We start from the raw sequence: 72,089 nt of genomic DNA on the forward strand, positions 1-72,089 counted from the left end.
GTTTGCAATGCGTACGGAACCCACGGTAAGCTTATACGCGACCAGCTTCGAGTTCGTTGTTTCCGCAAATTATTCACGTAATTCCTTCGGAATATATAGGCGGTACACTCTTGTGTTACATTGTTCGGATTAGTAATGTCGTAGTCTGTGAAAATATCGATTTCATTACATGATTTTTGATCGTGGGAGAAACATCGGCCGCCTAATGTTTGTTTACATATTTACGAGCACACCGGAGATCGACAAAAAAAAAGGTCCGACGCACCAAAATTGATGACATAGACGCGGGTTGTCGTGACGTAGAACGACCAGAGAATAAATCCCGTATTTTTTGTTCGGAGACGACAAACTTGGCTTGTGCATGTGATAATACTATTTACATGCACATCGTTTATAATAATTAGTTGGTGGACTGCCAATGCTAGATTATGACCAAGAACGACATTTCCTGCTATCTAACTTGATTCTTTGTCAGCAAACTGTCGTTTCAGTTTTAGTATGACCGTATTGTCAAGGCATACTAGTCAATAAGAATTACTCCTCTGGCGTGAGGCTGCTTGCTGGGCCAATAGTCTATGTACTAAAACATTGACTTGTGAGCAAACCATAGCTCCGACCTCTATGACCTAAAATCTCCACGGCAAGCCAGTTTGTCAAGCTCCTGATGGCGTTTTGTATCCGCATGGCCGTGAACGAGACAATGTCACCATACCGTTGCGAAATACGATCTAGTCAAGTTCATCTTCCAACTTCTAATTTTTTACTCCGAGACTTACATAGTAGGGCGAAAGTTCTTCATTGGGTTAAAGAAATGCAGACCCTTTAACTATCATATATTGTAAAGGAAGATATTCCAAGCAACCAATAAATAAAAATAAATGAAAATTTTGTCTAGGGGCAGAAAGTTACTGTACGGACCGGACGTGATCAGTAGATTCCGAATGTGCTTTTATCAGGCGTATTACTTTTAATCGATTGAACTTGACGAGAAAACTGTATACAAAAAAACCCGCCAGACCAACTATTAATTAAAGTTCAGAAATGTCAGTAGTAACTTTAGTTGATAATTTATTACTCGGGAGTGCTTTCATAAACTGTTGTTGATATTCTCCTCGTGACTTTTCTCAAATGCAATAAAGATTTGATGCAGGCTTAGTGATGCAGGCTTAGTGATGAAATTACTATGGCGTGCTTTGCGCCCACTAACATTAAAATTTAAAACCGTGTTAAAGAGTCATCATTACATAATTAACCGCCGTCAAATTCTTGCAAATTCACTGTATTACTGTATTTCTCTATTCACTGCGATCCTCGCGACAGTTTCATCTTAGAGCATGGTGGTGTTTAATCTGAAGCCATGACCAGGTTTACATTTGGTGATCAGGCAAGCTACTCTGTCAGTGCTATTTCATAAGAAACAGAAAAAAAAACAGTTTGTTGATCTTTTTCAGATAATTTCCACATAAGCTTACGATCGGCCAGATTTAGTACAACAGAATTTTAAAAAATCCCAAAACGTTGAATGTCTGAACCTTATGATAATATTTAAAATTGTTTTAATGTTCATGGAATTGACTTAATATTTGCATTAAGTGATCCGGAGTAGAATTGAATAGTCTTTTATGGGATTTAACTTGTAAATAGGAGCTAAAATAGTTGTTTTCTGTAGTTAGACAAATGCCCAGCGTTGAAAGTTGACATAGATCGGCCTGATACATACAATCGTTGTATTGATTGGTTCATAAACATATCAGTATGGCTACCTACACGTCCATTGACGGTGATACCTAGTACCATCTTAATTAGAGATTGTCTTGCCGCCTAAGATAATCCTTGTCTCTAGCCTTAGATTAGTTTAAAACTACCGGCAGTGTTTCTCGCGAATTCTCTAATTCTCAAGCGATGGATTACCAGATTTGTTTGTACTGTCTCTTCATTCGACTCGTATACTATGGTGGAACATTGCTTTAAAGGTCAAAGCTGCAAGCTGTAGTAGAAGTAAACAAGCGGTATGACACAATACTTTCAATCGTGAAGAGTTGCGTCTGAGACAAAGAAACGCCCCACGACACAAATAAACACGGTTCATAAAGGGTTAGCCTGACCATTGTGTACAACGAATAAAACGGAGGGTGCCATATGCTGAAGCCCTTAAGGAAAATTGAATCATATAAAGTGCCATGGACACGTTTTATAATGCACTTGTGTGCGGAATGAGAACGTTGAGAAATTTATGTCAGAATGGTTTCGTCGTCGCGTGATGTTACAAAACTGTGTGTGTAGCATGGGTAATGGTATGTTTGCTAGTGAACAAGAGTTACTAGTATATGGGATCTTTGAAGTTTGGAGCAAATTGAAACTTTCAATTTTAGAAGCCATTTTCCAACTTTGTGTCGCTTTTACTTCACAAAATTTCAAATCCAAAATCAAGTCTTCGAAAATCCAAGATTTTTTACCTCATATTTCTGCATGGCTATACATGTCAGTTTTTATATGGAGTGTCACGTGAAAAAGGCGTGTCTAAATGGTACCTGTGGTGTGATCAACTTGCTGAACAAAGGTCAAACAAACTTTATCCGGAGCATATCATTTTCTGAGTGTAACTATATAATTAGAAATTCATCGACCCTGCCCGTCGCGACCAGAGCATCGACATCATGTCATTTCTCAGCTTATTTAGACAACATGTCATTTCACAGGTAATTGTACTGCCGACAACGTGGTCAGTTTGGCACAGATATGACCAATGTGTTGTAAGATAATCTTAAGACATTGATCCTACAATGAGTCCCTGGCAGTCGCTTAGATAAGCCCTTTTACTTTTAATTTCACTCGAAAGCAGTGCCCGAGAGATGGCTGCAACATTCAATTATTTTTCATAACATGGCCAGTATGTTTTATCATCATATTTAAAATTGTGTTAATATTTGGAACTATATCTCGGATGACACAAACACGTCGGTCTCGTTTTCATCGAAAAACATGATTTTTCTTTCGAAAAGTTTGGGTGGTGTAGCTAATAGCAACACACATGAAAATTCAAATGTTTGTTTAGTTATTCTATTCATTTATACAAGTTTGACTAACAAAATATCTATCATTAAACCCTCTTAATTCCTACTCAATATATTTATGCATTTTTTGTCAGTTTCGGCCTTCGGCAGACTGGTGATGTATTGTGCATTGTGAAATCTACAGTACTGTGTAATAAATTCCACCCAGATGAAGTAGGAAACTCATGTAGGTGCAAAAAAGCTGCACGCGTTAATTTTGTATTTTGAAACGAGTGTTAAGATGGCTGTGGAACAGCTTTGTTACCAAATTATATTTGGTGTAATTGTATGAGAACGTGTATTCAGGTTTTAATATGTAGACATATGTCTATCTTAAAATCGTTAATTAGAGAAAATTGTATCATATTAAAAATAAGCATCGTTTTCAAAGTTTTTGTAGAAGTTCCAGTCAGTCGCAAAGAGATGACACTGTCACGAGATTCAGTAACTTATCTGAAACATATGCAAAGCCCTACATGTATACATTTTGAATTATTCGTGTTTGCTGTGATATCACATAATTTCCTGATATATTGTCAACCAATGCAGTTATACCATGGTCTTCACTATGAACATGTTGATACCTAAACGGTATTGCATTAAAATGTGACCGACACACTAATGTGATACCCACCATGAACTGTTGTCAGCACAGTTATAATTACTGATCTTTTGAAATTAAATCTCCGATATTTGCATAAAGAGACAGACATCGATATGTTAGAGTAGGAACAGGATGTCTACTACCTATGTGCAGCTTAGACAACTCCTCGGGAAATTGACCAGAATCAATAATACAATTCAAAAGTTTACAGAGATACGGTAAAATAATATCTACAGTACTTTATAAATTTCTGGAACAAGCCCATCTGGACCTGTACCTTTTAATTATTACAGAACTTCATTGCTATCATGAATTTCTTCTTCAGATATAATTTTGTTCACAGAAAATGGAGAATTTTTCATTACATGATCGACAGTACTTAATGCATCTAAATCCCTTTTCATACTTTCATTAGAAAAACATCTATGGGAAGGTTTCTTTTCCCGTTTACCAAAGTATGAAAATAACTATATCAATCCGATGGTGAAATGCTAACTTGGAACTAGTTGAAGTACATATGCCACGTAACGTTTTTCGAACATGAATATCTGTCCCGAGGTGTATTCTAACGAAGAGTTATTCTGAAGTTTGAGTCACCATACTTTAATCTGTTGCATGTGTGTAGATGGATTCATTACAAAACCTTCTAGTGGTGATTTCAAAAAAGGAATGGAGTCGATCAGGGTTCAAGCCCATAGATGGATGGCTATCGTCCCAACAATGTACAGTGTATTGTGATGAAAAAAGACACTGAAAACCTCATGTGCAGATTATTGTGTCTATGACTCCCATTATTTTCGATGTTTGTAAATAACGTGGAGCTGTTCTACTCCGACAACCATATCGAAATGCTTGTTGTCAACTTGTCAACACACTCTGTACGTGTGCACTCTGAAATGTAGTTGTTCACAAGTGTATTTCATTACTGACTAAATTCACTTTTGAAAATAACATATCCTTTGTTATGATTCATCACGTGCGCAGTATTATAACTTGGTGTAGGGAAGAGGACGAAACTTCCGTCTTTTGTTAACAAGAGAATGAAAATAGTATGTCATAATTATCATTACATTTTTGTAGAAACAGCAATTGACGTCATTGTGTAATTTTGAATCATGTCATGTACTGGTCAGTTAGAAGCAAATTTATTCTCTTAATCTGAAAAAGAAAATCGCGGAAATTCGTAGTCGTGTACTTTTAATGAATTGATTTGAGGTACAGGAGGAAGGAGTATGAGCTGAACTTCACCAAGTTCACTTTTGAGGCGAGTATTTGTATCAATAAAAGCAGTTTCTGTAATGTCTTTACAACGTAATGAATGCAATTTCTACGCCAAGTTATCATTTTGACAGATATGTTATCATAACAAGCGGATTGACAGGCGCGAAATTCTATAGTTCTCATTAATAACAAATGCCGTTATTATGTTATTATGCCGTTGTTATGTGAATAGAATAAGTAGGTACTTTATATTCTCAGGAGTGCCATGCGCGAGGGACTTGTTGCCTGACATCGGAGGACAGCTTATGAGCTCGGTAATTGCTGATACGTTTTATGTGTACGATTTATTCTGATTCATGATTGTCAAGCACTAGTTTGGTATGTTGTAAAGTTTATGCTTGCTGTAATTTCATGGTTGTGGTTGAAATTTAGCAGTAGTTTACACAATGGCATGAGACAAGGCATCAGAATTATGAATCGGAGCCATGCTACATCACTCCAACAAGGCTCGATTTTACTGGGTTTACAGCCCTTTACAGAGCTAAAATGTTGGGTGTTGCTGTGTGTTCAGTGTTTCATTGTTGGAATTTTGTGTGTTTCTCAGCAGTGCATGTGTCCATACATCGTTGGATTTGGCTTGGTCAGCAGCTATTTTGCTGTGCTCACAGCGCTTTACCAGTCCATTATGTTGGGTATTTCTGTGTGTACGGCGTTTGCACCTTCCATTTTGTTGGAATTTGTTGTGCTTTATAGCTGTATTCCCAGATTGTTGAATTCAGCTTGACCAGCAGCAACGACAGTATTCCACTACGGGGAGGGTGTACCGCAACAGCAGTGTCCGCTTGTTTTTGATTTTGCTTCCACTCAACCACAGCTTTTTTATTTTTTTTTATTCATATTTGCAAGTGTTTTGCATAGTGATCAGTTGTATTATCCCACTAATGTTTACGTCTTTGCAACCACTTTACCGAGTCTCAATCAAATTCTTTTTGTTCTGCCCAGTTTCCCCTTTGCTTCCATTAATAGGTGTGACTTGTGGATGAAAGGGTACACAACAGAAGATGACAGCTAGCAACACTAGAGGTAGAGCGCGTTTGACTACTACAGCAGCTATTTGAGCTACACGGCAGCAGTCAACAACATCAACTTTATAAAGGGTTCGTAGGATTTTGATTTTATATCTTTCCTTTCCATGGTGTTTTTCGTCTAGATCAATATGAAGCTGGTTCTTTGTGCATAGACTTACAAATTCATAGCAATGGCTGTTCTATTCTCATATGTTTTGACCACTACTCAAAAGTCATGTTCTTATCTTATTTTATTTTCCTATATCATCTAGTAGGCCTAAATGCAAGTATCTTTAGCCCAAGTCAAATATTGAGCCCGCTTTTATATGAGCGAACTTCCTCCAATTAAAAGTATTGTAATTTTATCAGAAGCTCAGCTTTCCTTTTCGTTTGGCGTTTTTACAATTTTTAATCCCTTTTATCAACACCAGTAAGTTACTACTACTTCAACAGCAGGCTATCCAACAACCAATCAGACGTTTGGGATGCTTAAAGTCTACTTGCCTAAAGGTACACATCCGTATGTCAGGCCTTTGGGTACATTCGGCATTATTGAATTTCCAAAACAAAGTATAGGTCACCAGCTGAATACCCAATTTTAGAGCAGCAACTGTTAGCAGGGGATGCAGGGATGCAGTAAGTTATGCTTTTGCAGGTTGGTTTCTGGTGTCCTTAAAACATACACCTGTGCAATCTGCAATGCGGTACAGTTTACTTATCGAATTTTCTCTACAAAGTATATGTCATTGCACAACGACCAGCTGATTAAGACAAGCGACTGATTGCAGGGGCTGCAGTGCCTTGTTCCATTCCCAGTCAAGTACTAGACTTTGTTCTTGTTGGTCCGACACAATTTGTGCCTTGTGATGTGTTTACGTCCCGCAAGATTATGGTAAGATTAAATGACGAGTTACCTGTGAAGGGAAGCCAAATGACGCTACATCACGGTGCATATCCAGAAATTTGCTCTAGTATTTATCTCCTCGAAAGTTTGGCCTTGGAGACAAACTTCGAGGAATATTGCCAAAGAAGTGTGCATATAAGCTACAAATCTAATCAAGTGACTTGAACTTTGGGTTTTAAATTCCAATCTGTCATAAAGTACCGAAGGAACAAGTCACAGGGCTGCAACGTAAAGGTGAATTCGAGCATTGATGACAAAACGTAAGATCCATCTTTCTTGTGTTGCATGATGTGACCGGCGGGAAACCGAAGTCTCCTGCACAGTTCCTGTCGATGGAGGAAGTTTGTATCGCAGCCTATGAATATTTCGATATCCACATTGGCTAGTTTGCATACGAATTGTTGGAGGTTTATATTGTATTATGTTCAAGGTAGAGAAAGCGAATAAAGCTGCTCACATGTGGAATGGTTCTTAGGGGTTCGTCGATACAGTTAAGAGACAACCCGGACAGACAGAAGTGTATGTAAAAGTAACCGTGAAAGTTTGCCTTTTCCGCTGAAAGCGTCATAATTTCGACTACACTTGAATGTTATTGCCGTGAAATAAACAAAATAGACAATAGGAGCTTGCGAGTGAAAGGAAAACTGACTAATATGTTTATATGAAGTTTATGTATGTTAGCCAAATAACCTCCAATCCCTACGTATGGCGTTCATGTGGGTCAATTTCGTAAAATTCGTATTTTCTATAAAGAACAACCAAGCGACACATATAGTGTCGGCTTTCCAGTAAATTACATTGAAAAGACTCGTTTCTGAAGTACAATAAACAAATTTCACAAAATAAAAGATGGCGGGTAGACAGGCACTTCAGCGTACAGAGACACCTATTCATGACTAGAGCTGTGACACAGGCACATACACGGTAACAGACAAATAAGAATCTAGACCAATGTATCTCGATTTGTACATAGACAAGAAATCAAATGAATTTGCATCGGAGACGTAAGAAAACATAGACGAAAGCTGGTCGGTTAAGGCCGGCGTAAGAAAAAGGAAAATAGATCAAACAAGAAAGCCAATGAAAGTAAAGACAAAAGTAAAAGAGTTCCGGTATGTCTGCCAGGAATGCCGATGACAAGAACAATGGTGGTGTTGAAACCATGAACGTGCCATTCAGTCCACGTGCTCCCGCTGTACGGGCTCCCTGGGGAACATATCAAAAGCTACAAATGATACTTTCCTGAGATTGAATAAACCACAGAGGGTAGCTTAAATGTCCGTGTATAATGATTTTTTACTACGAAATTTGGATGGGTGTCTTGGTGTCATATGAGGTCTGGTTTTGTAAAGATTTCTTTTTCTCTTTCACTGTGTCCTATATTTGTCCTGTGATAATATTACGCCAAGTTTTAACACTATGTTACTTCTATCATGCAGTTAGAAAAACTCTATTGTTCTATTATCTAATGAGTTAGATTGCCTAATGAGTCAAAGCATGCAAGGGTAAGTTACTAATCTGTTGACGCTGTGTGCAAATTATCATATCACAGGATTATTAACATTGGCAGAATCAACAACGAACGCACAACAGAAGCCATTGCTGGTGCGTACGTTGTTTTTGCGCGACAGGCAATCAAACTATCGAATTGGAAGACAGAAGTTTGTACATATTTTGCCAGTGCAGTTAACACACTATATTTCACAAGAAAATTAGCATGGAAATATATGCTATGTTGAAAAGACGTTTTAGGGTACATATCTAGTGATGGGGACAATTTATGCCTGTTTGGGTCAGAAAATTCCAAATATGACATCCTCGAAGTCCCTTGTCCAATAACAAAACTTTGAGCATAGCTGAAAGTGCATTCTCAGCTGAAAATGGGTATATGTTCAAATGAAGTTCACATTTCCAAAAATATGCTAATGAGCAGTGAAAGTGTAAACTTGGTGAAAATCTCAAGAACCATTGTTCCGACTGTCTTGGCAAGGCAGCTTACCATACTGTACAAAAAGTGTTGCATTGAAGTAGCCATATGGTTAGTCTAAAAGAAGTACTTGTGGTGTACGGATCTTATTGTACAAGTATGCTATATGACTTAAGTATATATACAAGCAAAAATGTCATCTGTATAGACAGCAAACTTTGCCGCTCAATCCAGCAAGATCAGCCTATGAATCACAAATCTTACATGTGTGGATGTAACAATAACAATGTTGTTACAGTAACAAAAAAAATTCTGTGATTACTTTGAAAGTTGGTTTGCAGGGATTTTGTTTCTTTCCATTGTCATATTGAATATTTATGTAATATTATGAAACAACCTCATGGCCTGTGGGTGCAAGCGCCGTACAGGAGGTATTTGCACGAGTGCTGCGGTGTATTCGGCGGCAGTCCTTTCACGAGCTTTCGGCGGCCGAATACACCTCAGCACTCGTGCAAATAACGATAGTACGGCGCCCTTGCATTCACAGGTCATGGGGTTCTGTTATCATTACATAAATTTTGTCTTTCATTTGCATCATTCAGCGATAGAATCGACGATTAGTCGTGCGTACTACTTGTCTGTCAAATCCTAAACGCGACTTCATGAGCTTCAGCTCGACCCTGCGGAGTTATATAACATTGACATCACTGAAATGAGGCATCGAATCAGCTTTAACTTTTCATTGGCCAATGCCGCCACGCCCTCTATTTTGATTGGCTAAATCATTTTTTACTTATTAAGGACGGCCCCATTCTGCTCGCGATCACACATACATCGAAACTTTACACAAGCCATAGATAGCCAAACAAGGACAACTTTGAAAACCGAAGACTTTTAATTTTTCACATTTTGAGCTTTAAATTTTTCTAAAAATGTTAACTGTTTATTTGTCGTCCGAGTCGTACATAACCATTGGGCGACGTCTTTTCGTAGCAGGCATCCCTGTGGCGTGTACGTCACTGACACTTGTTTGGTTGCGGTTGCCTTTGACAGTGAAGTTGAAATAAAATGTCTTATCGGTAATCGTTGCATTTGCAAACATAACCACAACAGCACTTGCTTGTTGTTAGGCTTAAAAGTTCGATGGGAAGAGAGGTGTTACCAGTCGATAATGGGCCCCAGGCTTGGATTGACCGCCGGTGAGAAAATCGCTCATTTGTTTTTGTTGTTCGCTCGGAGCCTATCTGTTAAGGCTGCTGATGTTTTTATATGGCCGCTAAGTTGAGCCACAGTATTCGATGGTATACCTGCGTGTTCGTTAACTTCAGCTTCGGTGAAATAACTTCCACTTACAGCTTCACCTAACTTGGAAGTGAGTTGTTCTTGGGCCCGGTGGTAGTGGCTACGCTGAGCCGACGTCGCCCGTTGTCAATAATTTTGCTTCGCTGACGACAAACTGCTCTTCCGGATAACAAAAGTCATCTTCACACTGCGATAAGTACATGCAATTTTCTTTGTCGAAGTTTTTATTGGCAATGTCACCCATTTTACGATAAGGAGCGCCGAACCAAGGTAAAGTGAAATCTTGCAATCGACAATTGCGTTTACTAAAAAAAATAGTTCCAGGTCAAAATTGGTAAATACTCATTAACATAAAGAAATGGCATAATATACTCCGCATCTTGTATTTATCAATATTCACTGAATTTTCAACCCTGTGTTGATAGCTGGTGAAGAGCATTGTCCTGAGGCTGTCTTTCGCCAAGTTAAGCGATATTTGTATTCATCGCTTTCATGAAGTCATTGTGCGATCTGTGATAGCGAGTATGCATGTGCGAGTTCTCCATGAACTCTACAGCGTTTGTGTATACATGGAGGGGGGGGAGTCGTAGTTAGAAAAATTGTAATAATTTAGTTCGGTTATTGAACCATTCTTTTATAAAGGTGGTGACTTAGTACCATACGTTAAGAGTTCGAATCTGATCTAGAATTTACTGAATTTCAATGTCTACCATAAAAAGCTGCAGAGAAAGGAACTCAAGGTGAGAAGTAATTCACAGCCCGATTTCATAAATCAGCGAAATTCACGAACTCTGAGCGTTTTCGGTGATAAAAACTGTCAACGGTCAGATGGTTGCATAAACAATCGATCGACTGGCCTCTTTTGCCTAAAATCATACCTACCCTATGCTACTGGCGAGAAATCGTCCTGAAATCGGCTGGGCACACCAACCCAGCGCCGGCCATTTTGAATAAGCTGCATGCAATGTATGCGTCTGTGCATACAACCCTTGCCAGATGACGTCATTGCTCTTCTCTCAATGGACGCGTACATTGAATGCAGCCTATTCAAAATGGCCGGCGCTGGGTTGGTGTGCCCAGCCGATTTCAGGACGATTTCTCGCCAGTAGCATAGGGTAAGGTATGATTTTAGGCAAAAGAGGCCAGTCGATCGATTGTTTATGCAACCATCTGACCGTTGACCAGTTTTTATCACCGAAAACGCTCAGAGTTCGTGAATTTCGCTGATTTATGAAATCGGGCTGTGAATTACTTTCTCACCTTGAGTTCCTTTCTGTGCAGCAGTGGACAACGGGCCAAAGCCGGGCCCAAGCCCTGCAGAGCTCTACAGCCGCTTGGTTAAGCTAGCCGACATGTACAGTAATATCACGTACCGTTATTCTTTAATAAATAATCAAGTCATGTAGACATTCTACACGTTGATGATTATGCAGTGCGTTCGCCGGGCCCGAGCCAGGCAGCCATAGGTACAATGCCAGTCAACATGTAGGCCTATAGGCCTACACTAATATCACGTACGGTGATTTTTTTATTGAATAATCAAGTCGTATATAGACATTCTACATATTAAATACTATTATTATCCCAGCAATGTGCCAAGCGCCTGTGTGACCGGCAACATACATCGATTACAACAGTTTATCATACATGCTATGTCTGTATTGCCATTCTTCTATTGTTCAGACGGTGCTGATATGAACCCGTATTTTAACTTGTGAAAGTACGAATTATATTTCACAGTAACCGAACTACTTACAGCGACGCGTACGCGTGACCTTCGTTGGTATGCATGACCTTCGTTGGTATATGTACATAAAAAACAGCTGAGCGAATAAGACAAATGACAATCCGAAACGTCATTATGATTATGGTCAAAATTCTGTTGTTTGCAGTCACTTCATGGGCGTTGCACCTAGCACAATTACACTTGTACCAAAAACATACAAACAAACGTATTGAAATTTGTATCATTTGCCGACACCTGTCATCGTTCACGGCCGGTCCCGTGGCGGTTCAATGTTTTCATGTCGTCTACGCTGCTGAAGATTACATGAAGATATAGGTTGACACAGTGCATCGTGATAGAACCGCTTTACGACAAGTTTCCTGTTGATGAGCTTAAGTATCTGGGCGGTGAATTACATCGTTTACAGCCGTAAATGAGCCACAAAAATCCAACCGCACTGAAAATACTCGCGACAGACAAGGTTGAAGGTGCACATAATATTTCCGATTTGTACCTGTCAGTGAGATTCACAGGTCATGATCGTGTCTGGTGGCACCGGTGCGGTGCGGGTTTCAGATACAATGTAAGATCTAGGGAAAGTCAAACTTTCGCTTAGGTTGTAAAAGGAAGTTTAGTTCTATTTAGGCTAGCTGTGGGTCCATAGCTGTGGTGTTTTCAGACGGGATTCATGCCTTTTACGGGCTGGTTTTGACTTTTACGATTTTAACCCCGCCACCACAGCTATGGGATATTCCATACATAGACTAGCGTCCATGTTCCGCCGCAAGCACCCTTTGCGCAAGTTTGTTCGACGATATTTCGAAAAATTTTCCATCCAAATTACAAATTGCCAACACTCATCGACAGCTTGGTTATTAGGGACTCACCAGACAAGAAATCCGCTCAAAATTCACTGAAATATCGCCTTTTTTCTAAGTTTGCGCGACATGACTACACGGAGACCGCCATTTGCTAGCGTAAAACTGTTGGTCGAGGATCCTGCAGTACGTCACTACAGTGACGTAGCGGTGACCTCTCAACTTCTAAACACAAACTGAGAGATTCATCGTGTGATATCGATGGCCATCGTTCGTCTTATGGACATTCCCAGTCTCACAAATCTGAACCAAACTTTTACTTGGGGAAAAAAGTTCAGTCCTAGGATCTATGATTATTCGTGGCGCGCCGCGCGGATGCTGGCCGTAAGGGACGATTCAGGATTTACTTCCAGGGGGAGGGTGGAGGATTTTCTATTTTCTCGGTGATTTTTTTCCATGCCCCCCCCTAGAAAATTATAGAAAAAATCTATGGCCCCCCCTCATCTTTCCTGTTTTTTTCCATGCCCCCCCCCCCCAATATATACATGCATGCTTATACATTATAGACATATCCAGTCTAACAAGTTGCAGGAACTGTAGTGGACATTTAATCGATGATATAACAAATCATTTCAGGGTTATGTGACTATAAAAAGAATGATTTGCAGGGACTGCAAGTGGCACACTTTTGGAAAGGGTAGCAATAAACATATCTGGTTGTAAATTTCTGAAGAAAAGTTAATTACTAAATATGAATACTTTTTTCATTATGTCTCACTGATAAATATGATGCACACAAAGACAGGCAAAGATGTCAGTTAGAAATGGTGAACAGAAAATCAGAGGAGCAGATAATTAGCAAAGTGATATATATCTTGAAGTTTAATGGTACATCATTTGCAGATATCCAGATATTTCTGGAAAGTGAGATGTACATGTACATGCACAAGTTCAGCATACATTTTCATTTGATGATGCTGAATATTTGCAGATTCACGGTGAAAGTTTTAAACATTAGGAATTAAAATTGGTGAAAGCCAACTTGTTTTTAATTTTCTCTTTTTTTCTAATTTGGTTGTCATAAAACCAAGTAGCTGCCACTGAAAGCAACAATGCTGAGGAATATTTTAGAACATTTCTTGAACAAAACACCTTATCCAAAACATGAATTCACATGTTATTCTGCTCATTCCATTCACAATCCAATGTTCATATTAAAATGCAGACAACCCTGTGTAAGTCAAAGTTCACATTTTGTCAGCAGTATTTTTCAAAATTGACAGAGCATTCATATTTCAAATTTTTTTAACAAACTTTAATTTTAAAATAGTCATGATGCGCATGTTTTCAGATGACACGAAACGATACATGTTAAGTTTTTTTGCCTTTTCTGCCAGCCGCCTCTGTGAAATCTTTGATTATACATATCAGAATGAATGGGACACAAAGTATTAGCATCAATACACAATGTGTAAGCCTATCCACATTTCTCCTAGCCTCATACACACTGACATCACTTCTTGGACTACAGCAAATTTCTTGTGTAAACAATATTTCAACAATCCGACACCATAGCATTGGTGCAGTGCCACATGATCTTCTGGATGCACATACAGGATTATTGGAAAATCAACCCTTTTGTAAATTTTTCACCATATATTTTTGACAGTAATACATAATATTTTTATTTTCAACATTAAAAAACTATTCGCTGAAAAGCACCTTGAAGATGAGACGGCCATAAATTTATTTTCAAAAAAGTTTATAGTAGATGTAAGCACTGTAAAAAGTTATGTAGAACATTTAAAAAATTTAGAAAGGGTAAAATTGATGAGAATGAAACAGAGAAAAAAGGAGAAGAAAAGAAGAGTAGCAGTAGCAGTAGTTTACTCAAAGGATGAAGTGGGTGGGATGAACCTCAATTTTTGTATTAATGATAAAAATTAATTTAAGTCGAAAACTAGACAGTATTTTCTGAAATGTAATATTTCACTTGAAAGGATAGTATTCATGTAGAAAAAACAACCATTTTATTTGGCATTATCCATCTTCATTTTAAAATTGTAGGGGTTTAAAGACTGACACTCCAATAATTGATTAAAATCATGATCAGCAAAATTAAAATGCCTCTTATTAAAAATGTAGAGCTTTATTGCCAAACAAAACCAATTGATAGTTGTTGTGTTATATAGGATTTAAAAAACATAATGTGAAATTTCAGAAAATTTGACCCAGCCGGAGTGGAATGAAATTCTTTGGAAATTTTGAAATTGGGAGGCAAAAGTAGCCAAGAAATCGGGTGATTGCATACATTTGCATAAATTATACTTCTTTATCATGCAACTTTCATCTGCTTTACAAGCTACAAGGTAAACCCAACCTTAAAAAGACATTTGCTGTAATTTTTAGCATTTGTTCAATGTTCATCTCTGTGTATCAGCATTTGTTTGTTATTCTATCACTACATAGTATACCCAATGCTGTATTTAGCAACATACCAGTGTGAACATAAATGACCATTGTTATTGTTGATAAATGAATTCTAGTCTGGACTTGATCTGAGATCTCTTTTCAACAAAAACAACCCTGACTGTTCACTGTATGGTTTGTATTGACATGGTAAATACTGAACATTTCATAACGCTTCAGGGAGGAGAACAAGATACTGCAGTAGATGCATAAAACAAACCACTGTGAATATTACTGAATTTGGCAGCTAAAGGAGTTTAACTAAACACGTTGAGTTTATCTGTCACCCAGGTAGCGTCTATGGTTCTCTTTTGTAGAGATCAGAAATTCTGGGCAAATATTGAATTGATGTTTTTTTTTCCTTGGCCCCCCCTAAAAGATTGTGGTACTTTTTTAGTCTGCCCCCCCCCTAAATTTTCTTGGGAAAAATGGGTGCCCCCCTCCTGAAAATCCTCCACCCCCCCTGGAAGTAAATTCTGAAACGTCCCTAAGTTAGTTTGTGTTCAGAAGTTGAGAGGTCACCGCTACGTCACTGTAGTGACGTACTGCAGGGATCCTCGACCAACAGTTTTACGCTAGCAAAATGGCGGTCTCCGTGTAGTCATGTCGCGCAAACTTAGAAAAAAGGCGATATTTCAGTGAATTTTGAGCGGATTTCTGGTCTGGTGAGTCCCTAATAACCAAGCTGTCGATGAGTGTTGGCAATTTGTAATTTGGATGGAAAATTTTTCGAAATATCGTCGAACAAACTTGCGCAAAGGGTGCTTGCGGCGGAACATGGACGCTAGTCTATGGAATATCCCATAGCTGTGGTGGCGGGATTCAAATCATAAAAGTCAAAACCAGCCCGTAAAAGGCATGAATCCCGTCTGAAAACACCACAGCTATGGACCCACAGCTATATTTAGGCAAGTCAGGAATGAAAATATAGGAGCAGACGACGGAAATACCATTGAAATAATTTATTCGTACAGCAACAAAATCACGAACGAGTTAGACTCACTTTATGTTTGCTGCGCAACTCGTCAAAATACGAACACATCACTCTAATTCGACGCGGTATCGCCTAAACTTCGTGTAATAACCCTAATTATTACCCTCAGCTTATCTCATACAAAGAGCTCTGATCTGATCACAGTTGTTATAACTAGTAGCGCACTGACACATTTCCCTTGCACAGTGCAGTAGGGTAATATGGAGGTAGCTACCTCTATGAGGGAACTAAGCTGTGGTCTAAGGTTTGTGAACTTCATGGTTTAGTAGATTAAGAATAGAAAAAAAAGAGAGCGAGATAGAGAGTGAATACTTAACTCTTTGTTTGCTGTAGCTTGAAAAATGAAAGATCCTGCACAATTTTTTTCTCTCATTGTAGTGTTTCGAGGAAATGTCGCAGGCGTAACAAAGAGGGTGAGTGCTTCCAGAGTGAATATTATGGTATTTCGACTCCTCAAATACTGTGTGTTTTTTTCTTCGTTTCGAACTGTTATCATCTTGAAGACTTCGGGAGCAAACAAGGTGCTTTTGTCTGTCATATCGGCTTTTTATCGGGTTATATATCATCTTCATGCCTTTCTAACATTCTATATATTCAAGGGTAGTAAGATTACGGAAAGGTACTTGTGATATTCTGAGGCAGATGTTAAAAATTATACAAAATGTGTTCACATTGCTTATCGTCAAATGCATCAATAAAGCTACATCTTATCATGGCATATATGTTATGGCTATGTATTGATGTAAGTTTGATTATTTACTGATTTAACATGACTCGGTGCGAGTGTTTTGGAATTTTAATCCGTTAACACTCAGATGTTAGTCTGAGATAATAGAGCAAATGCTTCACAAAGTTACATTTTGATAAAATCCTTAACTTTTATGACGTTTCTGTTTCTTGAATTTCTGAACATTTTTAATCCTGACTTGGCATAACCAATGCCAGTAATATCAAGCCTTTCAGCCGTCGCCTTGGTTGAACCTGCATTTACCTTTAACATCAAATGTAAGAGTGGACTTTTGAAAATGGAAAAAATATAGTTTTCCTATAAAGTTAACACAGGGATGGCGACCATTTTTGATTTCAAATATCGGTAAATGATAGGTAATTTGCTGCTGTATTACCAATCTTTGCATGTAAGATAGTAAGAAAATTGTTCTTTAATATTAAGGCGCATATTACCTCAATTCTTTTCACTTATCGGGTTCAACTCTGAACTGTTTACTGCACTGTTATTCAAAACACAACCATTTTACGATAAAACCGAAAAGCTACAGAGAAGAACGCCATATAAATTGTTTACACAGTATAAATTGTTTACAAAAGAATAATGGTTCTGTTTGGTGTGGTTCTGGTTACTTTATACCCGAAATTTTACTTACCAAACCTAAACTGCGAAAGTTTTGTTTGGTTGTTTGTTTGTCTGTCGATTGATTGCTTGGGGTCTAAGTGTCTTGTCAATATATCCGGCAAGTTAGGTTGTTGGGAGCTATTATATCTGCCAATTGTATCTGCCAGTTACAGTCAGTCCATAAATTTGGCGCATGCGCATACGTTATTGAGTTAATTTTGTATGTCTACAGACTCTGCAACACCTGTAGTCGCGATAGCACAGTAACAATGAATGCTCGACCTTTGTTTGTCACCAATTCTGTACTAGTCAACGCAGTTGCCCCTGTTCCTGTCAGCGACGCATTTACATCATACAGATTGAAGTAAACACATGAAGCGCTTTGGGCTGTATGCTGCAAGCAGCCGTTTGCAGCTGCACTGCCTGTACACGTTTCTTTGTATTTTGGCATTGCCTAGACTTGCTCCAAGTCTTTGGGCATATAAATATCAAAACACAATAATTGTAGCAATAAGCTTTAGTGGATTGCCGCGTCAATGTTAGGCTGATGCATAGGTCACGGGTTGAACGCGTTGGCAACTTCTGTCAAGAAAAGCCAACGACAGGGGCGGGCCAGTCTAGGCATAACCGCGTGTGATCTTTGAACAGTTCATTCATTAGACACCCTAGTTTACAGGTGACTTTAGTCTGATCATTGATAATGGAGGTAGGCATCACACATGCAAGGCAATAATGTGTATTGACCAACAAAAACGCTGCCAAGGGGAAAGCATAGTAGCTATATGAGGAAAAGCCTTTTAAATCAGACAACAATACTTTTCATTTTATCCTTCGAAATTGCGACAACCGGCCGAAATGGGATTTCAGCATTTTTATCCATTCGGCGGATTGACTGAGCCATCAAAGGTTTATTTTGGTTATTAATGCAATATTTCGAGGCACCGAAAACATAGGTCTAATCTGAAAAACATTACGTCAAACTGGCAAGAAGTGTAATTGCAAACGGGTGTAAAGCTTCAAGATAGGTTTCCATCCGGCTAATGTGCGTTTTTGAGTTTGGGAGCTTTGATATTCTTAGATCCCGGCAGTTGAAGTCTCCATTTAGAAATATGCCAGAAATTATAACCCTAGCCAGCGAGGTCGGCGTGACATCTCTGGTTCGCCTTACCCAGAGTTGCCCTGAATACCTTACACGTTGAACATCTCTGGACCTCGACTGGCGTTGTGCTAAATATGGTCCTTCTCGGGTTAACATGCAAATCGGTCCTCTTTGAAACCACCTCAACGTCCACAAAAGGGAAAATTTGAGTATGTTGTAAAATATTTTTGATATAACAAACATACCTTGGAAAAACGTTGAATAAGGCGGGTACGGTAAGAGTATTGCAACGAATGTAAACACAGACGTATATGTAAAGGTACATTTATGCTGTAGCTCTGCACATGCACGAGCAAGGAATAGTACATCCGGGTTTTTAATGACTAAGCCCAATCATCTCGCCTCTAACTTGATGCCATGACCTATTGGATTTTTGATCACTGTAAGCCGAAAGGGCAATTTAACAATGACTTCTCCTTGTTTACAAAGTTAACAGAACTGCAGATAAGCTGCACAAACCATCGATTGGCGCCCTATATATATATATGGCATGTCATTTGATAGACAGTGATTCACACAAATTAACTTACTGTATTCGTCTCTTGCCTCAGCTTGACCACAGACGGCACATGCGCAGTTTCGAAAATCACCACTCTATCATGGCCATTTGAAAACTACTGTCACAGGTCGACAACTAACATATTCACAAAATTTAAACATTCTGTGTGCATACATCAGACTTCGCGATCGAAGTGTGTCTCCCTGTGTTACCTTTAAATACTCTATGCACAAAGAGCGTCACCGTTACAGCACTTCAATTCATGCCCCGAGTGAGCGAGTCTCTATGAAGCTACCATATTAATTGATTAATTATTAATTGATTAGTTAGTTTAGAGACATGGGGTAAAATTACTCGTTCTACAAAACTAATACTAGTCCAAATATTTATATGCATGAACATAATCAACACATTTTTACGCAATGTGTAGTGAAATACACTTCTTGTGGTCATTTTTCTTTGAAGTGGGTGACCCTACCAAGAGAAGTATGGCTTGCATGTTCAATTTATCGTCAGCATCAAAAAGATGTCATCTGCGGTGTACAATTAAATACAGAAATCGCGGTCAAACGATAGCTATGCCTTTGCTAAATGATTTAATCTCAACTGCTTAATAGTTAATAAAGAATGCAAATAAGGACGGAGACATTATTGTCTCCTTGTATGGCCTAAATATTTGAGTCACATAAGTCGGTATACGTATCATTAATCTTAACACAAGATAAAATGTCATAATATATCGCCTTATGCTAAATGCATTCTGTCGCCTCTATCAACATGATAGGAGAATGCTTTTTTTAATCAATTAAGGGAGCCAACACCAGAAACATCATTTGACAATCTAGTCCTGACATGTAATGGAAGTTTGCGTGAAATGTAATATTCTGTCACTGGGAAACTCATTCTGTTCATAAATTAAATTGTATACTAAGTATGAGATATTATATCATGAGGACATCAATTAAGCAAGAAAGAATCGATGAAATGCTATATAGACACATTGACACATAGATAAAACTGTGTATTTCAAAAAAAAAAAACTGATGTAACATTGCGTTGATTTAAAATCTTCAAATATTAACCAGTTGTATTATAATATTTATATTCATCAAAGAATTCAGGTCAAAACAGCAATGTTCAAAACATAGAGGGCGCCCGAACTAGCAGAAGGCTCCGATGTGGGTTCTAGCATGGATGTAGTCTCATCCTACTTCCATGGTTCAAGGGTTGTTTTTCTCGTCCGGTGAATGATTGTTGTGTCAATGAATGGTAATTTATTGGCTACAGTCACAGGTCATGCCGTAGCTATTTCTGCACCATAAGTGTTTCTGTAAATATTTGCAGAGTTAGTTTCGATGACACAGTGACGAAATTACTGTGGCGAACATTGCGTCCAGTAACGGTGAAAATGTACAATCAAGTTAAGGAGTCATCTCGACCTAATTCGACTTTATCAACTTCATTAGAATTCAGGGTACGTTACTGATACTCAATGCTATCCTCTCGACCGTGTCATTTTTACGGCGTGGTGATGTTTACAGTAGGCCGAACAAAAAAATGTGCTGTTCCGATAACCCGACCTGCCATATTTTTACCTGCCGACAGACCCTAAACTATTTAGAGCTACGTAAACACGAGGATGTCTTTTATGTTTATTTTCCTCTTACATGTATGATACATTTTTCTGGAAATATTGTGGTCAAAGTTTGAAAGCCCTAAACCCCTGAAAATGCATATTTAAAAATAAAAATATTTTGAAAAAAGTCCCTGCCCATCTACCTACCCTATTTTGAAAGCAATGTTATTGGAACAGCACAATTTATTTTATTGGCCTTACTATGCACTTATTTCCAAAACCTACAAGTCATAAGGAGTACTTTAATTTAAATTTGTAGATCTACTAATTTTCTGGTGGTGGTTTTCCGAGCTACTCTGTCAGCGTGATTCACAGGAAAGAAAATCTATCCATTTTTGAAAGGCCTAGACAAACTGAAAGGTGTCAACGTTGTAAAAGACATGACCAAACACAGTCGTAGACCTGCACAAGATATAGAAATGTTGTAGATCTATACAAGAATCCGCTGTGTATCAGACAGATAGAGATTGGGAAAGCTTTCGATTGTAAAGACTTATGTTTGAGAAATAGAAACACACCACTACATAAATAAACACAGGTCATAAAGGGTTAGCCTGTCCATTGTATACAACGAATAGAACCGTTACGACGGGTGCCATATGCTGAGGCAAATGGAATAATAAAATATCGTGCCTTGAACAAATTTTATCATGCGCTTGTGCGCGGAATGCAAACGCTGAGAAACTTGAGCCAGAATAATTTCGTCGTGATATTAAAAAACTGTGTCTTTAGTCTATGTCATGGCATATTTGCTTCTAAACAACAGTTACTAGAATATGGGTTCTTGAAATATTATACAAAAGCAAACTGACACTGCCTATTTTGGCAGCCATTTTTTCAACTTTAAGTCGGTTTTTCTTCCCGAAGGTTCAAATCCCCCAAAACCGTCGAAAATCCAAGATGCTTTATCTCATATTTCTGCACGGCTACACGTTTCAGTTTATATGGGATATCACGTGAAGAAAGCGTGTCTAAATGGTACCTGTGGTGTGATCAACTTGCTGAACAAAGGTCAAGCTTTATCCGGAGCATACCATTTTCTGCAGGTAACTATGTATACGGCGCGCAGATCGTTTCAAAATTATTTTCAATATTTGTGAGGATCCAGAAAAAAAATCATTCATTGCCGAGATCCGACGATTAGGGATACTCGCATAGGTTTCTCAATGCTGATGCTCCACGTATTGATATGAAAGCTGATGTAAGTACGACTCAATCGATGCAAGGCGCATGCAAATCGAAGTCGATATGATAAAATTACGGTCAGCCCAAGTTCTCCGAATTGAGCGTGTGAGTATAGGCCTGCGTACGATGCTGTGTGTTCCCGGCGTTATACGGCCTCCCACCACAGCCCTGCTATACTACATAGCCAAACCGACGACATGAGGTCCCAATATTGGGACCGCACACGAAATACTACTTTTCTGACTATTTTCGGCTAAAATCATCTCAATTCCTATTTATGCCTACCCGAATCACTCAATCGCTCACAAACTGCAAACAAATTTGCCCTCGTGACGCCCCAAACCGTTAGTTTTCCAGCGATGCACGGTCGAGGGCCCAGTGGCCGGCCACTTGATACGTTCATGTGAGATATGGCCGGTCACATGGTCCTTGACCGTGGATCGCTGGAAAACTAAGGGTTCGGGGGTCACGAGAGCAAATTTGTTTGCAGTCTGTGAGCGATTGAGTTATTCGGGTAGGCATAGAGCGGAATTGAATCGCCGGTTTGGCTATGGAGCTTAGCAGGGCAGGGCTACAGTTCGATACGACACGAAACATTCGGATACAAACGTTTGATAACCCTTCACTTTCTTAATACACGACTTAGTGCTTGTGGAATTATGATGAATTGAGCTGTTTCGAGTTTGGTAACCTTGTTGTCAACTTTCCTCGGTCATTATAAAGTACACCATCGACACTATATTGAAAATAATGTGTGTTCTGTGGGATCACCACCGTCTGCATTTTTTACTGGACCAAAACTAATGAGAGAGATATAGGATCACCCCCTATTTTGCAGCTCGCGAAATGCTTAAGGAAAAAAAAAATCGAGGTATCAAGGCCCCATAACTTTTTTTAAATTTTGTCCACCCACTCCACAAATACTGAGTGGTAAGACCCCCCTATCTTGAGTTTTCCCACCAAACAAGTATTCCACAATTTCAAGAATCACGGCTCATTTCTCAATATCATTTCATATCTCATCTTTTTTCTGACATTCATAAAGCTACTAAAAAGCTTTGCATCATGATACAATCGTACTTTTCTCAAAGTAAATGGTGATAACCTCCTTTTTTCCTCTTCCCAGTGTTTTTTTTCTCTGGGTCTTCCCATTTTTATTTCCCCAACCCTTTTTTGAATCACCATAAATATCTAAAATAATTTTGAAACTGTATTCTCCCACCCTCCACTTTTGTCTGGATCTTCACAAATATCTAACCAAACCAATGTTTATTTACACCAGCGCTAACCACCCCCCTCGTTTTTGTAATGACACAAACGATTTTCTTTAATGTGGATATACCGGTACAAAAGTACACCCTCCCCCTGTTTTTTTTTACCCAGCGATTTTTTTCTGGATGTTACCCCCCCCCCTTCGTTTTTTCAATGCCCCAGATTTTTTTCTGGATGTACCCTTTTTTTATTAACTCCGGCGATTGTTTTCTCTATCTACCACAGTACCCTTTCCGTTTTTATTTACCCCTAGCGATTGTTTTATCTTGGATGACCCCCTGTCGTTTTTTTTAACCCCCAGCGATTTTTTCTGGATCCTCACAAATATTTAAAATAATTTTGAAACAATCGGCGCGCCGTAGTTACCCTCCACGTTTTTTCATTACTCTAGTTTTTTCTGGGTGTACTTCCCCCTTTTTATTAACCCCGGCGTTTTTTCTCTATCTACTACAGTACCCTCTCCGTATTTATTTCCCTGCAGCGATTTTTTTTATCTTGAATGACCCCCCCATTCCCTTCGTTTTTTAACCCCACAGTTTTTTTTCTGGATCCTCACAAATATTTAAAATGATTTTGAAACAATCGGCGCACCGTACTATGTCATTGAAAGTTCATTGACATGCTCCTCGCGACAAGAGCAACGACAGCATGTCATTTCTCAGCTAATTAAGGCAACATGTCATTTTCACAGGTAATTGTACTGCCGACAACGTGGTCAATTTTCCACAGATTATGACCAAAGTGTCGTAAGACAATTTTCAGACATTGATGCTACAATGAGTCCCTTGCTGTCTACGTTTCTTATGGTCTCGGACGTTTAAAAATGTTATTCGAAAGAAGTGCTCGAAAGATGGTTGCAACATTTATTATTTTTCACAACAAGGCTAGTATGTTTTGTCATCATATTAAAATTGTGTTAATATTGGGAAGAATATCTTGTATGACACAAACAAGTCGGTCTTTTTTGATCAGAAGACATGTTTTTCTTTCAAAAAACTTGGGTGGTGTAGCCAATAGCAATATACATGAACATTCAATGTTTGTTGAGTAATTCTTTCCATTTATACAAGTTGGCCCGACAGCAGTACCTATCATTAAACACTCTCAATTCCCACTCCAATGTCTTTATATAAATTTTCGTCAGTTTTGGGACCTCCGCAGACTATTGATGTATTGTGCACTGTGATTCTATGTTGACGAAATCTACAATATTGATTAAATAAATTCCTAATAGTAAACTCATATAGGTACAAGAAAGATCCACATGGTAACATCATTAGTATTCGGAAACAATTTTTACAAAGCCGCGCCTGCGGAACACCTTTGTTCACAAATTATCTATTGTGTAATTGTATGAGAATGTTTGTTCAGGTTCCTACGAAGACCGCTCTTTAATTATTAGAGAAAATTGTACATATTAAAAATAGGCATGGTTTTCAAATGTTTTATAGAAGCTCCACTTAGGTGCAAAGAGATCACTCATTGTCATGAGAATCAATAACTCATATGAAACATATGCAAATTCCTGCATTCATAAATGTGGAATTTTTTTTTATTCAGTCCATCATCCAACAGGCGTAAGCCCAATTACAGGATGAGGTACACATAACCCACTAACTCCCCCAATGGAGCACTGAGGAGTAAAGTGCCTTGCTCAAGGGCACAACACCGTGCTGGAGTCTCGAACTCACCATCCTCCGACAGTGAGTCCATTACTCTGGACCTACCAGGTCTTGAACCGGGTCTCGAACTCACCATCCTCTGATAGTGAGTCCGTTACCCTAACCACTGGTCCACGGTGAAATTATTGTTTACTGTGACGTCACGTAATTTCCGGATATATTGTCACCCTGCACAGGTATACTATGGTCGTCACTATGAAAAATGTTGATACCTAAACGAACTTGCATCAAAATGTGACCGACACACAAATTGTGATATTCACATGAAATTAAGTCTGCAATTCGATATATCTGCATAAATAGACATCGATAAGCCAGAGTAGGAATAGGATATCCACTATACCTATGTGCAGCTTGGACAACGTCTTATTAGTTTTTGGTATATTAAAGACTACATGAAACAACTTCAATAGCTATTACGGATATATCATTACTACATGATATTTACTCGACCTATCGAGATTATTTCGAAAACTATTTGACATTGTTAAAAATGCTATTGCTATTGTTAGATAATACTAATAGTGTACAATTCATTGTCATTGTAAATAAAAATGTCATGTTTATATTCCCGAAATACATTCATGGGTGCAAAGAAATTATGACAGACCACTTTTATTGCTTAAATATCGTGCATTTCAAATAATTGGTCAAACCTTAACTGCATCTCACACATGATTTCAACTGAGAATACAATGACCTCAACACTTTCAAGATGTTACCATACACTTATTCCACACGAAATCAATCTGTGAAAAAATTGTCATGGTTGATTCTGATCAACCTTTACAGATAGATATTTTTGAACCAAAGACTGCAGTGAAAAATACTGTCGATAGTACAATATCCCTTCCTATAACCTGCGTTGTTCTTCAACTACATTATATTCCTTTGTACACGCGACTAGTCTTGATTTAGAATCTTTGTAAAAAAATTACTGCAAACTGTAAGTAATTATATACCTCTATAATTTGTAACATATTTCAATGGCCCCTTTATGTAAGGGGAAATTATCCATTTGCTCCTCTCCTCGGAAAAGTGACCAGAATCAATGATATAATTGAAAAGTTTACAGAGATACAGTACAGTAGTTTATAGATTTCCTTAACAAGTCTATCTGGAACCACTGCTTTTTAATTCTTAAAGGAATTTCTTCTTCAGATATTATTTTCATCACAGAAAGTGGAGAATTTTCAATACATGCTCGACAGTACTCATCATCATCATCTAAATCTCTTTCATACTTTCATTAGAGAAGACATTTATGGGGAGGTTTCTCTGCCCATATTTTCCATAGTATAAAAATAACTATATCAATCCGATTGTAAAACGGTAGCTTGGAAGGCACTAGTTGAAGTACATGTACCACGCAACATTTTTATAACTTGCCAAAAACTTTGAGGATCATTGCTCCTGTAATTTCAATTATTTTCGATTTCTTTGTAAATTACGGTGAGTTGTTCCACTCCGACAACCATGTCAAAATGCTTGTGAAAATAACATTTCATTTATTATGATGCATCATGCTTTAAGTGGCTAAGACATGTACTCAGTATTCAAACTTGGTTTTAAAAACATTCGTCTTTTTTTGAACAAAATAATGAAAATAGTACATCACATTTAGCATTACATAAATGTTTTCAATTTCGTAAAAAAGAGTAATTGACATTATGGTGTAATTTTGTATTATGTCACGTACTGGTCAGTTAGATGCAAAATTTCATGTTTTCTCTTAGTTTGAAAAAAAACCGCGAAAATTCGTAGTCTAGTAGTTTCCAATGAATTGATTTTAGGTACGGGAGGAAGAGTATAGCTGAACTTCACCAAGTTATTTTTGAGGCTAGTATTTATATCAATAAAAACAAATATTGTGTAATGTCATTCCAACCTAATGAATCTGATTTCTGTGCCAAGTTATCATTTTGACAGATATGTTGCCATAACAAGCGGGTAGACGGGAGTGAAATTCAGTTGTTCTGAACGGTAACGAATTCTCTTTTAGAAGTGTCAGTTAACGCCTTCCGGCTCTTAATGTCGCACAAAGATAAATTTTCAAGTGCCGGGTTTTTCATCAAAACTGACTTAGTTTTAGGTCAATGTTTTGACATGATGTAAAGTACATTTTCAGTTTATGAAGTGGCTAATTTGACGATACCGAATTCTACTGTCTTAAATTACTTCAGATCTAATGTCGATACCGGAAGGATTGAAACAGGTGAAAAACGGGCAACACCATTACCTGCTCTGATTTCCCACAGAGGGCATAACATAGAGAAAAAGAATCGATAAACTTATTTTTGAATTTAACAATTTAGTCAAATCAAAACCTTGCAACATCAGACCCACGATTCATTCGATAATATTTAATCGTAGAGAAAAGGAAAGACGATATTGTTTGAATTTTGCTCTGAGAATAGGGTTGTATTCACCGATCTTATAGTTGGGAGCGAAAGGTCGATGCCCTTTGTTTATGTTCACGTTTTCCGTGATACACGACCTTTCGCACAAGATAAAATGCTTACGATCATAAAATACACCTTAGAAACATTTCCTATGCGAAAGCTAAATGAATGTCAGTGGTTCAGACCAGGATTAACTCCGAGTGTCCTGTAGCATTCAAAGCGATAGTTGATAGCCGAACACCACTTTCTGGTCTGTACTAAAATGGGGTCCTGCCAACAGTACAATTTACAGCACACGGCAAAATATGCCAGTCGGCATGTACCCTCAAAAAGGCTTCCTGAGTTAATATGTATTCCGTTCGTTTTTATTGTTCATGACGATGAAAATTGTCAGCGTATTAAACAAACTAGCTGTTGTGTATTGGATATTTTCTCGCCGATTCCGACATGACCGACAGATACATTGTAGCTGCATCAGCAAACAACATGGGCTTCGATAAACGAGGAAATCAGGTACGGGGATGACATTAACTGGACGAAGGAATATTTGAGAGTTCCTGTTTGTTGTTCCTGTTTTCTGTTTGGGAAACGGGAAAATAGGGTGAGGTTATTTTGTAAAACTGTAGCAGGAAGGCAGTATGAAGGGACAGTTATTATTTTCTCTGCAATTATTTGTTCAACTCGTGTTAGGTTTAACTTAGCATAATACTATTTACATGCACATTGTTTATAATAATTAGTTGATGGACTGCCAATGCTAGATTATGACCAAGAACGCCATTTCCTGCTATCTAACTTGATTATTGTCAGCAAACTGTCATTAGCTCACGTGTGTAAAACTTGATGATACTTGCAACAAATATTGATCTGATATATATCTAATTATGCTTTGAAGCATTGGGCAGTGTCAAGTTAATAAATTGGTCATTTGCATATTTTATGAAGTTTTGTAATTAGTGATATAACTCCAAAATAACTGCACAAAATGTGATGAACTCTGCTGCAGATACTGATCCGACTGATATCTAACTGAAGTGTAAAGCATTAAGTAGTGAGAAATTAATTAAGGGTTCATTTGCATATTTAATGAAATTTGTAATTAGGTATATAACTCTAAAATTACGGCACCCAAGTCTTTGAAATTGGGTACAGATATTGCTTTGATTAATATCTAATTGTACAGAGAAGCATTTGGCAGTGTCAAGTTAACAAATAGGTCATTTGCATATTTTATGAAGTTTTGTAATTAGTGATATAACTCCAAATAACTGCACCAAATGTGATGAAATCTGCTGCAGATACTGATCAGACAGATATCTAACTGTGTTGTAAAGCATTAAGTAGTGTGAAATTTATTAAGGGTTCATTTGCATATTTAATAAACTTTGTAATTAGGTATATAACTCTGAAATTACGGCACCAACTTTTGTGAAACGTGCTACAGATATTGATTTGATAAACATTTAATTGTGCTATGAATCATTGCATTTACTTGTGTGAAGTTAATTAAGGGTTTATTTGCATATTTAATGAACTTTGTAATTAGTGATATTACTCCAAAATTACAGCGTTAATTTGATGAAACTTGCTACAGATGTTGATCTTATAAATATCCAATTGTACTGAGAAGCATTGAACAGTGTCAAGTTAATAATTAGCTCATTTGCATATGAAGTTTGATAATTAGTCATATAACTCCGAAATAACTGCATCAAATGTGATGAAATCTGCTGCATATACTGATCTGACAGATATCTAACTGTGTTGTAAAGCATTTAGTAGTGTAAAGTTAATTAAGGGTTCATTTGCATATTTAATAAACTTTGTAATTAGGTATATAACTCTGAAATTACGGCACCAAATTTTGTGAAACGTGCTACAGATATTGATTTGATAAATATTTAATTGTGCTATGAATCATTGAATAGCGTCAAGTTAATTTAGGGATTATTTGCATATTTAATGAACTTTGTAATTAGTGACATTACTCTAAACTTACAGCATTAAATTAAATGAAACGTGCTACAATATGACATTAAACTGGTCCAATAATCATTTCCATTCAAGGTAATATATTACCAGGTCCATGGGACAATTGTGATTTACAAATTTAAGTAGGACCATCCTGAACCACTGATAATTAGTGGTGGTACCAGGTGTCCGGAATGGGTAAGCGTACCCTGCTAGCATGCTACACCCGTCAGGATTGGTCCCAAAATTGTCTAAATATTGTATGAAAAGATACAGTATATGAATCACTGTAATAAGTCAAAGCGGGAATGCTGTCGTTAATCATTTGAGTGACCGAGGTGTCATATTTGGCCACAACGTCGTCATATCGACCGTAGAACTTTTTGAAAGTCCTAACGAGTCTTTTTGTTGTGTATCCTTGTCTCAGTAATTTTGATGCCAATGAGCTGTGTCTCAGTTGAAAATCAGTGTAGGAATCACAAGCCCTACAATACCTGAGAAGTTGAGACACATACACACCATAAGCAGGTGCAGATGGAATATTACTTGACAAGTGGGGATAATTTATGATTTCAAAATCGAAATCATCCCTTTTGTCATACAGCTTAGTGTGTAGCCCATTAGTACCCACTTGTAGGAACAGATCAAGATATGAAGCAGAGTTCCTACCTTCTGTTGTTTCTTTGATTTCCAACTCATCAGGGTAAATATGATGTAAGTAATTTGATATGTCTGGATTGTCTAGACTAATCAGATCATCGATATATCTGTGCGTGTTGTTAAAACGCCTAGCAAGTTTTTTAGACCCTGCTTTGTAGAGAGATTGTAGGAACTCTGCTTCATATGAATACAGAAATAAGTCTGCAAGAAGGGGTGCACAATTTGTACCCATTGGTATGCCGATAGATTGTTGAAATGTCATACCGCCAAACTTAACAAATATGTTGTCGATTAAGAAATTAGCATTTTAATAATTTCTTCATCTGTGTATTTGTGCTGGGCATCCATGTTGTTACTGAAATAACCTGTCCTATGTTTGATGGTAATGTATTGGTACCTTCTACTGCCATTTTATGCAGGAAAGCTTGTTTAACAAGAGATGACAGCCTTGTTTTAAGTTTATCGTGGGGAATTGTGGTGTATAAAGTGGAAAAGTCAAATGTTCGGATTGAGCTGAACTTGTTTTTCTTGACTTTTAAATCAAGCAACAATTCCTTCGAATGTTGATCTGATGGATATCTAATTGTCCCATGAAGCATTGAGCAGTGTCAGTTCATTAACAGCTCATTTGCATATTAAATAAAGTTTTGTAATTTGTGATTAAAATCTGAGAGTACTGTGCAATGTTGAAAAAAACCTGCTCATATAGTGATAACATATATCTTATTGTTCTGTGAAGCGTACTACTATTAATGAACCTGTTGTAAACACGTGAGCATATTCAGTCCATATCTGGTTTTTTCCGTACAATGGTTTCCCTATGGAGACGGTAATGACAGTGAAGACATATATCAAGAAATACTGCACAAAATTTCATGAAACTTTTCACAGATGACAATCTAAGAACATTATGATGATACTGTGAGTGTCATGTCAATTATCTTCTCATTTACATATTTAATGAACTTTTGTTATTGGTGTCATGACTCTGAAATTCCTGCACCAAACTTGATGATACTTGAAACAAATATTGATCTGATATATCTAATTATACTTAGAAGCATTAGGCAGTGTCAAGTTAATAAATAGCTCATTTGAATATTTTATGAAGATTTGTAATTAGTCATATAACTCCGATAAAACTTCACCAAATGTGATGAAATCTGCTGCAGATACTGATCCGACTGATATCTAACTGTAGTGTAAAGCATTTAGTAGTGTGAAATTAATTAAGGGTTCATTTGCATATTTAATGAACTTTGTAATTAGGTATATAACTCTGAAATTACGGCACCCAAATCTTTGAAATTTGGTACAGATATTGATTTGATAAATATCTAATTGTACTGAGAAGCATTTGGCAGTGTCAAGTTAACAAATACGTCATTTGCATATTTTATGAAGTTTAGTAATTAGTGATATAACTCCAAAGTGACTGCACCAAATGTGATGAAATCTGCTGCAGATACTGATCCGATAGATATCTAATTGTGGTGTAGAGCATTTAGTTGTGTGAAGTTAATTAAGGGTTCATTTGCATATTTAATGAACTTTGTAATTAGTGATATTACTCAAAAATTACAGCGTTAAATTTGATGAAACTTGCTACAGATGTTGATCTGATAAATATCCAATTGTACTGAGAAGCATTGAGCAGTGTCAAGTTAATAATTAGCTTATTTGCATATTCCATGAAGTTTTATAATTAGTCATATAACTCCAAAATAACTGCATAAAATGTGATGAAAACTGCTGCACATACTGATATCACAGATATCTAACTGTGTTGTAAAGCATTTAGTAGTGTAAAATTAATTAAGGATTCATTTCATATTTAGTAAACTTTGCAATTGGGTATATAATTCTGAAATTTCGGCACCAAAATTTTTTTGAAACATGGTACAGATATTGATTTGATAAATATTTAATTGTGCTATGAATCATTGAACAGTGTCAAGTTAATTTAGGGTTTATTTGCATATTTAATGAACTTTGTAATTAGTGACATTACTCTAAAATTACAGTATTAAATTATATAAAACGTTCTACAAAATGTTGATCTGATGGATATCTAATTGTCTCATATAGCATTTAGCAGTGTCAAGTTAATTAACAGATCATTTGCATATTAAATAAAGTTTTGTAATTAGTGATTATACTCTGAGAGTACTGTGCGAAGTTTAAAAAAACCTGCTACATATAGTGATAACATATATCTCATTGTTCTGTGAAGCGTACTACTATTAATGAACCTGGTATAAACACGTGAGCATATTCAGTTCATATCTGGTTTTTCGTTTGTTTTTAAAAGACTTTACAATTTATTGTAATGTGCGACTTGTTACTTTCTTTACAACTTAAGATGTAACTAGTTTATGAATAACAATTCGGGACGCATTGCTTGAAAGACGGAGAGTGTTACGGAGATGGTTTAGTCTACACAAAGGTTAATGAACCTAGCGGTCATCGACACCAGTAAAATGATTAATTAAAACAACAAGATCTCAATTATAAGTCGATATGCACGCAAACCATATTTGAGACAAACGCATAATATCGCTAATTACGTTTTACGACGATGTTTACGGAAGTCTGGATAAAAACAAGAATATACTTGAATTATATTAAGAATCATGAAGGTAGTCAATTACGTTTACATTAAGACCTACATATTCATGTTTATGATTGGAGTATCATTTTTATCTTTAATTCATGTCTATCGTATGATCAAAGCCACACCTTAAAGATAACGTTTAAAATCTCATTCTTAACAATACAACGGATATAGTTGCTCAAATAGATAGTTGCGAGAGAGAGAGAGAGAGAGAGAGAGAGAGAGAGAGAGAGAGAGAGAGAAACACAGCGGACCCAAGACATTTAGACTATGGGAGAAGCGTATCTTGAGCGATGGCAACTGTCAAGCTTGTCTACGGAGAAATAAAGTCTATGTACCGGTATACAAACGATCTCTGATCGTCTCGTGTAGTCAAAACACTAAAGATTCCCAGGTACCACTCAGCAGGCCAAGGCGAGTTCACGAAGCAAACTCCCCTTTCAAAAGAACGAATAGTAACATAACATTCAAATTTGTCACCGTGTTAGGGAGTCATCTTGACCTAGTTAGCCGCCATACAATTCATGCAAATTCAGCGACTGTAGTTTCTATTCACTACGATCCTCTCGACCGTTTCATTTGAGGGCGTGTTGGTTTTTTAAACTGAAGCGACGGCCAGGCTTTCAAAATTAATGTTGGTGATCTGGTTAATCTCTCATGCTACCGATGGCAGTTTTCCAATCTACTCTGTCAGTGTCATTCCATCAAATAACAGGCATGCAACAGTTTATTACAGGTGATCGCTGAGGTCTAATAATCAAAACTCTAAAATAATCCCCAAATTTTGTGCTTTTAACTTTCTCAGAAGAGCTAACCTCTCAATGTCATCTTTCAAAATTCTGTGGTTCTCAAGCAAAGATGGTGCATTGTACGTCTGTAGGCCATGTCTCTATTGATAGAGTACAATGGAACACTCAGTCTGCTTTAAGGGTCACAGAAGCTAACTAGAGCAGAACAGAAGTGACCCGGCAGTATCACCACCAGTCAATACATTTCTTCGGTACCTGGCGTTTGCTTCGCATTGTAGAGAAGCCTACCGTGATCTAGCGCGTCTCACAGTTCCGCGAAGGGGCTATCGAGAGGGTGTAAGTTGTGGGAGGCCATTTTGCAAGCTGTTAATCAGCTTTCCTTTAGGGCAAAGTGTCAATGCCCTACTGGCTGTCTCTTTTTAGCATTTACTGTATTCAAAATAAAATACATTTTTTGAGAATGCACTAATTGAGGTGTGTTAATACACTTATTATTAACTACCCGCTGGGACTATATGAGTCAATTTCAATAAGATTAAGTTTACACTGCAATTAAATGTTGGCCAAACATTAATTCGCAGACCCAGATGCAAAGAAATACCGTTTATACTGTGCATATCTGCACTGAAATCTTCACATAAACAAGCAGAGTAGTCCAATGTAATGAAGAGGGATGATTCCTTTAAAGTTTAACATTATATATTCTGTTTCCTTTGTAATAGTATCACCAAATATTGGAAATGGCGGGAAATCAAAACGACTGTTACAATTTGAATTTACTTGTCAAACGTTTCACAAAGGAATGGTCTCCTAATGTAGTAAAAGCCCATATCCTTTCAGAGGGTAGAATTCAAGGTCAACAAATTTCAAGAGTTAGAGCTAGTGGGCTTTAGGGACTGGTCAGTTTCTTCAGCCTGGGGGGCCGGTGGATTCATGGGGGGGGGGTCACCCTGTTTTTGACTTTGGTGATAGGGGGGTCACCATGTTTTTGAAATGCCCAATAGGGGGGGTCAGTGTGTTTTTGAATTTTGAAACAGGCTCATCATTGCCTAAAATGCTAGTGTCAGCCACAAATTTCATCATTCAGTTGTATTTTTCGGCGCGCCCTTCGGGCGCGTAACTTTTAATAATCAGTCATATTTTTCAGCACGCCCAACTTTAACATATCAAGCATACATACATCAGAGATATCTGTATGTTCAATATTTTTCAGCATGCTCTTCAAGCTCATTACTTTAATATATCAGACATTTTTCAGCATGCCCTTCAGGTGCATTACTTTAATATACAAGGCATATATATCAGAGATTTCAGGATGTTTCATATTTTTCGGCGCGCCCTTCGGGCGCCATACTTTAATAAATCAGAGATATCTTGATGTTTGCTAAGTGAAAGTGTACCATCATGAAATCTGCATTTCATATGAAAAGGATGACAAATTCCTGATTCTTTTCTGTTCTCTCTATTAGAATTCAGTATGAGAAAGCAACATGCACAAATATTTCACAATATATATTTGATACAGTGACTTATTTTAGAGATAGAAAAATGACAAGATATCTTTCCTTCTCATCGATGCAATTATTTTCCTTTGTGTCACAGGTTTTCCGTAGAAAGGTGCTTTTTTATGAACAAAATAACAGTTAAAAAAGGCAGTTTTTGTCATTATTAGCTGTGCTTTTTATGGTTTCAATGTTACAAGAGAAGGTCCTCTCAGACACTGTACACATCAGATTTGGCTAAAAAAGCTCTCTATGGCTCCCCAGGAGATTTAATTGGATGGTTGGCAAGTCTTAACACCCATCAAAGTTTTTTATTCACTGCTTTTACCTCTTTGATGTTAATGATTGAGATCCATTTCTGTACAACAGTTCAGGACATCTGGTTAAGCATAGAAAGTGTGAAATACATTTGCCTGAGCTCATTCAAAATACAGCTCATTCAAAATGTACTGTATTCAAAATTTAATGTGAAATTCCTATCTTACAACTGACATGTCAACAATTTCATTAAAACATAGAATGACTATTTAAAATATAAATATATGTAAAATGTAAAATATAATATATATATATGTGTATATATATATACATATATATATATATATATATATATATATATATATATATATATATATATATATATTATATATATATATATATATATATTTATGTCCACCTTTTGTTTTACCTATGTCGTGCGCCGGGGGGGGGTCACCCTGTTTTCGAAATTTGGAATAGGGGGGGTCACCCTGTTTTCAAAATTTGGAATAGGGGGGGTCAGCCACTTTTTGACGTCGGCAAAAAATAATCCACCGGCCCCCCAGGCCGAAGAAACTGACCAGTCCCTTAATTATCCAAGATGATTTGTCTCATATGCCAACGGCTGTACGTATCCGTATACATGAACGCTCAATAGGAAGACGTGTTTTCATTGGTACCAGTGATCTGCTTATAGACTATTTCCGAACAAAAGTCTAAAAGCACCTTCTCAGGAGTATACTGTTTTAAGCGGGTAACCATTTAGTCTCACATTCCGTATGTGGCATTGCAACATGGTGAAATGTTGCTTCAATAATTTATGTAGCCTACGGGCCGTGCGCCGGCTTTATTTGCCGTGTTGGCTGTGTAGCCCGTCCCGTGTCGGACGTTTTGTCCCGGCCTGGGGCTACACAGCCAACACGCCAAATAAAGCCGGCGCACGGCCCACGGCTACAATTATTGCAGCTAGGTAAAGTTCAAATCGCTTCTTTCCTCGCCATGTCTGTCTATTTTTTGCATTCTTGGTCTCTCTATCGCCTGTGGCACACTTTGCCGTGATTATTAAATATTGCATCAAAATGGCGAAGGGGCTGGTTGCTCGAAAAAGAGAGACCAGGTGAGCATGTTATCGGATAGTTGATCCTGCCACTTGGCATCACGGTGTCTTTTCATTTCACAGCTGATTCTATTACAGGTAACGCCGTCAGTTTTCTAATGAGTGACCTTCTTTCCCAAAGTGACGTCAGATAGTTTTAAGATATTGATGCTTAGTTTTAAGATATTGATGCTTCGAAGAGTCCTTAGAGTCCCTTAGATAAGTCGGAGTCGTCATCTTTCATTCATTAGGTTCGAGACATATTTATTGTCAAGCGCTGTAAGAGTTATGAACTTATTCGTACGAGACATCTCTTTATACTTTGTACACACAACCATCAAAAGGTCAAGGGAGACTCGTCTAGACATTTACAGTGGGAAATGTTATACACTCTACCAAAAAATCAAAATATTAACAAGAGACGGAATTGGTGAAAAAACAAAAATAAGGTAGCGGCGCAGCATAAATCAAACTACCAATTTGAGTGGCATGCTTTTCACAGTAATTTCGTGTCAATGCCTCCGTCTTCGTGTTCAGTACCATGGGGGCACATTATATGTAATGAGACCTAACAGAAAGGGTACAGCCAAGCAGTACATTTTAATTTGGGCCTTACAGGACCGAAAAAAACATTCACTGTAGGCTGTACACATTTTTTAAAGAGTAAAATCGTAGGTCATTTTGAAACAGGACCAGTACTTACCTTATGGTGTCGGATTTTAAAAGTTTTGTTAAAACCGTGACTGAGAGATAGTCGCCATGTTTTAAAATCATATTCTCCAAAGAAGTCATCTGCGCAGTATTATCATAGCTATATCAATGGACACACACGCATTAGTGTCGTTCTTATAAAAGTAAGTTAGCTTTTTTGTTTGACGAAAGCAATAATAGTAAGAGGACATAAAAATTCAAACGTCGAAAATATATTTTAGCCTTGTGTGACGATTCTATCATATGCCATCATCTTTGTTACAATTGCTTAAAGGTTATGTTTCTTTTAGTGTTTATGTTTTGATTATAGTAGTGAGTAACGTACTTTCCCTCAGGCATGCACTTAAGATGTCAGTAGATATATTGAATGACATTCCCGGACTGCATTTTAGTAGTAAGTCCCTTCTCGTCAGCATGTAGCCTGTATGTTTATGTACGTGTTCCTAACGATAAATGCACAACAGAGAATCTGGGTTTTTTGCAATTCATTTTTGTTACTTTTTTATTTGAGAAATAACCCTACACACATATCATATCAATCAGAGACTGTTCCTTTTCCACGGATTCGTTTCGAGTGACCCTTGAAGTCTCGAAATGCCTTCAAATGCTCCCAACATGTCCGACCCTTGATATTTTCAAATCCTCCTGGCTCCCGGTTACTTTTCCCAACCCATCCAAAGATGTTTATTATATAAACTAAGAAATTTGAGACAATATGTAGTTTCTGGTGCAAAACTTAAGCATGCTCAGAATCTCACTGTCGCCTGTTTTCCACATCATTGAAAAAGTTATCTCTTCATATATCAAACATCCAGTTTCGACTGTTGGGGTGCTAATGCGAATACGCATTGGAAATAACAAAGCCCAGACAGAGGCAGCCGCAACAAACACGGCTCACTTTGTATACGATGTGAATAAAAAAGCTACTAAAGTGGTGAAAGAACAACCAGAAAATATTTCTTGATTGTTTTAAAGTTCACGAGAGATTTCTATCCCATCACAGGCGACGGACTGTGCATCTGCTAAATGTTGAATGAACTTAGGCTATTAGCCGTAGTATAGAGACCATAGGAGGTTTTGTGCAAAGAATGAGTCAAAATGAGACAAGGTCACAGAACTATTGATCTGTACTTATTATACATGTAGTATCATGTTTACCTGCATTTTGCCACAATGAGCAATACAAAGTCTCGTTTTGCATAAATTTGTGAAGCTTTCGACTGTATGACGAACAGGGATTTCAGCGCACAATCCATATACACTGTTTATAAACGGTATACCCTTTAAATAAATAATAAAACATTTCGCTGACACCTCAAGCTATATAATCTGACTTCAACTTTAACATCTACAGTGGAGTTTACGGGAAAAAAAGTCGAAAAAAAATTGCAAACGTTCTTCATCACTAATATCACCACGCTGCTTCACCAGAATGAGGCGTCCTTTGAATGTTCTCAGCTCTTGCTTCATATTGCTTTTTGAAAACTAGAACATTGCGTTGATTTTTGAAAGTTTTAGAGAATATATTAGTTAAAACGTTCAGGTCAGAGTTGACTTTCCGATCTCCCTGCGTATGGTTAATTCTAATACAGCAATGTTCTGGACAACGATGGTGCCTATACCTGTAGTAATTTGTCAAAGCTTTATATTATTTTGTAGAGACATTCCACGGATGTTTGCAAATATGTCGTCGGGAGAATGATTGTTCTGTTGTCATAAAAGGACAATAAAGTGGGTGCAGTCGAAGGTAGTGCCCCACCCAGTTCTATACCATACATGCTTTTGAAATCATATACAGAGTCGGCTACCGTTGCCTATTGACGGACTTTGTGCCCAATAGCATTCAATTTTATCACCTTGTTAGTTTGTTGTCTTGACCTAGTTAGTCGGCATAAAATTTATGCAAATTAAGGGACTGTAGTAATGTTTTCTATTCACTGTGATCCTCTCGACCTTTTCATTTTAGAGCGTGTTGGTTTTTAAACTGAAGTGGTGGCAAGGCTTTCACAATAAATTAATGTTAGCCATTTGATTAATCTCTCACGCCACCAATGGCAGTTTTCCTATCTACTCTGTCAGTGTCATTCCATAACATAAAAGGAACGTAACAGTGTATTATAGTGAATCGGTATGGTCTAATAAATCAAAAACTCTAAAATAATCCCAAAACTCTGGTGCTTTTAACTTTCCAGAAGAGCTAACCTCTCAATGACATCTTTCAAAATTCTGTGGTTCTCAAGCATTGTGGCGCATGATGATGATGCATGCATGATGATGATGATGATGATGGCGCATTGTACGTTTGTCGGTCATGTCTCTATTAACAGACTATAATGCCGTCGCTGGGTGTGCTTTATTGCTTAAATATCATTTGGTCGAGATGTTCCACCGGCAGAGTCAAGGGAAATTTGCAAATACTTCGTTACCTGCATGAGAATTCTGTTGTCACATGAAGGAAAACTTGCTGGCTGCAGTCGAAGGTCGTGCTCCAGCCAGGTCTACACTGTAATGTTTTTTGTAATCATTTACAAAGCCGGCAACGGTTGCTTAGTGATGAAGTACTGTGGCATATATTGCGCCCAGTAACATTCCAATTTATCACCGTGTTAAGGATTCATCATGACATAATTAGCCGCCGTCAAATTCTTGCCAATGCACTGTATTACTGTATTAATTTTCTCTATTCACTGAGATCATCTCGAGCGTTTCATTTTAGAGCTTGGTGGTGTTTAATCTATTTGATGATCAGGCAAGCTATTCTGTCAGTGCGACGCATAAGAAACAGAAAAAACCAGGTTGTTGATCTTTTTCAGATAATTTCCACATTAAGCTTACGATCGGCCAGATTAAGTACTACGGAATTTTAAAAAATCCCCAAACGTCGAATGTCTGAACCTCATCATAATATTTAAAACTGTTGTAATGTTCATGGAATTGACTTAGTATTTGTATTAAGTGATCCGGAGTAGAATTGAATCGTCTTTTATGGGATATTAACTTGTACAAGGGAGCTAAAATAGTTGTTTTCTGTAGTTAGACAAATGCCAAGCGTTGAAAGTTGATATTGGCCGGCCTGATACATACAAGTTTTGTAGTGATTGTTCATAAACATGTCATTATGGTTACCCACTCGTCCATTGACCGTGATACCTCGTACCACCTTGGTTAGAGATTGCCTTGCCTCCTGAGATAATCCCAATTCAAACCAATAGCAAGCATCGCATTGTTTATTTTTTCTTGTCTCTAGCCTTAGATTAGTTAAAAACTAGCAGTGTTTCTCGCGAATTCTCTAATTCTCAAGCAATGGATTAGTAGATTTGTTTGTACTGTCTCTTCATTTGACTCGTATACTATGGTTGAACATTGCTTTAAAGGTCAAAGCGGCAAGCTGTATTAGAAGTAAACAAGCGGTATACAATACTTTCCATCGTGAAGAGTTGTGTCTGAGACAAAGAAACGCCCCACGACACAAATAAACACGGTTCATAAAGGGTTAGCCCGACCATTGTGTACAACGAATAGAATGGAGGGTGTCATCTGCTGAAGCCCCTTAAGGAAAATGGAATCATACATATCGTGCCATGGACACGTTTTATCATGCACTTGTGCGTGGAATGCGAACGTGTTAGAAATTTAAGTCAGAATGGTTTCGTCGTCGCGTGATGTTACAAAACTGTATGTAGCATAGGTAATGGTATTTTGCTAGTGAACAACAGTTACTAGTGTATGGGATCCTGGAAGCATAGAGCAAATTGAAACTGTCAATTTAAGAAGCCATTTTCCAACTTTGTGTCGGGTTTTCTTCCCAAAAGTTCAAATCCAAAAACAAGTCGTCGAAAATCCAAGATTTTTTACTCATATTTCTGCATGGCTATACATGTCAGTTTTTTGTTTGGAGTGTCAAGTGAAAAAGGCGTGTCTAAATTATATCTGTGGTGTGATCACGTTTTGCTGAACAAAGGTCAAACAAATTTTATCCGGAGCATACCATTTTCTGCGGGGAACTATGTAATTAGAAGGTCATCGACCCCTGCCCGTCGCGACCAGAGCATCAACATCATGTCATTTCTCAGCTTATTTAGACAACATGTCATGTTACAGGTTATTGTACTGCCGAAGAAGTGGTCAGCTTGGCACTGATATGACCAAAGTGTTGTAAGACAATCTTAAGACATTGATGCTACTATGAGTCCCTGGCAGTTGCTTAGATAAGCCCTTTTACGTTTCTTATGGTCTCTAACTTTTAAGAATTTCACTCGAAAGCAGTGCTCGAGAGCTGGCTGCAACATTCAATTATTTTTCACACTAAGGCCAGTATGTTTTATCATCATATTTAAAATTGTTTATATTTGGAACTATATCTTGGATGACACAAACACGTCGGTCTCGTTTTCAACGAAAAACACGTTTTTCTGTCGAAAAGTTTGGGTGGTGTAGCTAATAGCAACATACTTGAAAGTTCAAATGTTTGTTTAGTAATTCTATTCATTCATACACGTTTTCCCAACAGCAATATCTACCATTAAACGCTCTTAATTCATACTCAATATATTTATGCAATTTTTTCGTCAATTTTGGGACCTCGGCTGAGTAGGGCTGTATTGTGCATTGTAATTTATGTTGACGAAATATGCAGTATTGTATAAATAACTTCCAACCAGATGATGTAGTAAACTCATGTAGTTTAAAAGATGCACGTCACGTTAATTTCATTAGTATTCAGAAACGAGTGTTTAGATGGCTGTCGAACAGCTTTGTTACCAAACTATATTTGGTGTAAAATAGTATTACAACGTGTGTTCAGGTTTTTATATGTAGACATATGTCTCTCTTAAACTCGTTAATTAGAGAAAATTGTATCATATAAAAATAAGCATCGTTTCAATTTTTTGTAGAAGTTCCAGTCAGTCGCAAAGAGATGACACTGTCACGAGATATGAAAACATATGCAAAGCCCTACACGTATAAATGTTGAATTATTCGTGTTTGCTGTGATATCACATAATTTCCGGATATATTGTCACCAATACAGTTATACCATGGTCGTCACTATGGAAAATGTTGATACCTAAACGGTATTGCATTAAAATGTGACCGACACACTAATGTGATATCCATCATAAACTGTAGTCAGCACAGTTTTAATTACTGAGCTTTAGAAATTAAATCTCTGATATATCTGCATAAATAGACATCGATATGTTAGAGTAGGAACAGGATGTCTACTACCCATGTGCAGCTTGGACAACGTCTTGTTACTTTTTGAGATATTAAAGACTACATGATAACAAATTCAACAGCTATCAAGGATATATCATTACTACATGATATCTACTCGACCTATCGAGATTATTGCGAAAACTATTTGAGGTTATTTCAAATGTCATTGTTAGATAACACTTAGTGTACAATTAATTGTCATCATTGTCAAAATATATTATGTTTAAATTTCCAAAATATATTCAACGGTGTAAGAGAAATTAAAGTACGGTCACTTTATTGCTTAAGGTTCCAAGACAAGAAATTTGACCTTTTTAATCTAACAATTCTCTAACGGTTAATAAGCTCAGAACCCCCGTAAAGTATACATTTTCTGAAAGCCTAGATATACGGAAACATTTTGGTAACCACAGTGTCACCATTGTTTACATAACTATCACGTGACAAGGTAATTTGCATAACCTTTCAAAAATCGGTTTTCCCTATGTTTTGTCTCAATACTTCAAAATATCTGACTCAAACTTGCTGGAGTGCAAGCAGTCACAACGCTCTTCCAAAGTGTGTCTCAGATTTTTTATATCTTGCTTAGTTTTTTAGGAGCGCAATTTTAAAGAAATCAACTACGGTTAAATTCACTGCTCTGGAAGTTTTTCTGGCATAAAAACTGTTTAAGAAGGTTTAAAAAAATTCTGAGACACACTTTTGAAGACCTGTAGGACAGCTTGCACTCACACAAATTTCAGCCACATATCTCAAAGCATTGAAACAAAACATAGGGAAAACCGAGTTTTGAAAGGTTATGCAAATTACCTATCACATGACAGTTATGTAAACAATGTTGACACTATGGTAACCAACATGTTCCCCTATATCTAGGCTTTCCGAAAATATACAATTTATGGGGGTTCTTAGCTTATTAAAACCTAGAGAATTGTTAGTTTAAAATGGTCAATTTCTTGTCTTGGAACCTTAAATATAGTGCATCTAAAATAATTTGTCAAACCGTCACAGCATCTCACATATGATTTCAATTGAGAATACATTGACCTTAAGACGTTCAAGATATCACCATGTAATCCACATGAAATCAATCTGTGAAACAATTGGTCATGATTGCTTCTGGCCAACCTTTACAGATAGATATTTTGAACCAAAGACTGCCGGGAAATACTGTCGATAGTACAATATCCCTTACTAAAACCAGCGTGAGGTTCTTCAATTACGTAATTTTCCTTTGTTCACGCAACAAGTCTTCATTTAAAATCTTTGTAAACATTTTACTGTAAACTGGAAGTAATACATACCTCTATAATGTTTAACATCTTTCGACGACCCTTTTTATGTAACGGAAAAATTATCCCTTAATACCACTCCTCGGGAAATTGACCTGAATCAATAATACCATTCAAAAGATTACAGAGATACGGTTAAATAATATTTACAGTACTTCATAAATTCTAGAACAAGCCCATCTGGACCTGCAGCTTTTTAATTTTTACAGAACTTCATTGCTATCATGAATTCCTTCTTCAGATATAATTTTGTTCACAGAAAGTGGAGAATTTTCATTACATGATCGACAGTACTCAATATCTGCATCTAAATCCCTTTTCTTACTTTCATTAGAGAAACATCTATGGGAAGGTTCCTCTTTCCGTTTACCAAAGTATGAAAATAACTATATCAATAAGATGGTGAAATGCTAGCTTGGAAGGTACTAGTTGAAGTACATATGCCATGTAACGTGTTAAGAACCTGAATATATCTGTCCCCGAGGTGCATTCTAAAGAAGAGTTATTCTGAAGTTTGAGTCACCATATTTTAATCTGTTGCATGTGTTAGATGGATTCATTGTAAAACCCTCTAGTGACGATTTCAAAAAAGGAATGGAGTAGGTGAAAGTTCAAGTCCATAGATGGATGGCTGTCGTCTCAACCATGTACAATGTATTGTGAAGATAAAGAACACTGAAAACCTCATGTGTAGATTATTGTGTCTATAATTCCCATTATTTTCGATCTGTTTCTAAATAACGTGGAGTTGTTGTATTCCGACAGCCATGTCAAAATGCATGTTGTTTACTTGCCAACACATTCTATATGTGTGTATATGTGCACTCTCAAATCTATTTCTTCACAACCTTATTTCATTGCTAACTAAATTCACTTGGGAAATAACATTTCCTTTGTTCTGATGCATCATGCTTTAAGAGGCTAAGACATGTGCTCATTATTCAAATTCGGATAGTTTTCAATCGGATTCGAACCCACAACATACGGCATCAGTCGCCTAGCTGAGAGGCCACAGACAGAACCACTCGGCTAAATCTCCACTCCCAAAAAAGAGTGGTTCAATAGCCGGCTAAGTTGTTACATTTTTCTGACTGAGACCGCTCAACACGTTAACTTTGTGCAGGGGAAGAGGACGAAAACGTCCGTCTTTTTTTAATAAGAGAATGAAAATAGTATGTCACAGCTGTCATTATAATTGTTTTCATTCGCAAAAATGGTGTAATTTTTAATCATGTCACGTGCTGGTCAGAAGCAAATATATTTTCTTAATTTAAAAAATCGCGGACATTCGTAGTCTTGTACTTCTAATGCATCGATGTGAGGTACAGGAGGAAGGAGTATGAGCTGAACTTCACCAAGTTCATTTTTGAGGCGAGTATTATATCAATAAAAACACCATTTGTGTGTAATGTCTTTCACGTAATGAACGCGATTTCTGCGCAAAGTTATCTATTTTGATAGATATGTATTTATAACAAGCGGGTTGACGGGCGCTAAATTCAACTGACCAACAACAAATACTCATTAAGAAATGTCAGCTTATGCCGACCGACTTTATTTTGTGGCGAAAAGATACAGTTTGAAGTGTCGGGGTTATCATCAAAACTAAGTTTGTTGTTAATATTCTTTCTGTCAGTGATCATATTGACGTGTTGAAGCAAAGGATGGCTGACTTAGTTATTTTGACATGATATGAAGTAAATTTTCAATTTATGAAATGGCTGATTTTATGATATGAAATTCTGCTTCCTTAAATTACATAGGATCTAATCGATATCGGAAGTGTTGAAACAGTGAATAACGGGCAACACCATTACCTGCTCTGATTTCCTGTAGAGTGGCATAATTGAGAGAAATAGCATCGATAAACTTATTTTTAGGAATGAAATAACACTTGGAACTGGAAAGACGATAACATGAAATTACCATCATGGATTTAACAATTTAGTCAAATAGAAACCTTGCAACATCAGACCCACGATTCATTCGATAATGCTTAATCGCAGAGAAAGGAAATACGCATTTTGTATGAATGTTATTCTGAGAAAGAGCAGTGTATATACCGGTCCTAGTACGGTGCAAAAGGTCGATGTCTTTGTTTGTCTTCACGCTTTCCATGATATACGGCCTTTCGCAAAGGATGAAACGCTTACTATCATATACCATTCCAAATTTTCCCCACACAGAAACTGAACAGGTTGGACCAGTCACACCTCTCTTAATCCTACTGTTCTCAATGTTTATCTCGTCAATATATCTATCGCACGCTTTTAGCACCTTTTCCTATGTTCTTGAACCTGGTTTGTCAAAATTGGCTGTTCTGGCCCTCTTGATAACCCCTATTAAATGGTAGGGTAGTTGAAAGGAACATTGCAGTGTACTTCTGAAGAAAGACGTTTAACAGGAAAGGCTACTCCCGGTGTTTTCCGGTAACCGTGGGCTACTGTCAACGTAGTTGGTGCATGGTGCATGGTGATGGTGATGGTGCACCATAGATACGATGCTGTGCGAGCTCTGTGTACATTCACTACGTTACCCTCCACCACAATGAAGGGAAACAGTGTGGACGAACACAAATCACAGTACACAGACTTAGGTGGCTTTAAAGTTTGCCAGGACCAAAGACTACATGTACAATAACATAAGGGCCTCTGGCGTCTACACGCGCGCTAGTTCACTCTGCCTGGCATGGCTATGTATAATATGGCTACGGCGTATATAACGTCCTAGCCGAGCACTCTTGATTCATAACGGCCGTGGGGCTTGTAGCTGGCCATCGCACATCAGTTGATACTGTGTACGACAGAAAATTACTTTAAGTAAACACTATAAGTAACCTATGTGGTGTTATTTTTCGGTCACGTGTACGTTAGTCCATGGAAACAGTTCTCTTCTACCTCCATGTTCAGTCGCTTGCTACGATCATGGAGCCAGTAGCGGAGCTTGTACTTCCATGCTATATATACAGAAAGCTTTGTGTAATTCGTCATTACCTACATGCTCAGTTTTTTAAATGTCGTTACAAACGGGTTTTCTAGGTCTGCATAGTTATCCCTGTTTGATGAACGTTAGTGTTGTATTTGAAGGGAAATTTGTGAAACAAAAAAATTGTCTTGCTTTATTCGGAATCGTGATTGTTTTACAAAGAGTCACGCGTGACAAAGCGTAGTCGTAATTCACTGCCCACATGTGGGGGTTGTCAGCCTGATGTAACAGCCATTCCCCAGATTTCCAAAGCCTATAAATGTGTGCGTAAACAAGAAAAGTAAACTCATGAATTTTAATAGACGTGGTGGGTATGGCCTATTTGCCCCAAATAGGCCATACCCACCACGTCTAAATCTGTGTGGGGAAAGACTTTAGTTAATAATTCATTACTGGGGAAAGCTTTCATAAACTGCTGTTGATATTCTCCTAATGAACATTTACAAAATACCCACTGTACACACAATATACTGATGTGCAGTACCGTTTTATATTTCTTTACTTTTCTTAAATACAATAAAGATTTGAATTTGGCAAGATATTCACCGCTCAGGTCTTTATGAAATTGAGTATTTTCAACGTTTTCCCCTGAATCAAAGTTTAGCAGTCGACTTTGGAATGACAGTGCGCAAGCAGATTGTGGCTGAATATCCGAATATGTAAAATTCATAATACGGTTCAACCGACAGGCAATTTGAAACTAAAATCTTAGTATTGTCTTTTAGATATGAGTTCGGATATTTCTTTCGACAAAATTTCTTATTCTACAATGTTGACTCATTATGTTAGTGTCGTCACTAAATTTGTTTCTGATATCAGCATATTCTATTTTCACTTAAAACTATCTACTGTTGATTGACCAATCAGAGTGCTCAATTCAGAGTGTTTTATTTACTCGTAAAGCCTTGGTCACCAAATTCCAGAAACGAATGACAGCGCCGTAGTAAAGTACTGTCCAATCAAAAGTGAACATGTCATATTCTGTAGACATCTGGTACGTATAATATTCAAGTTTGGTAACACAGCGGAAACCAGCTACAACACAAAATCTGGTGTGCCCTAGGGCATTTATACAATGTGCCCTAGGGCATTTATAGGATGTTCCATTACATTGGAAGGCTATATCACAAATAAAAGTTTTAATTCATATCCTAAACATGTTACATTGACAAAGGGGACGGTTGACGTAAACACATTGAAAACGAAAATATATCAGTTAAGGGCGATAGTTTTTAAGTCGGATAAAACCCTCGTATTCGGGTTCTTCTGGTATATAAAGTCCAACCCTACGATAAAATGCCTCGGCCTGCGGCCTCGACATTTTATCGTTGGGTTGGACTCTATATACCAGAAGAGCCTCGTACTCGGACTTTATCCTATACATCACACTGTTTCCTTGAGCAAACTTGGCCGTCTTCTGTACAATAAATAACGCGTTAAATAAGAATATAGCAAGAATGAGTTTAGCTTATTCTTATGACGAAACTTCTTTTACATAAACATCAATCCACGTGATATCGATAAAAGCGTTGTAGATCGTAAGTACTAATAGTCTTTGATCTTTTCCGTTTGAAGTTTGAACATTATCAACTATTTGTATGATTGTTTATGAAACTTTACAGCAATGCAATGCTAAGCAAAACGAATACCCAAGGATTAAAATTCTAAGCTATGAAGTTACTTAAATGGCTAGAATTTCATGTTGAAATTATTTGCCTTGCCAGAAGATGACTATCATTTTGTGGAAGATTGGCAATTTAATATGGTGATACAGAGAAGTAATTTGCAATGGAAATGTAGCATGAGCCTCGAAATTGAAAGGCTCAAATATTTGCTCAAGCGTTTCTCAAGGAAACTTTCAAACATCCCCTTTCAGAATCAAGACTAAAAATCGGGGTTAACGAGCAACTCTTTGCACTATTGAAGCAAATTAACTTACAATTAAAGGTATTTGAAATACAAAATGGCCGTACTTTTCTCTGTCTATATACAATTCTTTGACTCAACTTGTATGCATCCTTCAACCATCATTCACCAACAATGGTGGTCAATATCTGTCTCCTTGCTCGAGGTCACAGAACCATTGATCTATACTTATAATATATTAATTCCATGTTTATCTGCATGTTGCAAAAATGTTGGCAACCAATTACAGCAATATAAAATCTTGTTTTGCATAATATTGCGGAGCTTTCGACTATATTATACGAGCAGGGATTCCAGCGTGCACAATCCATGTGCGCCGTTAATAAGCGTGTTTACCTTCAAGTGATACTGTTGTACTAACAATTACAAACCATGCCACTAACGCCTCAAACTACACAATCCAACTTTACTGGTACATCGACAATGGAATAAAGGGGGAACCACAAGTAAACAAAAATGGAAAACGTGCTTCATAACTGATATCATCACGCTGCTTCACCAACATCAGGCGTATTTTGAATGTTCTCAGCTCTCGCTTCATATTTTTATGCATTTACTTTTTGAAAAGTAAAACATGGCGTTGATTTTTGAAACTTTCAATTATATTATTATTCGCACATTCATCAAAACAATCAGGTTTAAATCGGCCTGTCGCTATCTCTGCATATCATTCATTTTAACAAAGCATTATTTGGACAGTGGTATCGTTTTACCTGTATTATTTTTGCTGTTGTCATATGAAGGATAATGTACTGGCTGCAGTCGAAGGTTGAGCCCCAGCCTGCTCTGTACCATACATGTTTTAATCATTTGCAGAGTCGGATGTTGCTGCTCATTGCCAAGTAACATTCATATTTATCACCGAATTAATTAGTCATCTTGACCAAATTAGCCACCAACAGATTCACTGTATAACTGTATTTCTCTATTCCCCGGCTGTACTCTCGACCGTTTTATTAAGTTTCATACAACTGAAAACTGAAGCTATGGCCAGGCTACATATACTTCTTTTGTTGATCTGGTTGATCTCAGTTTTGCCAGCTGCTCTGTCAGTGCCATTCCACAAGAAATAGGAGCGCATCAGTTTGTTGATTTCTTTGAGATATTTCCGATAATGAATGCTGAAACTGCGTACATCAAAACTCTAAAATGTTCTCCATGCTCTGGTGATTTGAACTTCCCCAAAGAGCTAACCTCTCAATGGCATGCATGTGACTCTTCTTTGCAAAGGAGGAAATAAAGAAACAACAACAACAACAACAACAACAATCATTAACGTTTATTTATGGACAAGGTTAGGGGAAAGCCAAAAATTAACGGGCGAGGCTTGCCGAGTCCGTTAATTTTGCTTTTCTCTCGCCCATGCCCATAAATAAACGTACTGGTCAGCTTGGAGTCTGTTATTTAATTATATTATCATCGGACCCGAAAAATCGTAAAAATTTACGAAAATTTCCCGTGCGAACGACAACGGGGCCCCAGAACCTGTCAGTGAATAGTGCACGCGCTGCAAAAAAAATTGCAAATCTAGAAATTTTTTGACAAAACGCGTCTAAACTTGGCCAAAAAATGGTCCATTTTATTTTATGATTGATTATTAGCTTTGTACAAATCGCAATTTTCGTTTTATCTGTAAAATTACTGTGTTTACGATATTATTCATATTCACGGGCATGACAACGAACCATTATTTTTCTGTGTATTTTGGGCAGTCAAGTGGTTCAGCTCGAGCAATTAAAACGCAATGGACAGGGCATGGTAATATAATGTGTTGTGGAAATTCATGTCTTTTTGGGTCCATGAAATTTAATGAAGGCGTTCTCGAAGGTAGTCGAGGATATCAACACGCACGAATGTCAGTCGTGTAATCGACTTTCAATTAAGCGACATGAAAAGTGTTTGATAGCGTTTTACGGCATATTCAAATGTATAGAAAGGAACTAGAAATTAACGCTCCCCGTGGTCAGGAGTTCTGTGGTTCTCAAGCAAAGTCGTCTACTGATCATTGCTACTGATATACTATAATGGAACACCCAGCCTACTTGAATGGCCACAAAAGCTGACTATAGCGAAGTGAAGCAGAAGTGTTACTACTAGTTGTAATACTTTCCTTAATGAATCAGAATATATGAGATGGAAAGAGTTCCCCACGCGTAAATACGTTAACAGTGTTCATGGGAGGTTTAACACGGCTCTCAGCCATTTTGTCCAACGGTGACGGTTGTGTGTGTGTGAGTGTGTATATATATATATATATATTATATATATATTATATATATATATATATATATATATATATATATATATATATATATATATATATATATATATATATATATATATATATATATATATATATATATATATATATATATATATATATATATATATATATATATATATACATCTGTGTGTGTCTGTGTGTGTCTGTGTGTGGTGTGTAGGTGTGTGTGTGTGTTTTGCTTTGCATTGAACAACAATAGTACGCAAACTTACCGAGAGATATCTCCTCTGACAGTTTAAAAAGGAGCGATTTGAAAGGTCAATAGAAGCCATTTTTCGAATAGTTAATCAGCCTTCCTTCGCTAAACCTAAGTGTCGATAATCCAAGATTCTTCACCTCAAATGTACGCAGGAATGTGCGTATCAGTTTGTATGGGAAGCCCGATGCGAAGGCGTGTCTCGCTGGTACTGGTGATCTGATCAGACTTTTGCCGAACAAAGGTATAAAAGCACCTTATCCGGAGCACACCATTTCTAGCGCGTGACCTTCACTCTAATTTTCCGGTTGTTGCATAGAAATAGTAAAGTGCAGGTCACTTCTCTCCTCGACATGTCTGTCCCTATCGCAGGCGGCGCACTTTGCGACGGCGCACCTTGCCTGGATTATTAATACTTCATCAGCAAAGTGAAGGAGGCCGGTAAAGCGGGACCAGGTAAGCATGTTATTGAAAAGTGATGCTATCACTCCGAACCATGGTGTATTGTCATTTCACAGCTGATTATATTACAGATAATGCAGTCGATTTTCCTCAGATGTTACCTTATGGCTCAAAGTGACGTAAAACATTTTAGATATTGATGCTTCGGAGAGTCTATAAGAGTCACTGAAGTATGTTCTGGTCGTCCTGTTTCATAACTTAGGTCCAAGACAACTTTATTGTCCAGCATTGTAAGAGTTATGAATTGTTCCTGCCAGACATCTCTATAAACATTATATACAATGTCGTCACAGACAAGGGAGAGTCGTTACGAGTTCGAAATTTACACCGGGAAGTGCTTGATATATACATTACCGTCCACGTCAAAATATATTAAAAGGTGGAATTGATGAAAAGGCAAATGAAATGTAACGCATCTTATGATAAAACTACCAAAGTGACTGACTAGATGATTACCACATTTTCTACCCTGCTTTGATAGATCTACTGGTGGATAGAATGTTCCCGAGTCTGTTTTTCGCCAAGTTTAAGCGATTTTTTATTGTTTCGAAAAAGTTTGTGTGCGATGTGTAATTGTGATAAGTGCATGAGTGCGAGTGCTACATGAACTCTACAGCGTGTGGAGGGGTCCCAGTCAGCAAAATTGTAACAGCTCAGCTCGGTTACCACACTGTTTAGAGAGTTTAGATTCGGCCACTCGGTTTTCGTTTTGTCAGAGGCTTCTCCGCTAGTTGGTGCCGTGCTTTTGTGAGTTCGAATCTGATCGAGAATTTACCATGTTGTCAGTTGAATTTGAGCTCAGGGTAAACCAGTTGCAGACATCCTAAATGCTACAGCGCTCTATCGCAAGACAGATAGCACAACAGACCGAGGCCGAGACAAAGACATAAGAATAAAAAGGATGCCGGGATCGACTACGAGGCTGAACACACAAATCACAGCGGTAAAGTTACATGTTGTACGAGACTTCACGGGGAGTTGATGAACAATCGATCACCGGAGAAGCGACCATCGATCGAAGGCAGTCAGAAGCTAAAAACGGCCATAGGAAGACATGTTCCAAATTTTTCAAGTGCCCTACAGCTGCCTAAGCCAAAACAACAAAAAGTGCCCTCGGAAAACGAAGAGAAGGACACTTGTTTTCCTCGAATTAAGAGAAGACAAGGCCTTGACTCGTGAAAGCGTTCTGCCCATCTGTTCCCGACGAAATTGATTCAGTCTCTTTAGAGCAATCCGGGAAGAAAATGACAATTTCTTTGATTTGTAATGTGTTGTGTGAATTTATAATTTGACGTTGTGCTGTTTAAATTAAATTTGAATTGATATATCCAGATATGAACTGCATATATGCTCACGTGTTTTACAACAGGTTCATTAATAGTAGTACCCTTCACAGAACAATGAGATATATGTTATCACTATATGTGGCAGGTTTTTTTCAACATCGCACAGTACTCTCAGAGTTTAATCACTAATTACAAAACATTATTTAATATGCAAATGAGCTGTTAATTAACTTGACACTGCTCAATGCTTCATGGGACAATTACATATCCTTCAGATCAACATTTGTAGCACGTTTTATTTAATTTAGTGCTGTAATTTTAGAGTAATGTAACTAATTACAAAGTTCATTTAATATGCAAATAAACCCTAAATTAACTTGACACTGTTCAATGATTCATAGCACAATTAAATATATAGCAAATCAATTTCTGTAGCACGTTTCACAAAATTTGGTGCCGTAATTTCAGAGTTATATACCTAATTACAAAGTTTATTAAATATGCAAATGAACCGTTAATTAACTTTACACTACTAAATGCTTTACAACACAGTTAGATATCTGTCGTATCAGTATGTGCAGCAGTTTTCATCACATTTGATGAAGTTATTTCGGAGTTATATGACTAATTATAAGACTTCATGAAATATGCAAATGAGCTAATTATTAACTTGACACTGCTCAATGCTTCTCATTACAATTGGATATTTATCAGAATAACATCTGTAGCAAGTTTCATCAAATTTAACGCTGTAATTTTGAAGTAATATCACTAATTAAAAAGTTCATTAAATATGCAAATGAACCCTAATTAATTTCACACTACTAAATGCTTTGCACTACAGTTAGATATCAGTCGTATCAGTATCTGCAGCAGATTTCATCACATTTGGTGAAGTTATATCGGAGTTATATGACTAATTACAAACCTTCATAAAATATGCAAATGAGCTATTTATTAACTTGACACTGCCTAATGCTTCTAAGTATAATTAGATATATATCAGATCAATATTTGTTGCAAGTATCATCAAGTTTGGTGCAGGAATTTCAGAGTTATCTCACTAATAACAAAAGTTCATTAAATATGCAAATGAGCAGATAATTGACATGACACTCACAGTATCATGATAATGTTCTGAGATTGTCATCTGTGAAAAGTTTCATGAAATTTTGTGCAGCATTTCTTGATATATGTCTTCACTGTCATTACGGTCTCCATAGGGAAACCATTGTATGGAAAAAAACTATATGCATAAATTCATTAATATGCACAGTATGCAATTTCACACTAACCAAAATCTAATCAGTTCTTGCAAGTAGCATATGATACCTGTGTACCAAATCTGACTTGAATCCGTTCAGGCGTTTTTGAGTTATCGTGTAAACAGACAGACAGACAGACACACACACAACACACACACACACACACACACACACACACACACACACACACACGCGGACAGACAGACAGACATCGCTATGACATTAGCCCACGTGTTTACACACGTGAGCTAAAAATGAGTAATCTACACAAAAGTGATAAATATTTTGAGATCACACCACACTTTTTGTAAGACCAGCAGCATGTTGTAAGCGTTATATAAGGAAGTGCATTTTTACAGGGCATAACTTGCTAGACTAGATTAGTCCGTTTTGGACTATTTTCTAGCCTTTCACCTAGTTATGTAAACACTGTTTGATTGTATACAATCAAAACACACATTTGTTTGATTTGTGATCATACCTTTTCTAGGTGAAATAAATCATATCAACTCAACTACATCGTAGGCAAGACTGGAAGCTCCGTCAAGTAAAAGGGGGAGCGTAGAGGGCGCCCTCGAGCGACTGATCTTTCAGTCTGATCGTCGACCCCAACACCTGAAACGTGTGGGATTGTTTTTGATAGTAGAACAAGAACCCGCATTCCGTAGATTTGACTTGACGGAAATACTGAACAATAGATCAACATTAATGTTAACGGGGCACCAAATGACAACCACGTAAACATTTGAGACAAAAAGGCATAATCCCTAACGTTTATTGTCAGACACCAGGTTATGATTGGTTTATGATAATGTCTGAATACTAATATTCTTCTTGGGATTCTCTAAAGAATACCTTAACAAGTTTATACGATGATAATGAAATTACATTTCAAGCAATCTACTAGCCTAGGGATGTCATATGAATAATATTGGCCAATAAAAGGTCATGCACTTTCAGATTTAGAATAAATTGTTTCAGAAATTACTTATTCAGTCTTGTGTGAAACCAAAATATCGCCTGAAATCTTTAAGAAAGCACTAGCCATATATTATCACAAGTGCTTACGGTAGTTTGCGCTTCGAAGTTGAAGAAAATAAATTTTTGTTAAACTTTCAAGAATGGAATTTTCAACCATTCACTCAGGAAATCAAGAATGGAAATCATTGGTTGCGCAGCAAAGTTTGGTACTCAAAGACAAATTACCTATTGACATTTATCGACATTTGAATCACAAAATGGCCGCCACTCACGTTTTAGTCCTATGAGGAAAAAACTTTCGATTCTAAGACAAAATTTTTCCCACAACGTGAGCTTTACGAAGCATTTGTCTAAGAGGAATTCGGTGACCGACCGGTAACCTGCTCAAATGTTTCACTTTGATGACCATGCATAAACAACGCACGCTGCCAATACTGTTAAAGTGCTACATCCATTCTTGAAGAAACATGGCAGAGTCTCCTCTTTTCAACGTATATATGTAAGCACATTGTCGGTGACCGAGGACTTTAAAATCGAGAATGTACACCCTATACCGTGTACATGTAGCTACAGTATGGGGATGCATTGTACTGACAGCATTCTTGTGTTTTAGTTTACTCCACTTGACCCCATGAAGTTATTTATAGGAAATTTACTTGCCCTGACGTTCCGAGCCAGTCATGCTATGTTTAGTCTATATCTGCCTATTTTATTCGATTTTGGCGAGTTTTACAAAATCATCGTCAGTATAGCCAAAGTTGTTTTACCATCACATCTTACTCTTCAGATATGAGTCTGGTTTTTTAAGTAACATTTTTTGCTGCTTTACTACATATATGCTACTCCTGTACCTAAAAAATTTACAAAAGTGACGTGACATTTAGCAATCACACTCATTATCGGTAATGATCTCTAGTTATGCCCAACTAGTCATCCGGAACTCCTTTGAATATGCCAACCTTTAACCTGCTTTACATATCTCAATCAACTTATTAAGTAAATATAAGGGCCAGAGGTTGCGTTTTGTTAGGATATCAACGAGTGTTATACCCAACTCATTCCTCGTACTATTTTGATGACCTTGGATGACCTTTGACAGACTTTCATGTTTGTCAGCAACCACAAGAGCTTACAGAGGGACTATGGTTTTTTTGTTAGATATTGACTAGTATGTGACCAAAATTTCTCCGACGCTTTGAAAAACAGAGTTTTATTCATCAGTCGCTTAAAATTCATTTTTGGTGAGTGAATCGTATGGAATGATAGACTGTTTGTGTTGCCATGTTGTTCCATTGAAGTTTGTTCTTCAAGTCGGGAAGCTAGAATATCTACAGTGCGGCTTGATCGTGTTTGTGCCAGTTTTAGCTATTTTTTGCTTTCGTAAAGTTTTGCATGCATTTATAAGTGTATCGCTTATATTTCAGTTCTTTTGTATGTAATTATTGGCTGCTTTTGAAAAAGATTTCAAACAGATATCAGAATGCAAAGCTCAAACTTAGGTTTGGAAAAAAGTAAAATTGATCCCTTCCCCTGTTCATGACACCGTCACAAGTTTTCGATCAGACGCTGTTTTAATAAACACTCTAAACAGGACACAACTCTTGCCAAATACAACTGACTCTGTTGATTGTACACTGAAATTGAAGTAGTTTTCGTATTTTATATATTGCAGACTCATTCCAGAATCACCAAGATGGCTGCTTTCACTCGGGCACGTGAACGAGGCTGATATTATCATCCGAGAAGCGGTGCGGACCAATCAAAAGACACTTCCAAGTTCCTACTTTACGTATACCAGATTATCATCACACGTAAGAGGAAAATAGTATTTATATCGTTCGCCACTGGATATGAAATAAACGTGTTGACTCATTACAGAGAGATAGGTATAGGCATATTCATCAAAAGCTTGCGAGATCAGGCTGCATTGTTCAAGGCCCGTGCGCCATGTGGTGAAGTTGCTGGCTGAATATTTGTGTACCAGTGTTATGGAAAGTTAAGGACCTCAATGTCGTCGTATGAGGCCTTTTTCACTACCTCACCCCTCTTTCTGCCCTTTCTAGTGACCTTGTGCGTTTTTGATGATTTCCGAGATATGACCTCGAATATAGACCCATCATCATTACGCAGGACTTGCTCATTTATTATGTATCTCGCGTGCTTTTGATAAATCAACGAGAGAGAGAGAGAGAGAGAGAGAGAGAGAGAGAGAGAGAGAGAGAGAGAGAGAGCTGAAAACACCATCGTGATGTGACCCCAGGGACTGTAGTCTGCATACCATTGCATCTGCAGAACTTTCTGACGAAATCTTACAATATAAGTACGCAAGCATCATCTAAAGAGTCGTCGAGCTTGTCATTCAACCCTACTTCTGAACAACACTGAGTACTTGCTGGATTTTTATCTTTCTATATCAACTTAGGGTGACCGTCCTCAAAAGACGTACAAACCGGAGACAAGTTCCAAGTCACGAAGTAATTTCCACAATTTTACGGATCTGTTCAAAACGCCAAAACTTCGACAAACCACAGTAATCATTCTGTGTAACTGGTGAGTTATTGATATTCAACGATTCGGGGAAACGGAACGAGGCTTTGAAACATTTAACAATTTTATAAATTTACATAATTCCAGGAGGTCCAGCTCTTTCGTAAACTATGAAGGGCCCTATAGGAAAGTTTCATTGTTTTTTAAGATGAAGATTGGGATCTGCATGCTTAAATACATGAAAACAAGAGGCGAACAATCAATTCAAGACAAAAATACTCAGTCTGTTTAAAAGCGAAAGACAACCATGCGCTTATGCCTGATGGCAATGGTTTCCGTAAAATGTTAAGGGCAGGGGTCATACCGTCTGCGGTTGCGCAACTTTCTCGGTGATAAACATTGCCTCTTCCAAGAAATTGGCGATGAATGCCGAACAACTACGGAGCAAAGTCAGTATTTGATGCATGACCATAGTTTACCAGTTTTGTAGTTTTCCTATCACCGCAAGAATTTCGCCAAATCAGCTGTTGCGTCCCTTCGTTAATGTGTATCTGCTATGGCGGCGGTCACCACTGTCGGTACAGCCGCCACTTTGAAAGTTTTGATATCATCGACACAAGGGATATTGGGATATGCTGAGTATGGCAACGGAGTCGTCGTATGGGTACCATACACGCAACCACAGACAGGGCGACACCCTCCTGTTTAAAGGCAGTCAATTTTAGATTAAATCTGCGTACCAATTGGAAATCCCTCTTATGCGCGCTCTGAACATTGCACATGCTTACCAGCAAAGATCTGTGCTTTGATAATTTGTTGCAATCATCCTTCTGTCATCTTCTTCCCTTGCACTTGCGAGCCAGGTGTTGGTTTGTTTTATTCAAACAACATACAGATTCATTTCTATCCTTTGATGCCGTAAGCAAACATCATATTTTGAGAGATATTGCTTTTTGCTAGTACTTCCCTGGAGTTCCTTTTCAGCCACAGTTTTGAATGTATCTTCTTAAAAAAGTTGGCCGGCTTTGTATTTTTCATAGCTGTAATAGTCTTGTATGAATATGTATACTCTACTTATTATGACAATGATTGCATGATCATAGATTTTCCTAATTAAACACATTAAACAATTGAAGAAAATATACAATTTGTTTTCATAAAAGCAAAGTAGTCAATATGCGGTACTTATTTATATTTCATTCAGGTTTTCAGTTGTTTTGCCTTATTTTGGATTATCGGTGTTTTCGACGTCACTTGCCGCAACAGATATGTCAATTCTTCCTGTCTGGGTTTGTAGAAGTAATGGCTATATTCATTTCGTCGTACACAATAGACCGCTGGGGGCGCCCTAGGCCGATTGCAGTGTTCTGTCTCATCGGCGGGGTGTTCTGTATCCTCAGTTCGTTTCCAAAGAACGGTGAGTGCAGCTCGATTTGGCTTTGAATGTTGCTTAATTATTGAGCATCAAATTTACAGAGGATACAATAATACATGTAATTTTCATTTGAATAGATTTTGTCTGATATGGCAGTAACACTTCCGAATGCAACTTATGTCGCAAACTCATCTCCTAAATTTGTCAATTGACATGGGAAGTTCAATGTTGTTTCGCTTCTAGGTAGTTTTCAGTTTCGAGAGTCAATTGAAATGCTCCTACCTGTAATCTATACAGGTGTAAATATTCGACAGCTAAAATTATGTAGGAATTTCGAATAATAAAATTTTTATGGCTGTTGTATTTCACAGGTTTCAGTACCTTGGCACTGCATTTGCACTGATAGCTAAAGTTGGCGCTGCGGCTGCCTTTTGGTCTGGTTTCGTACAGTTGGCCGAACTCTTCCCAACAGTTGTCGGGTAAGTCTTTGATTATATTTGCTGAAACACACACACACATATGGGCTACGACATGATATGTTGCTTCTTTTCTCAAATAGACAATGCTGGAGATGTAAGTTTCATTGGTACCCATTGGTCCTTACAAGTACCGTAAATTGTCACCATTGTCTTGGAATCTACAATTCCTAATCTGTCTTTGCAACAATGACATTGGGCATTTCACGTTTGCAGATTGTAACGACGAGTTTAACACCAAGCATTTCGATATGCTGTTGGCAGAACGACAAAGACTTTGCATTTTATAAACAGAACATACACAGGATGTTAGTCGTAAGTTACGGCTAACAGAGCTTTAAACAACCGATCAAAAGTCTATCATTCATTTATTCTCGTTAGGACACTGTTTTGATCAATAGTTCTTGGGAAGGAACTAACAAGCGACGTGTGGTACGCAAAACTTCATCTGAATCGGGTTATAGACCTGATAAAATGTCTATTTCATCATTTGCGTTCCAGTAACAGTGGTGTAAGCGTTTGTATTCTGGCAAGTCGTGTATCGTCAATTATTATGCCCTTCTTGCGATTGTTGTCCGATGTATGGCAGCCTCTTCCGTACGTCATCATGGGATCCTTGACAGCATCATCAGGTGCTTTGGTGTTATTGGTGCCAGAAACGAAAAACCGTCCCGTACCAGCAACGATTGAAGAGTTTGAAGTGCTCCACAAGTGAGTGTGTTGGTTTTGATAATATCGTTTGCCTGTATCTGCGACGAAGGTAGTTTCTCTCACACGGAGGTTAAAGAGAAGCATTAAGCAGTCGTCGGAACTCTGCTCAAAGGTTGCGGGGACCCCTGCGACCGATGTAAACACTGTATCAAGGGTACGTTAGCGATTGATGAAAGTTGAAACATGTTTGTTAACAATGAATATCGTACAATTGCATCTAGATATCATGTATGAAATACATTGTTTGTAAACAAGAAAGTCGCACACGCGCAGTTCCACGACTGATTCCCTTTTATGCACCGGGTGGTCATCAACACTAGTAAAAATGTTAATTAAAACAACAAGAGCGAAATTATAAAATGATTTGGGTACAAACCGTATTGGAGGCGAATGCACAGAGAAGTTAATTCCCTTTACGAGGCTTTTACGAAGTTTGACGCAAAATTATGTTTGAATGATATTGAAATAATGAAAATAATAATACTTAATGAATGAATGAACATGAGAATTTCAAGTGATGTATCTCAACGACCTCTCGCATGGCAATATCCTGACATAAGGCAATCGTCTATGGTAATATACCTGTAAATGTGTTCAGACTATGAGTTGATGTTGTCATTAATTTTCGTATTGGTTTTCACCGTTTCATACTCTGTACGTACTGGCGACAGTGTATCGGTCGATGGTATGGAGCTAGAAAAGTCTGTACAGCACTGTGGAATCAATCAGATTTGTTTAAGGTAGAATGCGCTTCGGGGACAGATATTCGGACTCTCAAACTTTTACAATTCTTTTCTGATCTACCACTTGTGTGGGCTCATTGTAAAGCTCTTAATGTAAGCAAAGATTTTCACCGTCTTAGGTTTTCGAAAATCCAAATTTTATTTTCTCTCCATAGACTTAACACAGGGATGGCGGCCATTTTGAAATATCGCTAAATCTCGGGTTATTGTTTCTCTAGCATCAAAATTTGCGAAGTGACCCCGATTTTATCCTTGATTTTTGAAATAAAATGGGAGAAGTTCTTTGAGGAAAGTTTAAGCAAAAATGTAAGTCTCTGACTTTCGAGGCGCATACTACCTTAAACGGTACTAATCATTGTTCTTGTCTGGAACAAAATTTCAGTGATGTTACAGCGTGTAAATAAGCCTGCTGTTGGTACTCTTAGCCAAAGTACTAAAATTGTACACAGTTCTGAAAATACAAGCATAACAATATTGTCCTGCGTTTCGATCAGCTTTTCCTGCGGTACGATTTTGTCATGCATATCGATTTAAATACATATACAGCATACGTTTATATCTTTTCTGCCAACAGAACACGAAGAAAGTCGAAGGGAAGGGGCGACATTACTGTGGTATCATGAAAGACAGGCCACACGCTCTGTGAATCTGTCATGAGCTGTGATGTGTGATAGCCTGTCTCTGATTTTCGTATGGATAAGCTGTGCTTGTCGGATTCTTCAAACGGTCGTTCAGTCAGAGGAGATCCGGAACACTGGCCGGACTTTTCCAGAGTACGGGAGCCGGTGCTCAGAACAAACTATTTCTTTGTGCGCGATCGCATGTGACAAAGTCTAAACTAATCAGCTGGACTTTGAACATAGAATGAGGTCATATTTGAAAGATAACTGGGAGCAAACCCTTGATTACACTTAAAAGTTAAGACTAACATATTAAAACAAATCGATGTGTAACAGGTAACTTATGCAACTGGATACAGAACTGGAGTGATATGAAGAGTGATTTTACAATTCTTGCAGCCATGTTTTAACACGTTGAATCTGAATAATTGAATTCTTCAATGATTATTCGGAAGTCCGTACAACAGAGATATATATACAGAAAGCACGAATACGCGCAATGCGTCGTAGATGAAAGGATGCTGTACGGCAGATCTCTTATACATGAGGTCTCAGTGTGAGATGAGAGTCAAGGATGGCGCCCAGGCTTAGCCTGATAGCTGACAGGAATTTTAGCATCCCATACACCGATTTCTGTAATATTTCTATCTAACGGATTATACTAGGAGAAAATTGCACATTCCATTATCATCGTTTAAAGTGAGAAAATTGGTAGACATCCAATCTGACATCTGCAATGCAATTTTCAAAATTTGAAATCGTTCTAATGGCAATGTCCATGTTGAAACACATACAATGTTGAATCATCAGCATAAAAACTATAAAGACATCCATGACTGGCCATTCATTTTTCGAAAGGAGATTAGTATAAACCTTGAAAAGAATTGAACCTAACAGTGATCCCTGAGGTACCCCGGTATCAAGTGGATGAAATGATGATTGAGTGGAATTTATAAGAACACATTGACTTCCATTTGAAAGATATGACTCAAACCACTTAAATGCATAACCAGAAAGACCAAATTGGTCTCTTAAACGATGTAATAGAATAGTATGGTTGAAAGTATCAAATACAGCATAACAATGCCAGTAGGTAGTTTATTTCTAATGCTTGGGCCTCAGCCCATCGCAAAAAAAGCATACATCAGAACAGAGAGATAGAAAAATACAATGCAAAAAAGTGTACTTGTTAATTTTTCAACAGTTAACACTTTTCAGAAGAAACTCTTCTCGAGCTTTAAATGATCTGTGCACATAAAGAGATAATTTGTATTGAACAAACTGGTTTTTTGAAGTTAACAGAGCAATAAATTTGTCATGTGTAGGATACAATCGGAATCTTTCTGGAATCAATTCTAGTCTATGCTGGTCATATAAAGGACAAAACAATACAAAGTGGCATTCGTCCTCAACAACCTTACGACATTTACTTTGGCAGAAAACACAAAATCTTTGTTCCGCTGGAACAACTGGTTTAGAGTGACGACCAGATTCAATGGCTAGATTATGACTGGATGTGCGAAGCCTGGCTAAACAAGATTTGAATTTCATTACACTAACAGAAGATAAATACATTTCAGGCTCTAGTAGAGATTTAAATTTTACATAAGTACACAGTCTTCGTGATTGTTGCATACTAGCAGACCACTCTTGCTTGTAGCAGTCCTGAAGTCTTAATTGAAATAAACGTAAAAAAGCCTTTTTATCACCGACCTGTTGTTCAACCCATGCAATTCCAAAGCCATATTTATAAAGAAGATCTTTAACCTTTGTTACCCAATTACTCCTTCCTGCTTCATCTAATTTGGTTAACATAGTGTAACAAGCTTTGGGATAACGGGTAGTGTCCATTTCTAAAAGTTTTAACCAATAAGATATGCAACGTTTCATATATGTACATGACAGGGGAAATCGACCACATTCTCCAAGGAGTACCTCAAAATTTACACTTGTATTTACCCCCATTAAAAACGACAAAAGTCCAATTGAACTCTTTCTATCTCTAAAGAATAATCACACCCCCAGATTTCAGCCCCATAACAAAGTACGGGTAAAACTGACGTATCAAACAATTTAAATGCTTCCCTTAAGGGGAGACCTCCTAATTTTTTTATGACAATTTTTATTTGGTGCAAAGCTCTCTTTCCTTTCATGGCTAATTGATGTTTAGCTGGTGACCAAGACAGTCTAGATGAAATTAAAATCCCGAGATAATTATAATGTTTGACTGTATTGATTTTTTCACCATTGTAGAACCAACGTTCATAATGTTTAAGGATACCACCGTTTCTAAAGACAATGACTTTGGTTTTATCTAAATTTACAGACATGAGCCATTGCTTGCAAAACAACTCAAGTTGATTTAACTTTCTTTGTAGAGATATCGGTAAATCAGCAACATCGGCAACGTCATCTGCGTACATCAAAATTCCTAAATTTGGGAAATCGTCATTAATAAAAATACCATTGTTCTGATTTATATCCATATATGAGACTAACTCGTTCACAAATAAACAAAATAAAAAGGGACTTAACATACATCCTTGCCTAGTACCTACAGTACAATCAAAATATTCTGTTAAACCTCCATTACATAAGACACATGACTTTAAGTTATTGTACATTGAGCGAAGGACAGTTAAAACTCTACCGTGAAGACCATACGAGATTAATCTATGCCATAAATAACTGTGATTTACTGAGTCAAATGCTTTCGAAAAGTCTATGAATACGCAATACATTCGACCTTTCTTTTGAGATAAATACTTCTGAATCATTGATTGAAGAGAAAATATATTGTCAATGGTACAATATTTTTTTCGAAAACCAGCCTGGGCTTCAACAATAATTCCAGATTCGTCTGCCCATTTTACACATCTGTCGTGTAAATATTTTACTCATCGCAGAGAGTAAAGAAATCCCTCTGAAATTATTTACATCAGATAAGGAGCCTTTTTTATGTAGGGGGAATATTATCCCTTTACACCAGCTCTCAGGAAAATTTCCTTTGCTCAAAATAAGATTAAATAAGTCACACAAATATTTACATATTATCTCAGTACCATGTTGAAACATTTCATTGACAAGTCCATCTGGACCGGGTGACTTATTCCTCTTTAAATGTTTAACAGAGTTCACAACTTCTTGATGAGTAATATCCTTATTTACAGAGATGGGAAGATCATTTTGACATCTGTCACAATATAAATCATGATTTTCCAATTCACTTGAGATCTTAATATCAAAATCGGTGTCAACAGGATTACAACAAGTGTTGAACAAATCTTTAAAATAATGATACCATTCGGCAGATGCAATTTTATTTTGATTCGTAACTGTCCTTCCCGTCTTAATCTGTTTTATCACACTCCAAAATTTGGAAGGATCGTTCACACTTTCTAGTAAGTCTATACGTTGTTTCGACTTGTGAGCTTTAATTTTTGCGGCACACACTTTCTTGAAAAGATTGCGAGAATCTATATAACTTTTTAAATCATCTGCACTGTTTGAAGTACGGAATCTATTAAGATAATCAAATTTCTTTTTCCTAATATTAACACATTCATTATCCCACCAAAGTCTTGTTGGTTCTGTACAATCATTATTAATAAACTTTGTGGGAATTTTCATATTTTTACCAGCTCTTTGTAAAATATTTTTCAAAATTTGTACAGCATTATCGACACTACATTGTTGAATTGAATGTTGGAAGTCAGCAAACCCCTTCCGTGAAACATCATCCTGTAAAAGGTTAAATACAGCAGAAAGGTCAAGTAAAACCAAGAATACATCACACTCATCATCGAGGGCAAGCAAAATATCGTAACCTTTACGAGCAGTTTCACTACTGTGCTTGGCTTGTGGTTAGTATATAGATTGCATTGGTTCATAATACGTTCTAATCTTCGATAAAAACGGCAAATTTGAAACAGGTCGAAAATTTTTGAGAATTTCCTGTTCAGAGATGGCTTTTAAGAATTGGTTTCACAACGGCTAACTTCTTAAACCACTGGTAGCGCTCTAGTCATAGTCAGTCACTCTATCATATCAATATTCTATTTCACGAAAGTAACTGGCGAGGGAGCAAACTTCTTGAAGAAATTTGCAATACATACAAATTGAAATATGTGTATTGCAAAAGCGTCATGGCAAGGTCATGTGTTTATTTAACTTAAGTTACTATTATTTATTCATCTCATCTCATCTCATCTCATCTCATCTCATCTCATCTCATCTCATCTCATCTCATCCATTCATTCATTCATTTATTCATTCTTTGATTGATTGATTGATTGATTGATTGATTGATTGATTGATTGATTGATTGATTGATTGATTGATTGATTCATCTACCTACCCATCACCCATCCGTACATTCATTCACCTGGCCATTCATTCATTCGAACGACTGCTGGTTGTCATAGAGATACATTATACTGTCATCGGCATCATGCAATGATACTTATAAGATGTACAAGTTTGTGAAATTTAATTACAGGGAAATCTTTCGAATATTCATACCTGTACACTGAACTTTGTTCCTTAATGAAAAGAATTTTTGTAGAATGAATATGCGTGCCACTGTAGTCAATAAAAACGTTCTTGACTGCTGATTACCGTGGTCTGTTGATGATTGTACTTCTTTTCAGAGGTGACGTGAGGTACCTAGATAAGAAACAGAAGCCAGCCAGACATTTCGAAAAATCGTAATTCGAAATGTTTTCAAATGTAATTATACTATTCTACGTATTTTGATCAACGCAAATTTTGAGGGGAACTGAAAGCGTGTGGCAAAGGCATTGTTCACGTTCAATAATATCAGCTGTCCACTGGTCCTGACTCCCCAACCCCGTTACAAGAAACTCCCTACTGTCCTCCTCCTGGCACATGGTTACATTCTCTCAATTGATTAACTCCCAAACAACAGCAACCTATTCGCTACCTGCCCATTCGGCTTTATTTTACGTCTGCCAATGATCAAGAAAAAACATTTCTGCCTCCTCATACGAAAAGATTTGCTCGCGTTCACTAATAACACCACAATCGAACAACTTCCGTTGCTGACAGTGCGGTTGGCTTAAACGACTCGACCGTTACTCGAGTACCTGTGAACAATCTCCCGTCCTTATGTTCTTTTATAAAGATTCTTGGCTTGGGACGACTTATCTAATATACTGTTCGTGTTGATATCACGGCTTACATAACACCTATGTTATGTACCAGGTCGCGGTTGTACTCACTCAGATCACATTTTCCCAAACTACATAACAGCACAAGCACGACACAGCAATCTGCGATAACATATTATCATATCCTTCGATCTCCTATCGACCAAGATAACAAGATCTTGGAGAGGACAATTAACTATTCAGTATATACAGTTGTCTTGCACATAATTTTATCAACTGCCGAGGATGTGAGTTTGTATAGCAGTCTTATGCATCGCAACATATATGCTAAACTGAACTTTTTAGCTCAGGTTTTCACTGCTTCGGTAGTATGTACACTCAGTTATGCTGTTATCGACGATGTAAATAACTAGTGCTCTCGTCCTTGTGCGCTATCAACTATATACTAGGAAACAAATCATGAAGTCGGGTCGTTTTGAGGTCAATGGGTCGACTTTTACTTAGTCTTATATTCATAATAAGAAGAGGGCGCAAGTCGTCGTGCAGACCTCTTATCACTCGCTCTGTCCTGTATTTTCATTGTTAGCGTATTTGTGACTGTTACTGTGGTACATTTCTGTGTTATAACCTGCATAACAATGTCGTCGAAGCTGTGTGTGATTTTAGTGGTGCTGTCGCTCATATTGGACTCGTTATTCATATTTGGGGATGCGACTGCTGAAAACCGGTGCAATGACCATCATGGCAGCCCTGTCATTGCCCTAAGCCGTGAGTACCTGTTGAGCTTTAGAAACAGTGACCTTCCTGCACCACCTGTTGATATTGACTTGTCACAATACACCAACAGAAAGTCAAAGAGGGAAAGCAAAAAACGAGGTTCGCGGGGAGGTATTAGAAGAAGGATGAAGAAACGTGGAAGTAGACTTCCTCTCCCTGCTATCACATTGTCGAATGTTCGCTCGCTATCCAACAAAATGGACGAACTTGCTACCTTGATCAAGTATGACGGAGACTACAAAAGGACGAGTCTTTTCTGTTTTACTGAAACTTGGTTGACCGAGGAGAAAGACACTACTATTGATGGGTTTACAACGATCCGTTTCGATAGAGACAAACTGTAAACAACGAAGAATATTGGTGGTGGCTTGTGCATGTTTGTGAATGAACAATGGGCAACCAACTTTTGTGTACGTGAAACTATCAGTAATCAACATTTTGAGATTTTAACTGTGTCTTTTAGACCACACTATTTACCACGTGAATTTGGACAAATTACTGTAATATTGGTTTATGTACCGGTCCAGATTATACGCAAGCGGCTGAAAAAATTGTTGAATCTTATAATAAGGCGTTATCCAGGTCAACTGACCAACCGGTATTCATTTGCGGTGATTTTAACAGGTGCGACATTACAAATCCTCTCCCTAATTTGCATCAATACATAACCTGCCCAACACGTCTAAACAAAACCTTGGACATGTGTTTCGGTAACATTCCCCAAGCATTCGTTGCCAAAAGTCGACCTCCACTTGGCAGGTCTGACCACAATGTGATTCACCTACTGCCAAGTTACAGGCAGAAATTAAAAAGATTCGAACCTATCATAAAACAAGTAAAACAATGGACAAACGATAATGTTGATGAACTTAAGGGATGCTTAGAAATAACTGATTGGCAAGTTTTCTTTCATAGTTGTATGGATGGAGATGAACTGACAGATACTTTGATTTCGTACATCCAATTTTGTGAGAACAATGTCATAACGTCAAAAGAAGTGCGTATCTATCCAAATAACAAACCATGGGTACGAAAGAGCTCAAAATATGTCTGAATGAACAGAAACATGCCTTTTTACAGCAAGATTCGAACAAAGTAAAAGTTATGAATAGAGAATTTCAAACTAATCTAAATTGGCAAAATTGCCTATAAAAACAAAGTTGAAGAGAAACTAAGTAATGGAAATGCTGGCAAGGCTTGAATAATATGATGGGGAGAAAACAGAAACAACAGCGCATGACCGTAGATCCAGTCAAGTTTGCCAATGAACTCAACCAGTTTTATGCACGTTTTGATCAACATATCTTTACAAGAGAGTGTGATCAGATCTGTAACACTCTCACTCAATCATGTTTTGAAGTTGATGAACGGGATGTATCAAAATGTTTCGAAGATTGAATTTCCATAAAGCCCCGGGACCAGATGGTTTAGGGGGAAGGGTGTTGAAACTGTGTGTCGAACAGCTTAGTCCTGTATTTACTCAGCTATTCAATACTTTGTTCAATTTAAACCATGTACCTCGGTCATGGAAAACCTCTACCATTATCCCTGTCCCCAAAAAGACAGGGGCTAAAGCACTGAATGATTTTCGCCCGTTGCCCTGACATCGATCATAGCAAAATGTTTAGAACGACTTGTTTGTGACCAATTAATTGCATCTGTAACCAATCATTTAGATCCACTTCAGTTTGCTTACAGGGCAGGCAGGGAGTCGAGGATGCAACTTTGACTCTTTTTAATTTGATAACAAGCCACCTAGATAACGCAGGTTCATATGTACGAGTTCTTTTCATGGAATTTTCATCAGCATTCAATACTATTCAACCACACCTGTTGCTACAGCGGCTTTTCAATGTGAATACCAGTCATAATATTGTATTATGGGTGAATCGGTTTTACGTGACCGACCACAGCGTGTCAGTGTAGAAGGCGTTCTATCCAAAGAGATTGTTTTAAATACAGGTGTACCCCAGGGCTGCGTTTTATCTCCAGTTTTATTTTCCATCTACACCAATGAAATGACATGCAAGATTCGATCTTAACTTTGATAAAATATGCAGATGACATGGCTCTTGTTGGTTGCTTAAAAGACGAGTTCACCCTGTTTCAATATTTTGTTCAGATTGATCGACTCGATACCTGTTCAAACAAAGCTTTCTCAAACTCAATGTTGGAAAAACAAAAGAATTGGTATGTGATAATAGGCGAGAAAGACAAACACCTAAAGTAATTGTACTTGATGATGAGGAGTTGAGATTGTGAGTTTGTTTAAATATCTTGGCACCGGCATTGACAACAAACTCTGTTTCCAGGAAAACACCGATATTATTTACAAAAAATCACAGCAAAGACTATTTCTGCTAAGGAAGCTGAAAAGCTTCAATGTCAGTCAATGTATACTTGAACGAGTTTATAGGAGTTAATAGAAAGTGTGATAAGCTTTAACATCGTAACATGGTATGGAAATCTCACTATAAGAAATAAGCTTAAACTTAGTAGTGTAATCAATACGGCAAGCAAAGTTATTGGAACACAGCAAATTCCCTTATCAGTTTTATATCACAATTCCATGAACAGAAAAACACGTTCAATTCTTAATGATAGCACACATCCACTTTACAGATTGTTTCAGAAACTTCCGTCTGCTGGGCGCAGATATCGAGTGCCTAGAGCTAGGAGCAATTTTTACAAACATTCTTTCATTCCGTCAGCAATATCTATTTTAAACAACACAGAATGAGTTGAACTCAATTTGTAGTTTTAACCACTTTTTTCAAATCACTTTCATGTGCTGTTGATCAGCAGTGTCTTTGTAATTGTGTTTCTATGTGTGCCATTTAACTCTTTGTATTTCATTTTATTGTATGTATTTTACTGCGAGTGATAAAAAGACGATTTTCCAATTTTTGGACAATAAAGTTATTCTAATTCTAATTCTAATTCTAATTCTAATAAAATGTCAGTGGACATTTTCGAAATATGATGAATGCTCGTTGTCGAGTCAAAGCCATCGCACATACGTTGTCTACCATTCAAAAAGCATTGCACCAATGACTTGCAATTTTACAAATAGGTAAAACTCACTGACAATATTTGCTTACTTTGTTATCATGTCAACTGGTCACATGACCCTGCAGTTATCTTCAACTGAAACGTTTAAATTAATCTCATTTGCATACAAATTAATCAATCAAAGTACTGTTAACAACATTTGTAGACAATAGGTCAAGGCTCCTTATTGCCAAATTTCAAGTCATAGGCCATTTCAATTTAGAGAAGAAGATTTTTAAAGTATTATTTTTCACATTTTCAATGACCTTTGACCTTTACTATACCTATGCAGCTAAGCTATGGCAATGGCTTATTTTGACCAATGTCAGAGTCCGGGAGGATTATTGTCTAATGTATATTGACAAGTAGAGGACAAAATTATACTGTAAAATTTTAAGAAGCCCTCTGACCTTTTACCCTGGAAAAATACTGTACCTCATTAGTTATGCATATATTTAACAATAAGGTTCGTAATGGAGCTGGAGGTATAATTTTTAGTACATACAGATCACTATGGACTACAATTTTATCTAACAAAATGTCACATGACCTCGATAACTTTGACCTCAAATGTACATATACGTGTATAATTCAGTAACCGCAAGTGCTACCCACTTCAATTTGGTATGATGGGAGACTTTATGATGGCACATCCTGCACCTCCTTAATTATGCATATATCAAATTCTAGACTGACCTAGTGGAGATAGAGGTCTGCTTTTCAGTACATAGGTTAATTATAACACGCCACATGCTCATTCCGTGTTGCGATAAACCAGAATACGTCACGTGACGAGAAAATAGAGATGTCTTGTCCCGCTGGATCAACAAAAGTGACGTCACAGGGTAGTTTTGAAAGGGTATTTCCCTAGGGAAATAGTTTTGACCAAATTTGAAAAAGTGCCCGGTCACGTCGTCTGTAGCTTTGCAGCAATGGCGGGTGACTAGAACGTGATGTGAGTTCGAGATAGGTGATGACACTTTCTCTAAAACAGATTTTCCAACGTTTCCAACATTCCAACAGTGTAGGAACTTGAACAGCTCATCGACGGAAAAGATTAAAGTGCAACTATTGATGTCGCTAGGCATGTTTAGAATATTTTTGAAAGAAAGTGGTACCACGTACAACTGAAACCGCTGTGGAAACATCGCCAAGTAAACTTTTCACAATGGATTATTAAAACACATTAAGACACATTAAAAACTATATAACAATACAACATGAGCATGTGGTGTGTTATAAAACACCTATTTCCTGGTCTTTATTCGGGCTATAGCGCTCGTCCATTACCCCTCGTGGCCATGTTTTACCAGAAACACATCGCTATACCCTCGGCCTACGGCCTCGAGGAACAGCGATGCGTTCTGGTAACACTCGGCACCTCGGGGTATAGACAGGAGCTATAGCCTCCATGACCAGACAATAGGTGTTTACTGTGGAATACAATTGTTTTCACAAAATGTCAAATGACCCTGATGAGCTTTGACCTCAAGTATACATATATGTCCATTACTCAGTAACCACAAGTGCTACGCACTTCATATTTGGTATGATGGGAGACTTTGTGATGGCACATCCTTTACCTCATTAATTATACACATATCTAATTCTGGGCTTACCAATAAAGATAGAGGTCTGATTTTCGGTACATAGGGATAACTATGGAATACATTTTTTTTACAAAAGTCACATGACCCAAATGACCTTTGACCTATATTATACATATATGTCCATAACTCAGTAACCACAAGTGCTACACCCTTCATATTTGGTATGATGGGAGACCTTATAGTGTCACATCCTTCACCTCAATAGTTTTGAAGATATGTAATTCTGGGTTAGCCAATAGAGCTAGAGTGCTGATATTTGGTACACAGGGATAACTATTGGACCAAAGATTTTTGGCAAAATGTCACATGGCCTTGATGACCGTTTACTCAAATCGAGCATGCATAACTATAAATCAACAACCACAATATTGTACCTTTAAT

Source organism: Ptychodera flava, unplaced genomic scaffold (genome assembly GCF_041260155.1).
Source record: "Ptychodera flava strain L36383 unplaced genomic scaffold, AS_Pfla_20210202 Scaffold_43__1_contigs__length_1316584_pilon, whole genome shotgun sequence".
Taxonomy (NCBI): Eukaryota; Metazoa; Hemichordata; class Enteropneusta; family Ptychoderidae; genus Ptychodera; species Ptychodera flava.